Consider the following 72,089-nt stretch of genomic DNA (forward strand, 5'->3'; position numbering starts at 1 on the left):
GCAGCTGGCTGAAACCTGACCGTGCCCGAGATGCACTTCTGCCAGTGGGCAGCATGCACCGACTGGTAGAATTATGCGGGCGGGAGGGCTGCCGCTGATTTTTGGTATGCAGCAGGCTGTTACTTCATGTCAGTCAACAGTGCAGGGATTGTCAGAGATCACTCTTGAGATATACAATCCTGGAGTGACGCAGTCGTCAAAGACGACTTTTCCCGAATATACGCACTTTACGTGCCTTACAGCCTTTTCTCCATGCTGGGCACGGTCGTGTCGCATTTTCTTTTATCTTCCTCCAGACCGGAGAGAGGCGTCCTGTGGGTTTTATAATCCTGACCTTTTCTGCCGAGCTGTTGGCTGGTCCTACTCACTGCATATGCGATTTAGGGTGTTAGAGTTAACCTATGGCGTATTTGGATGTCTTCCTGTCTGGCATTTGTCAGTTCACTCACGCCCTGTGGTGTATTCAGTCTGACATGGCGGTGACATGGAACTATGTGAATTCCTCATAACACCCCGTCATTATACTCTGGAAAAGCAAGAGCAGGATTAAAAGCGAAAACGTGGAGGAAAGCCCCTTAGACTCTGAACAACTGCGTATATAGCCACTCACTTGACTTTTAGCAATGCAATTCACTAATGTTTAGTAATATTATATTTTTGCACTAATGATGCTTGTAAGGAACAGGCCATACGTGTACTCCAATCATAGAGTCGTTAAATGAAATCTGTTTCAAAACACAAACTGTCAATCACTCGGCCTGTCTAATCACAGGAGGGGAAGCACAGACAGGCGTCTTCCTGTAACTGAGAGAGAAACAGTTCTGCGAATTGTGGTGGGAAACAAATTGACTGCTTCAACTCAGCAAGGAACATGTCTGTCCATGTGGGAAAAAGCTCTACCGTTTCCACGTTTCAAGCAGAACACAGCATGTCTGTGCGTAAGGATAGTGGGTTTTTCTTGTTTCCTGCAAGTGAGCTATGTACAGCTACCAGTGGTGCAGCAGGTGCAGTAGAACGATGGAGCAGAGGCCTAAAGGGCATTTTGACCTTCTGACTAGTGCTGTATTATACTGGCTGACTAAAGGTGGAGCCCTTTTTATTGCATGCACTGGGGGCCATGGCCCTCCTGCTACGCCACTGGGACCTACCTCTGGAGCAATGCTGGCTCCGTAAAGTGGTGTTAGCGCTTTTCTAAGTGGCAAATTTGAGATTCCCAAAGCACTTTTGACCATTAGCAGTATTAATCTTCTAAGGATTTTGGTGCTACATGTGTGAACATGGTCAACAAATCAGTACATTCAATAATATGTGCAGCATATTAGACTCCACAAAATAGACAGATAATATTTTAGATTAAACCCAGGAAGGTTAAATATAGCAAATGGTTTACAAACGGCCAAAACTCAGGTTCGCTGCAACTCATAATCAGAATGTGTATGTTTTGATTAAAATACAAATCAATTAAATCAAATCTTACAAAGCACAGGAAGAACTGCTTACCAGCGGCAGCTCCTCCGTTGGGGCAGAGGATCGTCGCCCCACTGCTGAGTGCCAGCAGATGCAAATATGAAAAATAAAACAACAATAAAACAATTGTATTCTCATTTTATTTTTCACTGAGCAGAGTCTTAGGGCCGGGCAGTGCCATCCTGATGGACAGCAGCAGAGAGGAGGAGTGGTGGGCACTGAAAGTGTGCATGTCAGTTTGGCCCTCTGTCTTAGCAGGGCCAAACTGACATGCGCAGTTAAATTTCTCTAACATGAGCTCTGTTGCGTGGAGAACAGGCACAGGCTCCCTGTCCCTGATTGAGCTGCAAACCAGCTTGCTTACACCAATCCCTGCACTTCTTTCATACTGGTTAATAGTATTACCAGCATGAGAGCAGTGTCTGGATTTATTTATTTATTTATTTATTGGTTTATATAGCGCTTGAATCCACTCCAACTGGAGTATCTCTGCGCTTTTGGAACCGGTAAGACAGCGGGCGTGGTATGGAGATGGAATTTAGATTTCATTTTTAAACAAGATGGTTTTTAAAATTTTCCGGAATGTAATGTGTTCCTTACATCGTCTTAAATACAGAGGGAGTTTATTCCACAGCTTGGGACCAAGATTGGCGTGTGGAATCTGGGAGCCTGTGCAGTATGCCTCAGCCAAGGTGCAGAGGAGCAGAAGAGCACCAAGGCGGCAGCTGGCAGTGGCAGATACGTACTCTTTTATTTATTTTTTGGTATCAGAGGCATCTGACACAATGTACAATAAAGATGAATAATTGTATGGCTTAAAGACAGGTTTTCATGACAGGAGTTCCGTTAGGATAGGGAGTGTGGGGTGGCCAGAGCAAGAACACGTATGCTTCAGCTCAGGGAGCTAACATCAAGCCACCTGGGGCAGATTTACTTCATTAGTCAGTGATGCTAGAAAAAAAGGGGTCCAAAGGCCTGCTTTGGCAGAATCATTTGCGTTTGGATGCTTCTTTTGTTTTCACCAGAATCGTTTGTTTCTTCATATTAAAACCTAGTGAAAGAGGAAACCAATTGTCTGGTCCCATCTAGTAAATTGCCTCTTTATTAATAAAGACAGAAGCTTGCTTTAATTTCAAAATCTATAAATCACTATAACTGATGCCGGGAGTAGGATTTTGGAAAGGTACCTGGGGCATAATCCCCCCTCGCCTCTCTACCTGCTGTGATGGCCCTGACCACAGCAAGGTAGCGTTCACGCAAATGCTGGTCCAGCATCACCTGATAACAATTTTCTGTATCCCACTCCAAAAGATATCCTAGCACCATAACGGTAGCTTTCTTGATACTATGTACAGAACTATCGCTTATACCATGATACCAAGTTCCATAGACAATAATATTCCAATCTCCCTCCTTTCTTTTTTTTTTAATCTCTTTTTATTGAAACAAAGGAAGACGTATACAAAAAAAGGAAACCAACTCTCAGTTGAGTGCATACAATCCCAACGCATGAGTCAAAGTGGCAAGATGCAGAAACAAATAAACAACATTTAGTGCTAGGATCTAGGGGATTCCTCTGCTCCTAGGTCGAATCTCGGCGCAGGTGGTACGCAGAGCTCTCCTCGGTGGCTATTCCACGCTCCCCATATCTTCCCCCACTTCTTCGGGCAACCCCTGGCCACATACACTGCTCTCTCCCTAAACATACACCAGTCGAGGTCTTCTGCCCATTTGTTGATTCAGGGCGGCTGGCTGGCACCCCAGAGCTGAGCTATATTTCGTTTAGCCACCATGTACGCCAGCGTCACCCACTGTTTCTGGTACACATTTAAATCGGTAGGTTCCCACACATTCACAAACATCGCCGGGGATCCGGTCGCATCTCCGCACCTAACACTTCCCCAAGCTCATCGTGAACCTTCGTCCAGTATGCCTGTATCACTTCACAGTGCCAGAGGATATGCATCAAGGTGCCAATTTCTCCACACTCTCTCCTACAATCTCCGCTCTCGGCTCGTCCCATTCGTACCAAACGGTGCCCAGTTATGTAGGATCTATGCAATATCCTCAGCTGCACCAGTCGGAGCCGCATCAGAATAGCGACTACCTTTGGGGATGCAATCACCTCCGTCCAATCCTCATCATCAAGTTCCAACCCATCCGCGCTCCACTGAGTTCTAATCTGCTCCAACTGGTTTTCCAAGTTGTTGACTAATTTCCTGCATATCAAAGAGATTGTTTCTCGGGAATATGTTCATCCAGTACACGGTCCTCAAGAGGAGATGCCTCTGGGAACTCCGTGCGCTTAGGGACATGAGTGGTGAGGGCATGCCTCACCTGTAGATATCGGTAGTATTAGTTTTCATGCAAACTATACTGTTTTACTAGGGACTCAAATGTGTGTACAGAGTCTTTCCCCCACACATCCTTTATCTGGGTAATTCCGATAAGATCCCACCTGTCGAATCCCTTAGTTTTCCACAGACTACCCAGCTTCTCAGAATTTAGCAAGGGAGTGGCCAAAGTCAATCTGCCTTCCCACCCAAGACATTTACTGGCCGCGTGCCACACCTGTGGCGCATGTGCGGTTGGGCCAGTCAATGGAAACCTCCCAGGCCTATAGTACAGAGCTCTATCTATCATCCTGCCAGGGGCTTGACCCCGGTCCATGGCATAGCCTGGATCTCCGGGGGGGGGGGGGGGTAGACAATATGGTTCACAACAGCCAGCTGTGAGGCCCAATAATACGTCTGCAGGTCCGGAATTCCGATCCCGCCATCATACCACGGGAGAGTCAGTTTATTGAAAGCAATATAGGCCCTACCATCCCACAGGAGCTGCCTCTGAAAAGTTTCTATCTCCCTAAAGTATGTGGTCGGCACTGGGTCCATCGAGTTCTGCAAGGCATATAGAAACTGGGGCAAAGCCATCATCTTGAAGAGAGCGGCTCTTCCGAGCAAGGAGAGTGGAAGATCCTTGCAGCGCTTCACATCTTTCTTACATCTGTGCAATGGGGAAGCTAAATTATTATCATATCGCAACTGTGGATCAAGCGTGATAAATATACCTAAATATTTAAATCCTACCATCTCGATGCGAATAGGGCACGACTCCGGAATCGCCGGCGGGTCGCCCACCAAGACAAAGAGCACTGATTTTGCCCAGTTGATGGCCAATCCGGAGTATCTACCAAAAATGACAAGCACATCCAGGAAGTTGCGTAAGGATTGCTTGGGGTTGGTGAGATAAAGCAGCACATCGTCTGCATATAACGAGATCTTGTCTTCCCAGTCCGGTGTCCATCGCAAGCCTCGTATCGATCCATCCCATCCGACCCAGGCCACCAAGGGCTCCATTGCGAGTGCAAAGAGTAATGGGGACAGTGGGCATCCCTGTCTGGTGCCCCTCTCCAGGGAAAAATCACTAGACTTACAATTATTGATGACCACTCTAGCTAGGGGGTTTGCATACAGCAGGCACACCCAACCGATAAACTCACTTCCAAAACCCAACTTCGCCAATACTGCAAACAGATATCGCCACTCCACTCTATCAAAGGCCATTGTGGCATCTAGGGACACCAACACAGTCGGCTCATGGATCTTCGGGGAGCCCCCAAGGACTCCGTGCAGTCTGCGCAAATTTAGTGCCGTGTTCCGACGCGGCATAAAACCGGATTGATCCGGGTGAATCAGGGTCGTGATCACCTTGACCAGTCTAGTAGCCAGGAGTTTCGCCAATATTTTGGGCTCTGTGTTCAGAAGCGATATGGGCGTATAGGAGAAGTATTGGGTCTTAGGCTTGCTGGCTTTATGTATGACCACTATGTTGGCCACTCGTTGATCATATGGGAGCTCACCCTTCTCTCTGCTTTCCACGAACATGGCTCGGATATGGGGGGCGAGCTTATCAGCATTCAACTTCTGGAACTCAATAGGTATCCCATTGGGGCCCGTCGCTTTACCGGTCTTTATCTGCCTGCTCGCTTGGGCAACTTCATCGTCTGACAAAGTGAAATCAAGATAGCTCCTGTCCTCCTCCGACAGACGTGGCATAACAAAATCCCTGATCATTTCGCTATTCTCAACGTCCGTGAATTCACTACCGGCCGTATAAACCCTCCGGTAGTACTCAGAGAACTCGTCCGCCACAGCTTGCGGATCCGTGATCTTCCGACCCTTCCAATTCAGGTACCAGCCTAGACGCTCGCTCCCCGTGCTCAAGCCGTGCAATCAATTTACCAGCTTTGTCGCCGTGTTCATACATACGGCTCTGGACGGCATTGTGTTAGGCCACCGCTCTATTTCTAACAGGATCTTTATATTCTTCCTGCTGGAGTCTCACCAGATGGAGCTCCGCTGGCGTACGCGACCCAGCCACCTTCTCCTCCAGAAGTATAACTTCTGTCTCCTTCTGAGCGACTTCGGCATGACCTTTTTTCTTCTTACCTGACACTAAGGACAATACCTCACCTCTCACTACCGTTTTGTACGCTTCCCAGAGGGACTGCGCCAAATCTATAGACCCCCTATTTTCCAAAAAGTAACGGTCTGACATCCGGAGGATCTCCTTTTTAATGGCTGGGTCTTTTAACTGCCAGGCGCCAATAGGAGCTATCTTACCCACTGCCGGCAGATCAAGGGCGAGGCGTAGCCACATTGGAGAATGATCAGAGATTCCCCTTCCAAGATATTTCACTTCGTGGACCATGGATGCCATCGCTGCCGCAGCAGTATATTGTCCAGTCTAGATAGGCTACCGTGAGCCGCCCAAATATGGGTATAGTGTGTCAATGTCGGGTGACGTATTTGCCAACTGTCCACCAGCCCCAGTGTGTCCAGGAAATCCGAATGCCATCTCTGAGTGTGTCTGGGCGCCAGAGGTGGGCTGCGGTCCACCTCCCCATACAATACGGCGTTAAAATCACCACCTAAGACTAGACCACCAAGGGGCAACGTAAGGAAGATGGAACTCAAATCACAGATGGTCTCGGTCTGGAGGCCAGGTGGCACGTAAATAGACAGAAGAGTGACCGTCCGGCTCCCAACCTGCCCCGAGACACCTGCGTATCTACCCCTTTGGTCAATCCACGTAGCCTGCACAGACAATGGAAAGGAATTCTTAACCAGGATCCCGACCCCCTAGAGCCAGTGGTGAATCCAGCATGCACAACAATTTATACCCTCCCCTGTGGAGGGCCATACACCTATTACCGACTAAGTGTGTCTCCTGCAGTAGTATCACATCTGGGGAATGTTGTCTGATAAGTTGGCTAACCATTCCTCTCCAGTGGCGGATCCTTCATGGGGGCGTTTGGGCGCCGCCCCACTGCTTCCTCGCCGTGCGAGAAGGCAGAAACAAATAGTAGAATAACTACCATTTGTTTATGCCTTCTTGCACGCAGAGAAAGCAGAAGTCAAGTTCCTGTTTGGGAGAGTTGGAGGGGTTACTCGAGGGCAGGGGGAGTGGCTTTCCCACTGTTGTTAATACTGTCTGTTTGGGCGCCTGAGAGGCTGCCAAACAGACTGTATTAACAACAGTAGGCAAGCCGCTCCCCCCGCCCTCGAGTAACACCTCCCACTCTCCCTGTTCTCTGTATGCTGCAGCATACAGAGAAAATGACGTAGTTGGGGCAGCCGGCCGTCCCAATCACAGCGTCGTGCTGTGGTGGAGGGTAGAGGGGAGGGAGGCTGCCTGCAGCCTTGCTGCATGACGACGAGTCGAGCACCATGGGATTGGAATTCAAACAGGAGGACGGCGCCGCGGGAGTCGGGACTTGAAGGCGGGAAGGTAAGTTAAGTTTGACGCAGTCTTTGACAAAATATTGCACTATCACTCGGCCCTTCTTAAAATGCCTCGTGCTCCTCAGAACGGCATCTCTGTGTCGCACCCAGTTCAATGCAGTCATGATATAAACCATTCTCACTTACAGAGACTCAGTTGGAGTTACTAGAACAAGAGATGGTGCTGGACGATATCCATGCGGACAGTTTGCAGGAAGTCCGAATTAAATATGCTAACTCCTTGAGCACCTACGGGTTATCGACTATGCTGCATAAGCACACAAAAATGCATGCTGAGGGAGACCAAGCAAATTAGCTCCTGACGACGTGCAGGTCAGACCGCCACCAGCGTTTGTTCTATCGGTGTTCACACTTACGCATACTTGTTGCACCACTCAATTAGATATTGATGAAGCCTTCTGTGAGTATCACCCTGAGTTATAAACTGCTCGCCCCCTCCAGACCCTGACATCATGGACTCCTTTCTTAACAATATACAACTGCCTCTTTTATCTGCTGTGGATCGGTAGCTCCTCTGACACCAGGCAAACTTTGCCATGCTATTGACAAGCTCGCTCGTAATAAGATACCCGAATCGATAGGACACATTGATTTTTACCAAAACATTTGCTTCCCGGCTGATTCCACAATTGGAATGGCTCTATAACGCATCCTTAGAAGCGGGCTCACTGCCACCCACCACACTGCAGGTTTTTGTAACAATAATGTTCTCATGTTTCAGTTCTGTTCCTATTGTGAAGCGCTCCGACACCCTCGGGTAAAGTCTGCACTATATAAAAACGCATAAATAAGGTTTGTGTGCTTTTTCATAGCGAGGGAATGTTGAGCCAACCCTCTTCTCACACACTTTGCTGAAACTCCGGTAGGCCAGCATGGCAGCCAGTGAGAGCAGGCATCAGTGAGGGTTTGATTTATTTTGTGTCAGTCTGTAACAGTGAGTTTTTGTTTCATTCCCTGCTTGACATTTGTGCGTCATTGGCTGGCTACGTTTGTAAGTTCTAGTGCTATTGTTTGTGTCAGTCAGTTTGTGTGGGCGAATGCTTGTGTCCTCCAGAATGTGTAAGAAGTGCGTGTCAGGAAGTGTTTTTCAACGAGTGTGTCAGTGTTTGCCAAGTGTGTGTTTCAGAAAGTGTTTGTTTTGGTACCTCAGTGAATGAGTATGTTCTTATATGCACCAGGTAGTGCATGTGTCAGCCGTGCTGCGTGAACGTCGTTCAGTGTTTGGTCAGTCAGCGCTTTTGTTACTTAGTTTGTGTGTGAGACTGTGTCTCAGGCAGTAAGAGCGTATGTGCCAACGCTTGTTTGTGTCACTGAGTACGTTATTGACTGTGTTCGTTTATGTATGTGTGCGCGAGATGTAACACTCACGCCGTCACTTTTACGCCCTACCACTTTTAAATGTCACCAGCCGCCACTGTCCCTCTCTTGATCTTGTCACCCAAGCCATTCACATTCCAACTCAGCACCCTCATCCCTGATCCTCGGCTATTCTGTGTCGCCGAACCCATGCAAAGAGCGAGTCGCTACATTCTTATTACCTGAGACAAAAAATTACGAAAAAGGAAACCGCAATCACACAACAACAAATCAAAAACTCTACATACTCCCGTCCCCGCTCCCCCACCCTGCACCCCTGCTCTTGGCTTCCGCCTACCCCCAACTTGCAGTGTGCCTGTTTCTCCATATTCTAACTAACTAACTATCTAAAAGTAGAAATGAGGAGGAAGACAGCCCATGGACCCCCCCTCACCCCCGTATCACCTACTTCTGTGCCTAAGGCGGGTCTCGACTCTCAAAAGACAATATAATATCCCCATTTGCAGTCCCTGTGGCGGCACCATTTACTCCTGCTCCGGCGCATCCCTCCTCTCCTCACTTTTGGGTCCCTCAGACCCTGGCTGGGAATGCATCTCCAACCAATCCGAGGCGACATCCGGACTGTCGAAGAACCAGGATTTCCCATTGACTTCAATCCTCAGTTGGGCCAGAAACAGCATGGCATATTTCAGACCTCTGTCTCTGAGTTTTTTCTTGACCCCCAGGTGTGAGAAGTTGGCCTGATGTATGATGTCTCCAATTCTGGGGGCACCTTATATCAGTCCAAACAATCCCTTATGGTGATGGTTGTAAGTCATCCTTAAAGACAAGCTATCCTAGAGGTAGCATGGACTAAGCAGCCTAAAGGCTTAAGTCAAGAGGACATGTGAAGCCAGCTGTTTTACCATATGCAATCCTGTAATATCAAATGAAAGGACACCACACAAGTTATATATTATAAAAATATATGTATTTATTCTCAGACTAATCCCCAATACTCTTTATGAGTAAAGAAGCACAAGCGTTTAAACAAAAGCACAATATAACATATGAAAGTTATACAGTTATGGATGAGGCCGGTGGCCACTCAAACCATATATCAAAAAAGTGGTATAAGTATCACTAATCGATCAGTGGTAAGGCCTAGGGCCTTGGGATCGCTCGGACTACACTGGACTAACAGCAGTTAGGACGGGAGTAGCCCACGGGATTCGGGTGCAGCGCTAAAAGCACACGCATGCACCAATGCAAAGTCAATGGTGCGTAAAAGTTATCGAGTTACAGTTTTAAGAGTCTTCCGACTGGACTAGAAGGACAAAACTTTGGACTTAAACACTAGAGGTGTAAACGGCTAGAGGAGCACTGGCGTTCAAGAGTTACCTCACCCACAGGAAGCGGGTGCACAGGTGCAAAGATGTGTCGGGTTTCGTCACGAAGATCTATGGTGCCTGGAGATGAAGATGCTGCAGACGTCGAGAAGAGAAGTGTCCGGTGTGATCCAAGGGTGGATCAAAGATGTAGAGTACCTGAAAGCAGAGGGGACAGAGTCTGGGTCACTAGCCAGGCGATGTTGGGCGCAATCAGGTGCTTGTCGTGAAGCTTGTCTCCGCTGCCACGTGGACTCTGGGGCACCGAGGATGTCCTGGAGTGAATCACGAGCTGTCCCACAAAGGCTCTCGCTGTCGGCAGTGTCGGCTTCCGGATAGGAGTCAACAGGCCTTGGCAAATGCAACCCACGCAGGATTCAAAGATCGCTTCTTACTCGGATCAGCAAGGTCAGAGCGGGTGCTCCTTTTCAGGGGAGCGAGGGCCAGTCTGGAGCAACCAGACTAGCAGAGCAAATTCAAAGGTTCGTCGGTACTGGGGCCACTAGCCAACGGGCAAGCGACCGGACCAACGCGTCGAGCAGGAAAATGCAAAAGGGCCCCACGCAGCACTCAATGAGGGTGGAGAGGTGAGCTTCGGTGCAAAAGCTGCTCGGGCTGGAGCTTCTCAAACTCCAATGCACAGCTTCGAGGGAGCTTTGGATGCTGCAAGGTCAGCGCTTCGTAGTTTTTTCAAGATGGCCGGTCCCACGCTTCAGTTCGCCTCCATGGGTCTCAGCTTTGCAGGGACTGTGGATCGGGCTGTTGGAAGGCAGGCACGCTGGGTCTTGTCGACCTCTGTCGCTCGAGTTCCGGCGGGAACAAACATCGAGGTGCTGGATGGTGCCTGTTTGCACAGGGTGGTCACTCCTTGACCACAAGGGAGATTCTTCAGTCTTCCACGTCGAGTGGGATGTCGAAGGGTCCAGAGTTTCATTTCATAAGTTTCAGTCAGGATAATCTGATGTGCACTAGCACAGCTCCTACCTTTATTCCAAATCAAGGGGCTGGATTACCTGCTAGGTCCCTCCTATGGGTGGGTCCCAGGAAGGGGGTGGTTATTCCAATTTCCCCTTGTCCAGTTTCGTGCTAGAGCTGGGACTGGAGTGCCCCAGAACCGGTTTGACTGGATTTTGCATGGGACACCTTGTGTGCCCCAGGCAGTGTCTAGTTTCTTTCAACCCTCCCTGCTCCAATCCACTATCTCCTGTGTGGGGTGGTGTAGCACCTCCCTGTGACAGGATACCCTTTGTCCAGGCCTCCCCTGCTAAGTTTCGGTCAGCAGTAGGAGGTCAGACTTGTGTCGGGGCAGCAGCATCCATTTTGTGATGCTAAGGCTCTGGTTAGGATTAACCGCGTTTTAAGTAAAAGTAACATGTCTTCTCCCTCTAGAAGGGTGGAATGCTACCCCCGTCGCCAGAACTGGCGAGGGGGTAGTATTCCAAAGTGTATGACACCAAACACGACATGTTTTGACAAAGCCAAACCAAAGTTAGCATTAACCGCGAGGATTATAATGCACCTATGAGTATATGGTATGGCAGTATCACTGGAACAGCAGTAAGGAAATGGTTCCGAACACTGCAGACAGGCTCAGCTCATGCTAGAGCACCATCTCACATAAAACCAAGCACTCTGCCTCCAGGATTGTAAAGGCCTGCCATAGGAGTGACTTATAGGTGCATAGGTGTCCAGATATAGGTTTAGACATAGGTATACTATATCTAAGCAAGGGGTGATTACACAACCTTGCCCCTGCTGAGTGATCAGCCAGTTGTGTCAATTTGGATGGCCAGCCAGGGGTGGCAAAATATATGCTGCAGCCCCTGGTAGGCCTTGGATGCACCATTGCCCTGGGCACCTATAGTGCACTGTACAGGGGCTGATAAGGTGATCCAACCCAATTTAGTTATGCACCTAGGGTACATGGAGTCCATTTTAAAGAGAGAGCAGATAGCCTGGGGCCCTGAATAGCAGGGTCCCAGGCCAACTAAGTCGAAAACCAGCTAAACACAAGGCAAAAAATCTGGGGTAACCATAGTCAGGTATCCACCTTCCTACACCAGGAATCCCTGGCGCTGCCTCTGTACCGCCTGCGTGAAACCTGGGAAAAAGGAAAGACTGGTGTTTTCAAATCTCAGAGGACCTCCCGACCTGGAGGTCTGCAGGATAGCGTCTCGGTCCCTGAAATTAAGTACTTTCGCGATCATAGAGCGGGGAGGGGCTCCGGGCCTCGGCCTCCCACCCGGGATTCTATGCGCCGGTTCAATAGTGAAGAAATGACTGAGTCCCTTAGGTTTAAGGTGCTTGAGAACTAGGTCTTCCACGAAGAGATCCGTGGCCTGGCCCTCCGCCTTCTCCGGAACCCCGATGATTCGGACGTTACATCTCCGGGCCCTCTCCTCGTAGTCGTCCAGCTTCCTACTCGTGAAGTCACTAGTCCGCTTGAGTTCCCGCACCTCCTGCTGCAGTGATGCTACATCGTCCGTCAAGCTGGCCGTTTTAATGTCCAGAGATTTGACCTTTTCACTGGTTTTGGTGTGATCTGCACGGATAAGGTTAACCTCTATAGCCATTGTATCCAGTTTATGATCAAGTGTCTCCATTTTCTGTCCCAAAGACGTTTGCACTCCATCTATAGCAGCCATCACATCCAGTAATGTGGGTTTCGTATGAGGGTCGACCAAATCCCTTCCCAGGTCTTGTGTTTTCTTCAAATCAGGCGGGGAGCCTCTCAGCAACGTATACCTGTCCAAATTGTTAGCTTGCACATAACGGGACCCTTTATTGGACCGTACCAGCGACTTCTCACTTTCAGGTTTAGTCGCCATTTTGACCTTCTCCAGGGCCTCCAACAGGAGCTCGCGGAACCGACTCCACCGCCTGAAACCAAAATGTTGCCAGATTTCTCCCCCGATAGGGTGTATTGCTCGGCACCGGGACGCCAGGCGGCGGGTTTCAAAACCCAAGAAAATTGCCCCAAGACCGCGGGTCACTCCACAACTGGGTCGATAGTCCAGATCGCTCGGCCTTCTCCACCCCCCATGGCCAGCGGTCCTCTCGCCCCCCCATAGTTTTCGAGGTGTCAGGCGATCTCACTCTGGGACCAAGAGGCTCTTGCGAAGACGAAAGTTTGTCCTCGGGAGTCGACTGTTCCGCGGCAGGACGGCCGCCTTAAAAGCTCCCCAACACTCCCTTCACAGAAGGCTCTGTTCTTTGTGGGCCACTCTGGCCCCTGATCACGCCACTTTCCAAATACCTGTCTGGGGAGATTTGTGTCTCCGAGACGATATGCTCGCTCCCCAGGACTCAAAAACTGCCTGCCTCCAGCCCGGTCGGCAACCAGCACATCTTCAGTCACGCTCACGGCGACTCACCGCCAACACTCCACAAGCGGGCACCGCAGGGTGAAGGGGCAGGGCAGCTGCCGCGGGTTACGCACCTCACTCTCAGGGCCCTCCCCGGGTCTTCCCGGCCGGATGGTCACTGCTGGTTGTGACGTGGCTGTCGTTTTATATGCAACCGGCCGCTCCGCTCACTAGCCCCCGGCTTCTCCGTCTCAGAGGCCTCAGTCCCCCCCGACTTCTCACTCCGGTCCCTGACCTCGCAGTGGGACAGGAGTTTCTGCAACGGGCCCCACAGGGACTCAAAAACGTCCTGCCCCCAGCCCGGCCTGTTATCTGCACCTCTTCAGCCACGCTCACGGCGACTCACCGCCAACACTCCACAGACGGGCACCGCCGGGCAAACCGGCAGGGCATCTGCCCCGGGTCCAGCTTTTCAACCTCAGGGCCCTCCCAGGGTATTCCGGGCCGGCCGGTCACCTCCGATTGTGACGCGGCTATTATTATATTCACAACCGGCTGCTCTGCTCACAACAGCCCCCGGCTTCTCCGGTCTCAGAGGCCTCAGCCCTCTCGGCTTATCACTCCGGCCCGACCTTGCAGTGGGACCAGAGTTGCTGTAATGGGCCCCACCGGGACTCAAAACCTTCCTGCCCCCAGTCTGGTTGGTCACTGGTACCTCCGCAGCCACGCTCACGGCGACTCACCGCCAACACTCCATAGGCGAGCACCGCCGGGTGAATGGGCAGGGCATCTGCCGCGGGCACAGCTCCTCAGTTTCGGGGCCCTCCCCGGGTGATCTGGGCCGGCCGGTCACTTCCGGTCTTAATCGCGGCTGTTGTTGCATTCACAACCTCCCGGCTCCTCACTTCGGAGCCCCGACCTCGCAGCAGGACCGGAGTTGCTGCAACTGGCTGTAGCATTGTGCTACAAAGAAAACACAGACTCAGATTCTTAGTCTACTGGAGCTTTATTGCATGCTTCTGTTGCCTTCCCTGTCCCTACTCTAACTGCCTCTTTCCTGTGTCCGCTCCTCCTCTTCCTCTGCCCCCCTAGCTCCGCCCACTCCCAACTACTAGTGTGCTGACTTCACAACATCTCCCCCCTTTGTAACAAAACAAACAAAACATACTGACTTCTCAGTCCATCTCTACGATCAGTCTCTTGGGTGGACGTATGTCGCAATGAGGTCGTGGCGACCTGACTCTCGGACTATTAGTACTCAGTGTCTCAATGATCGGAGCAGTGCTCTCACGATGTAATGGGCCCCACCGGGACTCAAAACCTTCCTGCCCCCAGTCTGGTTGGTCACTGGTACCCCCGCAGCCACGCTCACGGCGACTCACCGCCAACACTCCATAGGCGAGCACCGCCGGGCGAATGGGCAGGGCATCTGCCGCGGGCACAGCTCCTCAGTTTCGGGGCCCTCCCCGGGTGATCTGGGCCGGCCGGTCACTTCCGGTCTTAATCGCGGCTGTTGTTGCATTCACAACCTCCCGGCTCCTCACTTCGGAGCCCCGACCTCGCAGCAGGACCGGAGTTGCTGCAACTGGCTGTAGCATTGTGCTACAAAGAAAACACAGACTCAGATTCTTAGTCTACTGGAGCTTTATTGCATGCTTCTGTTGCCTTCCCTGTCCCTACTCTAACTGCCTCTTTCCTGTGTCCGCTCCTCCTCTTCCTCTGCCCCCCTAGCTCCGCCCACTCCCAACTACTAGTGTGCTGACTTCACAACATCTCCCCCCTTTGTAACAAAACAAACAAAACATTCTGACTTCTCAGTCCATCTCTACGATCAGTCTCTTGGGTGGACGTATGTGGCAATGAGGTCGTGGCAACCTGACTCTCGGACTATTAGTACTCAGTGTCTCAATGATCGGAGCAGTGCTCTCACGATCATCTGAATGCAGTTCATCCGAACTGGGAGTGTCCATTTCACTCATCAGGATTCTGGAGGTGTCCCGTGACAGTTCCTTAAAGTGTGAGATGTTTCTCGTGACTCGCTGCTGCTCGGACTCCGCCGTCAACATGGTTCCTTTCCTCTTCGTGATCACCACTGGTTCGTCCTTGAATAGACAAGCTCTGCTGCTGAAGTCTGGACAGATGGAGCCTTCAGTGTCTGAGGTGCCTATGGAGAGCTCAGTTCGATATCGGCAGTCTGTCGTCCTTTGTGACTCGTGCTCACGTGACGCTCGGCCTTTTTTCCAAGGGGATGTAATTCTAGTTCCCTGGCGAGTGTCTGCATGTATTTTTACTTCCTTTTGCTTTGTCAGGTCAAGAACAACACTGTCTTCCTGTTTCGAGTCTGGGATGCCAGCCGGTGGGGTATGAACGGTGGAGGTCATCTTGGTATGACTTGGAGATTGATTTGCTGTCTCGGGTTGTCTCTCCCACGCCTGCTCGCGCCTAGAACAGGCAAGCCCTGGAACCGGCTGAATATTTGCGTGTCTTGTTCTCATCCGATGATGACTTGGCTCTCCTGACATGTCTGGCTTCCTTTGCAGATCGACTGGTTGGTCCGTTTTTATTTGGGTGCTAATGGCCACGATGTCTGATTCCATTTTATAGGACCAGGACCATGACCAGGACCTTCGAGTCAACCTTGCTGCCCCTACCCAGGGTGACGGTGTAGTATTTGTGTCGCGATGCACCTGTGCTCGATGTGACAGGTTGTCTGGTGGAGTGATCGAGTGTGCATTGACATTGGTGTGAGACATGTCGCTCTTGACGGGAAGAGTGTCCCTTGGTTCGCTGATGTGTTCAGGTGCTTGGCGCCATGGCCGTTGTCGGGACCACGACTCTGTCAACTCAAAGGATCGGACCGAAATGCTATCTGAATCAGAGGGGTGCTCCGTCAGTTCCCTCTGTGAGTGTTCCTTTGGGAATGTCTTACCAGGTGGCCTTCGGAACCGGGTAGTCCGTGACGAGCTGCTTTCCACCTCGGAATTGTCTTTGAAAAGCTTCTCCGTGTGTCTTTGTTGGAACATCTTCAATGTCGTCTCATTTGGGAGATTGTTTGAAGATTCTGTGCTTGTTCCTTGTGCTTGATCCCAAGCTTTTGCCTCTTCGTCCTTCTCGCCTGATGTTACCCATCTACGCTCTGTTTCTTCGTTGTCGCGGGGCCCATGGATGCTTTGGGGCCCATGAATGCATGGATCTTTTCTTGCTTGTTGTTGTTGTGAGGGACCAGTCCGTCTTGTGTGATCTGGTTCTCCTTCCCAATTGTTTGGTGCTCTAGTATCTCTGATCTGTTGGTGGTGTGTTCTCCTGCCAGCTGTTTCCTCTGACTCATCTTCACTCCTTGGCGATTGATGTTCCGGCGTCGATTTCCTGTGTTGACCACTGCAGCCCCTTCTTCTATGGTTTGTCTTTCTCCCCCACTGGTTGTGCAGAATGCCATTTTGTCCAGGAGTGCAATCTGTCCCACTGGACGCTCCCTCTTTATCAGAGTAGCGTGTGTTATGCTTTGACTGACTTCGTGAGGGACTCCTGGGGGATGAATAATTCCGGGTAGTTGTTCTTTGGATGGTTGACTCTGAGTAATCTTTGGTTTTTTCTGAGTGGTCGGACGCTGAGTAATCTGACTCTGAGTATTCCTTGTCACTTTCCTTGTCACCGTGTCTCCCCGCTGTCTTTTCTGTCTTTTCGCTGGTCTGCCTTCTCTCTCTCTCCTTTTGTGTTCGTTGGATTTCTGGGTTCTCTCTTCCCAGGTATCTCGAAGTTTTGTACTCAGATGCACATCCCTCAATTTGTCTCTTGTTTGGACTTGCATTCCAATTTCGGCTTTCTTGATAATTTCCTTTAGCGACCAATGCCCTCTCAGTATTTTGTGCCTTGTTTCGGGGTTTTCACAGCCTTCAATTATTCGGAGCCGAACAGCATCCTCATTTGTAAACGTGTTGAAATGGCAGCCTTGTACCAGACTTTGCAACCGAGTGATGAAATGCGGCAATGGTTCGCCTGGTTCCTGCCGTGCTGTGTTGAAGACCATGCGATTATGATCCACCTCTGCCTGTGCATTGAGATGGGCACAGAGCTCCTCTTGGAGTCTATCATAGATGTCCGCTTCTTCTTTGGAAAATGTTCTAATTGGGCATCGGCCCCCGGGACCCACCAGATGGAGGAGTAGCACCAGACATTTTCTTTCTCTTTGCTCACCGTTGGCTTTCAAGAAATTGTCCAATGCTTCCAGCCACCAGTGCCGTTTGAGGCCCTGGATCCAATCGTCAATCCGCTCCGCTGGGGGCGATACTTCAAGGTGTGGATTGAAACATTGAGCTACGTCTCCTCCCGCCATGAGAGAAGAAGGTTCTGATCTGTCGTAGACGCGGGGCATTGTGCTGTACACTTTTCTTCGGGTTTCAGTTGCTTCTGCTTGTGTTTTAGCTTGAGCTTGATTGTTAGTTCTTCCTTCAGTGCACTCGTGTTTGGTCAACATTGCACCCTTGAATTTATCCATGGTTAGTGACAATGTTGGGTTTCACTTGCTTGTTGTGTGTGTTCATCGGCTACTCCACACTTGCATTGGCTTGTGCTCGTTCCGTTGTAATTATTTATGCGTTGTCTTTGTTTATGTTTGCTTGTAGCTTCTGTTATTTTATGGACACGCGTTGCTTCATTACATTTGCCACTGCGCATTCGCTTGCGTTTCTCACTGTTCGCGTTTCCACCCGTGCTGACCTTTGTTTTGTCAACACTTGTTTGTTAAGTCACTCTTGTGGTTGTTCTTGCTTGTTAGTTGATTCACTCTCATGTTAGCATGTGCTTATTCTGTTTGGTCGCCAAGACTTGTTCATTGTTGTCCACGCGCCGTTATCCACGCTTATTTATTTGCCTTACCAACGCTTACTTCTTTGCATTTACCAGTGCTTGTTTACTTGTCTTCGTCAGTGTTTGGTTGGCCTTCGCCAACATACCAATGTTTGTTTATTTGCTCCTATCAATACTCGTTGGTTCTTCGCCAGTGCTTGGTTGGCCTTCGCCAACACTTGTTCAGCCTTCGCCACTGCTTGTTTGGTCTTCGCCAGCGCTTGTTTGGTCTTTGCCAATGCTTGTTTGGTTTTCGCCAATGCTTGTTTGGCCTTCACCAATGCCTGTTTTCTTCCTTTACCACGATTTGTCCAATGCTTGTTGATCTGCATGTATCAGTGCTTGCGTCTCTTTGCATGGATCAATGCTTGTTTCTTTGCATGTACCAATGCTTGTTTACTCTTCGCCAATACTTGTCTTTGCATGTACCAATGCTTATTTACTTTTCGCCAATACTTGTTTCCGTTTGTCCAATGCTTGTTGATTTGCATGTGTCAATGCTTGTTCACTTTTGCCAATGCTTGTTCACTTTCTTGCTGTTGCCTGACTTCAAGATGGCCGCCTATTGACCACACAGGGTATGTCCTTAAAGCCTGCCTGACTCAAAGATGGCCGCCGTAGCTGTCTGCAGGCACTACTTTCTTTCACTGCATTCGGCCCTTTTTCTTCACCCAGGACTCACCGGCAGTCGTCTTCAGGAGCAGCACCCTCCAGATCTAGCTCCCTCTGGTCACCACTGCAGTCAGGTGAGGTTGGGGTGGGCTCCCGCCTCACTTTGCAGGGTCCTTCGGCGGTGGCGTGCCAAAACCCACGCATTCGGAGTGAGGTTTTTCCGACGCCGGGCTCCAGATTTACCACGCTCAGCAGCGCTTGACAGTGGACCTTCGCAGGGGCAGTCCACACCAGGAGGCACTCTCTTTCGGCCACAGCAGGCCACAGCAGTCCTCAGGTGAGCTTGGGGTGGGCTCCCAGCTCACTGTTACAGTTCCCGCTCTCACTTACGCCGACAGCATGCCAAACCTCACGCATCGGGCGTGAGGTTTTCCGATGCCGGGATTCTTTGAGCTCCGTTCTGAGCTCAGCTTACGTTGCGTTCGTTGGCGCCTGCCAGCGGATCCTCCAAGGGCACTTCCTTGTACCTTGGGTACCTCTTCTTCACTGTGGGGTGCGGAGCAGAGTCGGGGTGGGCTCCCGACCTCTGTTTCACTTGGGACACGCAGAATTACACGCATCAAGCGTGGGTCCCGTTTTTGGCGCGATGAAGCGTTTCTTTCCTGCCGACGCTCTGGCGCTCGTTTTTCAGTCCCTTCAGACCTCTGGCAATCCCCTGGCTCTGGGGAGAGGGTCACTCACTGCTGGCCTTTCTCCTTTAGACGGCAGCACGGCTCCACACAGCAGCGTTCTTCTTCCTCAGACACTGCACAGGACAGGGTGCTCTTGATAGGGTTCTGGGGCACTGGACATGCCTATCCCACTCTCGTCGCCAGTTGTAGCATCGTGCTACAAAGAAAACACAGACTCAGATTCTTAGTCTACTGGAGCTTTATTGCATGCTTCTGTTGCCTTCCCTGTCCCTACTCTAACTGCCTCTTTCCTGTGTCCGCTCCTCCTCTTCCTCTGCCCCCCTAGCTCCGCCCACTCCCAACTACTAGTGTGCTGACTTCACAACACTGGCCCCACAGGACGTCCGCCAACTGCTCGTGGGACAGCGCCTCAGGATAAAGCCAGGATATGGGGACGAGGGTACGATCGGGGCGGAGCTGTTGTCCTACGCTGCCATCTTGGGCACGCGCTAGTCTCCTCCTTCCCTCCCTCCATTCTAGAATGGGGGAGATAAGCTAGTCCAAAGATTTGAAGTACCATTCATTATCTCGCACGTTCTTTGTTATTTGAATGGAATTTCCCATTGCATAGATATGAAGTGCCTTCTATCCACCCCGAGACAGGCTACCAGGAGAGGAATCGTTCCCTTATCCTAGCCGTTTGGTTGCTTATCTGAGGTTTCCCTGTGTCAGTTCTTGTTCTTCATTGTGGTTTTCAGCACACTACATATTACAGCTAAACGAAAATGTTGACTGCTGCACCGTTCACCCTGGCTCACCTTCTTGGGTGGTGACACGTCATCTTTCCCCCTGATTCACAATGCTACTACCACACTTCCCTTGCGCTCCTCATCCTTTCTGCCTCGAAACCATACTTTGCTGCAGTTAGGGAAAAATAGCATATTATCTTTAGTGCATATTTTATACTCAAAACTCCACCTGCCTGCCGAGCTGCATCTGCAATTATGAAGGAGCCAGTACTCACAGCATTTTGTTGAAGGGGCCCCCCCCGAAGGGTTTGAGCCTCCATGCATGACAGAGCCTGCAGAGACCTGCATTACACCCCCGCCTAAAATACATAGTGGCCACAGGGGGCTTTGCCATGTGTGACACCTTAGAAAAGTCCCCGGCTTTATACTCAAAAGCACTTGCCAGGTCAGACTTGTTGGAAGGCTCACACTTAGAACGGAATTCAATGAAAGTGTGTGTGTGTGAGCTTTTCCAAGGGCCAATGAGAGTTAAAGTGAGCGTGAATACGAGTTCAGGTGTGTATTAATGAGTGAAAGTGACTACTAGGGAGTGAATGAAAGAGTGTGAGTATGTTAGAAGGAGTGAGTGATTGGAAACTGAGAGGGAGTGGAAATGAGGCAGGGGTCTAGCTATCAATAGCGCAGCAGGTACAATTGCATCAGAGCCCAGAGTCTATGAGTGGAAAAAGGGTGAGTGTGTGTAAGTATGTTTTGAGAATGAGAACCAGTGAGTATTAGTATGTTTGTGCGTAAGTAACAGTAAGTAACAATGAGTATAAATTATGCAAATTTTAGAAAAATGGGATGAACTCCTGGCAGGTATTATGGCTCACCACTTTCAAAGATCACCAGCCATCACTGATAGGGTTCCTCAAAGGGGAAGACAAGGAAAAGTCAAATCTCTCTCTGAGAAAGAACTATACATTTCCTACTTTGTTTTGTTCTAATTCTATTATGAAATGAACTAAACTCAACTGTTCTAAGATAAACACAAACTTTCACATTATACACACCTACACTAAGTGTTCATAAGTTTCTCCAACCAGGTTAAAGCAAGATGATACAATTACATACTCAACTGGTTCTCAAGGTTTTTACACGAACAAGCTTCTCTCTCCATCCTTTATACTTACACTATCTGTAATAAGATAACATACATGCACTAGTCTGCTCTCTGCGGGTGTCTCTACAATGCACCATGAAAACACTCCTTTACTGGGGAAAGAAAGAAAAAGAACATCACATTTGACAATTAGTACTACAGTTTGCTTAGGAATAAGATGTTCATGTGTTACAGAACAAAGATGGAAACCAATGCATGACAGGCATACATTAGCTATAGTCAACCTAAAAGTGAATAAATATAAGTTTTCTCTATAAATAGCATTAGCATGCCTTCACATGAATGCCATGTCAATACAAGCATATGTTAACTCCTTCACTGCGGGGGTAATTCCCACACGGTGCAGGGGGGGTGGCGGGAGGGGGGGGTGAGTGCGGCGCCGCGGTGCTCGCAACAAAACCAGGTCGTCATGAGTAACGGTGGAGCTGTGCTCATGACGGCCTGGTCTCATCACGACCCCACCCACTGATTAATTTGCCTGCACAGGCGGGGAATTAACCGTGTGTGGGCGGAGCGGCACCATTATGACGAGACCAGCTCGTCATGAGCACAGCTCCTCGTGACTCATGACGAGCTGGCCTCGTCACAAGCTCCGAAGGAGTTAATATATTAAAACGTTACCAAATAAGTTCCTCTGGTGATTCTGGGAATCCTGTGAATACCGGCAATCTCTTTTTCACTAAAATATTTCCCCCATTATGCAGAATTTGTTGATTTTCTCAGCTTACATCTGGACTCCTACAACTCTTTGAGTTCACAGAACAACTTGTCTTGGATGTCATCCATATCAAGTTCTTCTCTTTTCCTCTTTCTTCCTCTCATTCAGCCGCGGCCCGTGGAGGGAGTTGCGGTGGGGCAGACAGGCGGGGCGAGGGAGGGGCAGGGTGGGGGGTGATAAACACTGGAATATGGATGATTGCAGGTAAGTAAACAATTAAATGAATAAAACGAATTTCATTCCGTGCCCTGCACCGCAAAATGCGATGCAGGGCGCGCTACAAAATTCGTTTTATTCATTTAATATATTGAACGCCGTAGAGAGGTCCAACAGCAATAGAGTGACGTTCTTACCTTTGTTTACAGCCATTTTAATGGTGTCAGAAACCAATTGCATTCAATGTAACAGCTTGTAGGTCTCAAGATAATAGGAAAGTTGGACATTGACCAGTTTTTCAAGGATCTTAGAAATGGTAGACAGAAGAGAAATTGGCCTGTAATCTGACATGACAGCTTTGTCCGCCGCCATTTTTTTAGGAGTGGTATCAATTTGGCAGTCTTCCAGTAACTAGAGACAATGACTTGACAAAGGGAACTATTCAACAGAGGGTTCAAAATGGGACTAATAACCTCAGCATGCGCCAGTAGAATCTGAGAAAGACACAGGTTATCTGGGGAGCCACATTAAGAGCTTTCATAGAGTCTCCCAAAGAGATGCTAGCAAACTTTGTCAGAGAACAACAGTGAGCAAAAGGAGCAATAAAAAGTTGAACCTCCAATCCTCTTTCCTCGCTGCTGTCAATAGTTTCCAAAACCTGGCGATCAGTTGAGCCAGCAGCATCATCATGGTCAATGGTTCTGGCAACATTTAGGGACTCAAAAATATTTAGAATCTTCTGCTCAAGAGAGCTGAGAGCAAAGTTTGAGGAGGCTGGCACTGGTTGAGAAAGGGCCATAGGACTAACAAACTTTTTGTGATTTTAAAAATCTCTTTATATTTCTTATTGGAACTGGCAATTCCCTAAGCAAAGTAGTTGCTTGACCATTTTTTATGTCTTGATGGTAAGAAGTCCCTTTTATAGTGCTCTTGATCCTGAGGCTATACAGCTTACGCCGCCCTCTTTCAATTGTTTTTGCATTCTGACGCATAAGTCTAAGCTTCTCATTAAAACAGGGTGAAAAGGGGTGTCTCAGGGCCCCAGACCAAGACTTAATGGGATCCACTTGATCTACCATATTCCCCAATCAGGCATTAATTGCCAACGCATCTGCTGCCACACTGCCTGATAGTATCCAGAGGCACTATCTTTGAGAGTATGAATGAATTCAGCCATACTTGCCTTGGCCCAGTTGCGATGAGGCAGAGAGGGGATAAACCCTCTATCACTGAGACCACAGAAAATGAATGGTAGAATAATCCAACCAGGAATGGCTTATGTCCTCTACAACCTTACTGCAGCCATTTGAAAAACAATCAATCAATCAATCAATACATTTATAGAGCGCGCTGCTCACCCGTGAGGGTCTCAAGGCGCTGAAAGGGGGGGGGGTCGTTTACTGCTCGAATAGCCAGGTCTTGAGGTGCTTCCTGAAGGGGAGATGGTCCTGGGTCAGTCGAAGGTGTGCGGGGAGGGAGTTTCATGTCTTGGCGGCCAGGTAGGAGAACGATCTTCCTCCGGTTGTGGTTTTGTGGATCCGTGGGGCGATGGCGAGGGCGAGGCCGGTGGAGCGGAGCTGGAGGGTGGGAGTGTAGAATGTGAGGCGGCTGTTGAGGTATTCGGGGCCCATGTCGTGGAGCACTTTGTGTGCATGGGTGAGGAGCCTGGACGTGATCCTCTTGCTGACGGGGAGCCAGTGCAGGTTTCTCAGGTGGGGAGTTATGTGGCTGTGGCGAGGGATGTTGAGGATGAGTCGTGCAAAGGCGTTCTGTATTCGCTGCAGTCATTTCTGGAGTTTGGTTGTGGTTCCTGCGTACAGGGTGTTCCTATAGTCCAGTCGGCTGGTGATGAGGGCCTGGGTGACGGTCTTTCTGGTTTCGGTGGGGATCCACCGGAAGATCTTTCGTAGCATGCGCAGGGTGTTGAAACATGAAGAGGAGATGGCGTTGACTTGTTTGGTCATCATGAGGGAGGAGTCCAGGATGAATCCCAGGTTGCATGCATGGTCTGTGGGTGTAGGTGTGGTGCCCAGTGCTGTGGGCCACCTGGAGTTGTTTGATAAGTAGCAGTGACACCCACTGGTGTAACTGTCACCTTGGGCACTGGTGTATTGCTGACCAAAACATTCAGCTATTCTCAAAATAATATAGTTTCTCGTGGTTGATAATGAATATTCAATTTTATTTCAATGAATTGATGAGTTTTATCTTATTTAGATAGGTGCTAATCAGATTTCATCCCAGAAAAATAATATATGTCCAATGCATTTCGGTGGAAAACCACCTTCATCAGGGATCCATCTACAAATAACAAACATAACATTATGAGCATACTATTTTTCATGATTCTTGATGTTACATAAACATTTCTTATACTCGATACTAGCGTTTCTTACATTGACTCGGTGTGTTGTTATACCTCTTCGCTATTTATCCCGTTATGTGACCAAACATAAAAGTGCTCCCACATTTCAAGATCAAACAGTCGATATTCGCAGAGTTACAATTCATTCCGGTGATCTCTACTCTACATTACCCACTTGTTGTTCTACACAATATCTAACATATCGCTCACACACTAATAACGCGCTAAATACTCTTGTGGGCTATGCGCCCCATCAATCAAAAATATGTAATGTTATGCGGGCCGTTCCACTAATAGTTTGCCGGCTTCTAAACAACCTTTAAACGGGATATCGTTAATGAATTCCCGGTCATTCTATCGGCTTGTTTTAAGTATTTACCTGCTGGTTCTTCGCTCGCGTCTCTGCATTAACGGCTCTAAGTTTACATCGCCGACATTTCTGGGTAGTTAATATGATGGGTGCCTCCTACGCATGCGTGTGACGTAAAAGCGTTACGTGCTCTTCATGTTGCAGAATTTGTTGATTTTCTCAGCTTACATCTGGACTCCTACAACTCTTTGAGTTCACAGAACAACTTGTCTTGGATGTCATCCATATCAAGTTCTTCTCTTTTCCTCTTTCTTCCTCTCATTCAGCCGCGGCCCGTGGAGGGAGTTGCGGTGGGGCAGACAGGCGGGGCGAGGGAGGGGCAGGGTGGGGGGTGATAAACACTGGAATATGGATGATTGCAGGTAAGTAAACAATTAAATGAATAAAACGAATTTCATTCCGTGCCCTGCACCGCAAAATGCGATGCAGGGCGCGCTACAAAATTCGTTTTATTCATTTAATATATTGAACGCCGTAGAGAGGTCCAACAGCAATAGAGTGACGTTCTTACCTTTGTTTACAGCCATTTTAATGGTGTCAGAAACCAATTGCATTCAATGTAACAGCTTGTAGGTCTCAAGATAATAGGAAAGTTGGACATTGACCAGTTTTTCAAGGATCTTAGAAATGGTAGACAGAAGAGAAATTGGCCTGTAATCTGACATGACAGCTTTGTCCGCCGCCATTTTTTTAGGAGTGGTATCAATTTGGCAGTCTTCCAGTAACTAGAGACAATGACTTGACAAAGGGAACTATTCAACAGAGGGTTCAAAATGGGACTAATAACCTCAGCATGCGCCAGTAGAATCTGAGAAAGACACAGGTTATCTGGGGAGCCACATTAAGAGCTTTCATAGAGTCTCCCAAAGAGATGCTAGCAAACTTTGTCAGAGAACAACAGTGAGCAAAAGGAGCAATAAAAAGTTGAACCTCCAATCCTCTTTCCTCGCTGCTGTCAATAGTTTCCAAAACCTGGCGATCAGTTGAGCCAGCAGCATCATCATGGTCAATGGTTCTGGCAACATTTAGGGACTCAAAAATATTTAGAATCTTCTGCTCAAGAGAGCTGAGAGCAAAGTTTGAGGAGGCTGGCACTGGTTGAGAAAGGGCCATAGGACTAACAAACTTTTTGTGATTTTAAAAATCTCTTTATATTTCTTATTGGAACTGGCAATTCCCTAAGCAAAGTAGTTGCTTGACCATTTTTTATGTCTTGATGGTAAGAAGTCCCTTTTATAGTGCTCTTGATCCTGAGGCTATACAGCTTACGCCGCCCTCTTTCAATTGTTTTTGCATTCTGACGCGTAAGTCTAAGCTTCTCATTAAAACAGGGTGAAAAGGGGTGTCTCAGGGCCCCAGACCAAGACTTAATGGGATCCACTTGATCTACCATATTCCCCAATCAGGCATTAATTGCCAACGCATCTGCTGCCACACTGCCTGATAGTATCCAGAGGCACTATCTTTGAGAGTATGAATGAATTCAGCCATACTTGCCTTGGCCCAGTTGCGATGAGGCAGAGAGGGGATAAACCCTCTATCACTGAGACCACAGAAAATGAATGGTAGAATAATCCAACCAGGAATGGCTTATGTCCTCTACAACCTTACTGCAGCCATTTGAAAAACAATCAATCAATCAATCAATACATTTATAGAGCGCGCTGCTCACCCGTGAGGGTCTCAAGGCGCTGAAAGGGGGGGGGGTCGTTTACTGCTCGAATAGCCAGGTCTTGAGGTGCTTCCTGAAGGGGAGATGGTCCTGGGTCAGTCGAAGGTGTGCGGGGAGGGAGTTTCATGTCTTGGCGGCCAGGTAGGAGAACGATCTTCCTCCGGTTGTGGTTTTGTGGATCCGTGGGGCGATGGCGAGGGCGAGGCCGGTGGAGCGGAGCTGGAGGGTGGGAGTGTAGAATGTGAGGCGGCTGTTGAGGTATTCGGGGCCCATGTCGTGGAGCACTTTGTGTGCATGGGTGAGGAGCCTGGACGTGATCCTCTTGCTGACGGGGAGCCAGTGCAGGTTTCTCAGGTGGGGAGTTATGTGGCTGTGGCGAGGGATGTTGAGGATGAGTCGTGCAAAGGCGTTCTGTATTCGCTGCAGTCATTTCTGGAGTTTGGTTGTGGTTCCTGCGTACAGGGTGTTCCTATAGTCCAGTCGGCTGGTGATGAGGGCCTGGGTGACGGTCTTTCTGGTTTCGGTGGGGATCCACCGGAAGATCTTTCGTAGCATGCGCAGGGTGTTGAAACATGAAGAGGAGATGGCGTTGACTTGTTTGGTCATCATGAGGGAGGAGTCCAGGATGAATCCCAGGTTGCATGCATGGTCTGTGGGTGTAGGTGTGGTGCCCAGTGCTGTGGGCCACCTGGAGTTGTTTGATAAGTAGCAGTGACACCCACTGGTGTAACTGTCACCTTGGGCACTGGTGTATTGCTGACCAAAACATTCAGCTATTCTCAAAATAATATAGTTTCTCGTGGTTGATAATGAATATTCAATTTTATTTCAATGAATTGATGAGTTTTATCTTATTTACATAGGTGCTAATCAGATTTCATCCCAGAAAAATAATATATGTCCAATGCATTTCGGTGGAAAACCACCTTCATCAGGGATCCATCTACAAATAACAAACATAACATTATGAGCATACTATTTTTCATGATTCTTGATGTTACATAAACATTTCTTATACTCGATACTAACGTTTCTTACATTGACTCGGTGTGTTGTTATACCTCTTCGCTATTTATCCCGTTATGTGACCAAACATAAAAGTGCTCCCACATTTCAAGATCAAACAGTCGATATTCGCAGAGTTACAATTCATTCCGGTGATCTCTACTCTACATTACCCACTTGTTGTTCTACACAATATCTAACATATCGCTCACACACTAATAACGCGCTAAATACTCTTGTGGGCTATGCGCCCCATCAATCAAAAATATGTAATGTTATGCGGGCCGTTCCACTAATAGTTTGCCGGCTTCTAAACAACCTTTAAACGGGATATCGTTAATGAATTCCCGGTCATTCTATCGGCTTGTTTTAAGTATTTACCTGCTGGTTCTTCGCTCGCGTCTCTGCATTAACGGCTCTAAGTTTACATCGCCGACATTTCTGGGTAGTTAATATGATGGGTGCCTCCTACGCATGCGTGTGACGTAAAAGCGTTACGTGCTCTTCATGTTGCTTAAAGGGGTATGTACCGCTGCGAAACTTTATTGACTATCAAAGAACCAAACGAATGAACATGACGAATAAAGATTTTGGAACATTAAAATCAATAGCCAGTAATACGAATATAGTCTGCCAAAAAGCGGATAAAGGGGGAGCCTTGGTAATTTTGAATAGAACGTACTACCAGGAGGTGGTTGAGGAACATTTGATGGACGAAAACACGTATATGGAAATGAATTGCGATCCTACAGAAGGTATAAAAAGGACATTACAAGTCATCCTAAGCCAGGCTCTTGAGAATGGAACAATTAACGAACGCACTAAAAAATTCTTAACACAGGAAGACCCCAAAAGCCCAGTACTATACATGGTTCCTAAAGTCCATAAGGATCCGATAAAACCACCATGTCGTCCAATTGTGTCCACCAAAAATAGCCTGCATGAACCTATTGGGAAGTTCCTTGACAAACACTTGCAACCTCTGATACTAAACACCCAATCCTACATAAAGGACACCACCGATTTTTTGAAGAAACTGAAAGCAATGAAACGCGAAGGAGAATGTATCATGGCAACAGTAGACGTTAAAGCCTTATATACGTCTATCCCGCATCAACAAGGCTTAGAAGCAGTTGAAAGAGCATTAGTACAAAGTGAGTACCCTTTGGATCTACAAGTGTTTTTAATGGAACTAATGCAATTCACTTTGATGCACAGTTACTTTCAGTACGAAACAAGATGGTTCATACAGAAGAGTGGAACTTCAATGGGCAACTGTGCCGCACCGGCATACGCTAATCTCTATATGGCAGCATTTGAGGAGGAACATGTGTACAAAGATCTCACTTGGATGGAACACATAAAACTATATGTACGTTTCATTGATGACATTTTCGTTGTCTGGAAGGACAGCCACCAAAGTTTACAACATCAACTAATTAAACTGGACGCTAAAGATGACAGAATAAAGTTCACTTGGAACATCAGTGCTAAAACAATTCAATATCTTGATGTAGAGCTCACACAAATGGAAGGCAAGTTCACTACGAACCTCTATCGTAAGGCAACGGATAGGAACAATTTACTGAGATTCGATAGCCATCATCCTCCAGCATTAAAACGACATTTACCATATTCCCAATTTCTTAGGGTGAAAAGAGTGGTCTCAGAGGAAGAGCAAGTAAAACAGCAATTGAACATAATGAATCAAAGATTTTTGGATAGAGGCTATCCAGAGACAGTAACGCAACAAGCCACGCACAGAACTACATTAAAGACCCGAGAAGACCTTTTGACTAGCAACACACGCAGTGAACAACCGCGGATAACATGTGTGAGTAAATATTCCACTGTAAGTCAACAGTATAAAGCTATCATTAAGAGACATTGGCCTATGATGAGAATTGAGCCAGACTTTAAAGGAATATTCTGCAATGAACGCATGTTCGCATATACCAGAGCAAAAAATGTATCAGACTTTTTGAAAACTCCATCTGAACCGAGTGAAATCACCAATTATCGAGGAACAGTTCCGTGTTTAAATGGCAACAATTGCAATAACATAATGAAGGGCAACGTCATCACACACCCAATGAAGGGGCATAACATCTATCTTAAAGTTAACGGAACTTGCGACTCAGCCAACATAGTATATATGTTAAAGTGCCCTTGTGGGCGGATATATGTGGGTCACACAGAAAGAAAATTCAAAGTAAGGTTGAATGAGCATAAGAGCAATATACGAACAGGATCATTAAAATCTACAGGGGCGATTCATTTTCAGGAAGAAAAACATCACATAAGCCAACTGAAAGCGTGTATTTTGGAACAGGTCAATAGAAGAGAAGGATTGTCCAACAAGAATAGTTTACTGAAGAGGGAAAATCATTGGCTTTTCCATCTGAACAGTTTGAAACCCAACGGGTTAAATGAAAGGACTGAATTTCAATGTTATTTATAAGGTCCATTAATATTGAAGCGTTTGTCATTTATGTTTTCTAACTGCAATATTAATTTCTAACACCGTTTAAGGTGTCCTGACCCATGGTTAGTTCATGCAGCGACTTTGGTTATATACACTCCCGCTAGAGCGATGCAGTAAGAGATAGCCCAATGTCACAGTTTGATATATTGGTTTTCCATATTTACATCTTGTTAACATCATGATAGTCAATAAAGTTTCGCAGCGGTACATACCCCTTTAAGCAACATGAAGAGCACGTAACGCTTTTACGTCACACGCATGCGTAGGAGACACCCATCATATTAACTACCCGGAAATGTCAGCGATGTAAACTTAGAGCCGTTAATGCAGAGACGCGAGCGAAGAACCAGCAGGTAAATACTTAAAACAAGCCGATAGAATGACTGGGAATTCATTAACGATATCCCGTTTAAAGGTTGTTTAGAAGCCGCCAAACTATTAGTGGAACGGCCCGCATAACATTACATATTTTTGATTGATGCGGCGCATAGCCCACAAGAGTATTTAGCGCGTTATTAGTGTGTGAGCGATATGTTAGATATTGTGTAGAACAACAAGTGGGTAATGTAGAGTAGAGATCACCGGAATGAATTGTAACTCTGCGAATATCGACTGTTTGATCTTGAAATGTGGGAGCACTTTTATGTTTGGTCACATAACGGGATAAATAGCGAAGAGGTATAACAACACACCGAGTCAATGTAAGAAACGTTAGTATCGAGTATAAGAAACGTTTATGTAACATCAAGAATCATGAAAAATAGTATGCTCATAATGTTATGTTTATTATTTGTAGATGGATCCCTGATGAAGGTGGTTTTCCACCGAAATGCATTGGACATACATTATTTTCCTGGGATGAAATCTGATTAGCACCTATGTGAATAAGATAAAATTCATCAATTCATTGAAATAAAATTGAATATTCATTATCAACCACGAGAAACTATATTATTTTGAGAATAGCTGAATGTTTTGGTCAGCAACACCAGTGCCCAAGGTGACAGTTACACCAATGGGTGTCACTGCTACCTCTCAATCATTGAATACGCTTCAGGCGGGAAGCGATACCTAGGAGCACGGTAAAGATTCAACAGTTTGGATTTAAAAGAGGCTGTGCACCACCAGTACCCCACTTGGAGTGGTCCCAGGCAGATGGGGATTGTCCGAGGAGGAGGACCTCCGTTTTGTCTGAGTTCAGTTTCAGACAGCTGAGCATCATCCATTCCGCGACGTCCTTCATTCTTTCATGGAGGTTGGTTTTGGCGGTGGCTGGGTCTTTGTTGAGGGAGAGTATCAGCTGGGTGTCGTCAGCGTAGGAGATGATGTTGAGGTTGTGTTCGCGTGCGATGGCGGCGTGGGGGCTCATGTAGATATTAAGGAGGGTTGGGCTGAGCGAGGAGCCTTGGGGTACACCACATATGATCTTGGTGCCTGTGGAGCGGAAGGGGGGGAGGCGGACTCTCTGGGTTCTGTTGGAGAGGAACGAGGTGATCCAGTCCAGGGCTTTTCCATGGATTCCTGTGTTGTGTAGGCGGGTTATTAGGGTGCGGTGGCAGACGGTGTCGAAGACGGCCGAGAGGTCTAGGAGGATGAGAGCGGTTGTTTCCCCGTTGTCCATCTGGGTTCTGATGTCGTCGGTGGCTGCGATGAGGGTGGTCTCGGTGTTGTGGTTGGGTCGAAATCCGGATTGGGATGAGTCGAGTGCGTTGTTTGCTTGGAGGAATGCAGTCAGTTGTTTGTTGACGGTCTTCTTGATGACTCTAGCCAGGAAGGGAAGGAGAGAGATGGGGCGGAAGTTCTTGAGGTCTTTTGGGTCGGCTGTTGGTTTCTTTAGAAGGGCGTTGATCTCTGCGTGCTTCCAGCTTTCTGGGAAGGTGGCTGACGCAAAGGAGTTGTTAATGATGTTCCGAAGGTGGGGTGCAATGATGGCGTCGGCTTTGTTGAAGATGTGGTGAGGGCATGGGTCCAAGGGAGAGCAAGAGTGGATGAAGTTCATGACGTGGGTGGTGTCTTCAGTGCTGACGGGGGTCCAGGCGCTGAGGGTGGTGGGAGTGATTGTTGGCTCGGTGGCTGGAGGCGGGGTCTGGGTGCTGAAGCTGTCGTGTATGTCTGCGATCTTGCGGTAGAAGAATGTGGTGAGGGAGTTGCAGAGGTCTTGCGACGGTGCGATGTCGTTGTTGCTGGCGCTGGGGTTGGAGAGCTCCTTAACGATGTTGAAGAGTTCTTTGCTGTTGTTGATGTTGTTGTTCAGCCACTCTTTGAACAATGTCCTTTTGGTGGTGCGGATCAGCTGGTGGTGTTCGCGGGTGGCGTGCTTGAGGGCTGTCATATTTTCTGTCGTCCGTTCATGGTTCCAGGCTTTTTCGAGGGTTCGGCAGGATTTCTTTGAGTTTTTGAGGGCGTTGGTGAACCATGTGGTTTTCCTGTTGCTGGTCTTGCCTGGGGGTTCTTAAGAGGAGCGAGGTCATCGGCGCAGTTGGTGATCCACTGTGCGAGGTTCTGGGCTGCGTTGTTGGTGTCTAGGGTGTCGGCTGGTGGGTTCTGGCTCAGCGATGTGGTTAGCTGGTCTGTGGTGACTTTGCTCCAGCATCTGCGGGGGATCTGTTGCGTGTGGTGTTGGGAAGTGGTCTTCTTGAAGGTGAAATGGATGCAGCTGTGGTCGGTCCAGTGTAGTCCGGTGGAGTGGCTGAAGGAGACGTGGTTGCTGGCGGAGAAGATGGGGTCGAGCGTGTGGCCAGCGTAGTGGGTGGGGGTGTTCACCAATTGCTTGAGTCCGAGGTTGGCGAGGTTGGCGAGCAGGGTGGTGGTGTTGTTGTCGTTCTTGTTCTCCAAGTGGAAGTTCAGGTCCCCTAGGAGGATGTATTCGGGTGAGGCTAGGGCGTGTGGGCTGGTGAAGTTGGCGATGGTTTCGCTGAATTGTGTGCGTGGGCCCGGGGGTCTGTAGGTGAGGGTTCCTCTGAGTGTGGTTTTGGGGTTGGTGTGGATCTGGAAGTGTAGGTGCTCAGCGGAGGAGAGTGTGTCTTTGGCGTTGGTCGTGATGTTGATGGTGTTCCTGTAGATGATGGCGATTGCTCCCCCGGTTCGGTTGGTGCGGTCCTTCCGGGTGATTTTGTAGCCGTCCGGGATGGCTATGGCGATGTCGGGGGCTGAGAAGGCGTTCATCCAGGTTTCCGTGAGGAAGGCGACGTCTGGTGTTGTTGTGTCGAGGAGGTCCCAGAGTTCGATGGCGTGCTTGTGGATGGAGCGGGTGTTGAGGAGGATGCACTTGAGGTGGCTGTTGTTGGTGTTGGGTCCGGTGGGTAGGGTGCAGGTATGGAGGCAGGTGAATTTGCAGGCTAGGTAGGTGAAGGGTCCGTGGGTGCGCTTAGGGGTGGCTCGGTGGCAGGTGGGTGGTCGTCCGGTGTTGAGTGCATTGAGGGTGGCAGAGTCGTAGCTCAGTCGGGTTCTCTGGCTCCGGCGAGGACCAGGGGTTCTGGCACTGGGCACGGTCCAGGCACGGAGAGGCGCAGACTGGCTTGCCCTTGGCGCGCACAGAGGTTAAAAAGTGCGGCGGAAATACAAAGGGAATGGAGACAGGCAACAAGTGAAGGGGGCACACTCCAAAACGGGGGAGAAGGGGCGCAGATAGCAAAACAAGGGAAGGGGCACAAGGGAACAAGGTCCAACAGCAGACAAACAAAGAAAAAGGAACAGGTTACCAGTGAGAGACCAAGGAGGACTCACTCAACACGAGGCAGGCAGCAGGAGCAAGGCGACAGCGGGGGCAGCGTCACAGCGTCGCAGGAGAACCGTGTGGCGGCTTAGGGGGGCGACCTACCTGCGGGCAGGGTCAACCTTCCTATGACTTATTGGCTGTGGGGAAAAAGGCAAAAAGCCCAATGAATCAGCTCCCCAGAGCTAGGAGATCACAAAACGATTGAGCTTCAGAAAGTGTTTTGTAACAGTGGCAATTCTCCCACCTTTCTTACCCACCCTACCATGATGAACAATTGAGTAACCGGCAGGAACTGCCAAAGCAATATCTGCCGTAGAACTGTCGTTCATCCAGGTTTCGGTGAGGAAGAGATTGTCAAAGTGTTACCTTGTAAAAGCTAAAAAATGTGCAGTGCATTTCTGTGGAGGGACCCAACAGTTACTAGTACTCTGTCAATCCTCAGAATGTTGGAAGGATGATACCTAGCCTGGAAGGACTTTGAATTCAGAGGGGGAGTTAATGTATTGGTAACTGGCTGAGAAATATTAAAGTCTTGAGTTTTCGTGAGTTTTGGTGTGGGCAGGTACCTGGGAGTCTTGAGCGCCCAAAAATTTAAATGGACAAAGATGGTAAGACAGGGGCAGTGCAGAGATGGCTAAGTCAAACTCATGGGAGCACGCTGGCCCGTGATTTAGGGCCTAATGCATATTATCCGATGGGAGTTTATTTGAGCAGCATGTCTGGTGCTGTGCGAGGGCCGAGCACGGATGGGTGGGGACGGGCTTGCCTTAGGCACACCTTTGGGGCATCAGCGGCACACCGGCTGTGCACGTCCGGTGCACTTACACGTTCCAGCCTCCCATATAACCCTGCCCGCCATGCGTCATATTAGTTATAAACTTGTTAATCTGATTACTTGCATCAGACACATAAGTACAGCATTGCTGAATGTTAAGCTTTCTTTCACTAATAAGATAAATAAAGTAAGTACATTTTGTTATACCATTGCTTGTTTAGCCACACGCTCTGTATTTACTGTGGTTAAAGAATAAGCCATGTTAGTAGTCAAACGACCTTCTAAAGTAGACCGTTAAATCATTTAAAACTACACTTACAGAAGGTTTCATAGCTCCACATATATCCCCTACTATTGGAGAAACACTATGTTGAGCATTTTTCAAGAGCATTTACACTACTAGCATCTATGACATCTACATGATATATTTTAGGAAACTATACATCTAAATAACAAGACCCTACCCAATTCAGTGGAAGCTAAAACTAGGCATTCTAGCCACGTAATAAACTCCTCTACTATTAAGTTCTTCTCCTAGCAGAACTTGAGCATCCATAGCTCAGAACTCTTGTACACAATACTCCGACCCTCCATCTCTTGTCTCAGAATCTGATATTTCCCTCTTTCCATGCATAGATATCCCTTCTTCTGTAAATCAAGGCTAAATTTCAGATGTATTTCTAAATACCTGAGTTCTTCTTTTTACTAACCACTTCTTTCTTCTTTCCTTACTCCTTCTTCAGCTTTCAATTTTCGCTCATTCAATTCCTCTATAAAATCTGTCCCAGCTCTATTCAAATTACATGAAATCTTAAAGTTAATAGTGTTAGTAGTGTTACTTTGCGTGATAGGTCTCACATAATAGTACATTTTCTCTCCAGACTTCGCCCACGTTTGGATTTAAAGACTTAAATATAGCCACATCATCCAAAGGCATATCAAAATTTGAAAAGTAATACGCAAAGAGATCTGATCTTGGCGATAAAACAAATTCATAATTATACTGCAAGGTGAGAGGCAAATAGTGGTAAGTAACACTAGCTGCCATAGAGGCAGGAAGATATATGAGAATATAACAATTCTGCATTCCCATTACCTTGGAGTATTCAGTTAACAATCTAAAATAAACATTGTCTGACAGAAAGAGGCATCTTTGTATTACATTTTCATGTTAAGCGTATGTTTCTCATCTAAATAGGTCTGCTTAGATCTAATCTCACTTGAAGCATGCTCTTCAGAGTTAAGTCTCACTAATAAACATTCATTAAATATTTTCTATTCCTGTCTGAAGACTCAGAAGAGCTTTATAAACCCTTTTGTGACCCCAACTGTCCAAAGTTGTGAACCATACCAAAACTATATTAAAAGTAGCTGTAAATTGTGACACTCAATTTATTAGAAAGGCAGCATCTAGTCAATGCTATCAGTTCATCCACATGCACTGCTGTTACATTGCACAAATAGGCGGCTTCTACAACATCATCTATGGTGCGAACAGCATGTGATGCTCTCAACAGTCCTCATCAGCCCCTTAACCCCTTCCAGGCTGATGACGAGCTCAGCTCGTCATGAGCGTAACCTGCCGTGCGCTCATGACGAGCTGAGCTCACCATGTAACGCGGTAATTTTAAAATTGACTCGTACAGCCGGAAAAGCCGCCGCATCGATGCGGTTAAACAGGAGTCATTCACAAGCAAGGTAATATCGGACTCTTCCAAGGGAATAACTCAAATGTCTGGTCTTGGCTTGGTTCACACCTCAGTAACATCAAAGCAATTATGGTCAACATCATAATTGTCTGAATCACTTTCTGGGAGCGGCAAAGGAGTAGCTGGATTTACCACATTGCACCTCTTAAGAGAAATATTTCAGGAGTCAAAATCACATGTTCACATTGCTCTTTGTCATGTGCTGATTTTGAATGCTGGTCAGTAAGATCTCAACTGTTTGTGGGACCATCACAATAAGTGAGTAGCTCATTACTATTCCCTCACACTGTGGAAATCTAACCCCCACAGTGGCTATGTATTTAAGGCTCCCAGGAAGTGCTGCAGCCACTGGATCAACTGTAGCAGAGAAATAAGTCATTAGCTGCTTTGCTTCAACATGGGTCTGTGTAAACGGAGACAATGCACACCTTTCTCTCTTGTGACAATAGATGACACAATCTTTGTCGTAATTTGACAATCCTAGGGCTGGTGCACTACAAAATTCCTTTATGAGCTCTAGGAAGGAACTCATGCATTCATTGTCCCAGGGTTGTGGATCTGCCGCACCACTGTGTGTAAATCTCACTTGCAGCTTACCCACTGGTGAAAAGTTGTTTGTCACTTACAACAATAACCCATAATTTCCAGAAATATTCTGACTTCTCTGTGTCGGGAGGGGGCATTCTTGAGATTGTAGAAATACATTCTAGGGACCATGTCCTAGCTCCTTTTTTAATGTGGTGTCCTAAGTATAGAACTGAAGTTTTGTAGGGGACACCTTGTGACATCCATTCTGAACCAATTTAGTTTGTGCCAACATACATTTCTCCTTTATCATCTTTTGCTTTTCATTCAGATTGCCACTGCAATATTTGGTATACCTAATGATCTTGTGCAATGACAATAATTGTCAACAAATCACATTTTGATGTGTTTGAAAACTATTTGAGAACTATTTTCTGGGGCTAAACCAACTACAAACTGACAAATGAACCCCTTTCCAGATTTCCAACCACACTGTGCTGTTTGAAAACTTGCAACAACCTCACATAATATGGGTGCTCTGACTCTTTGGGCTCTCCTGATTTTGATTGTTATTCTAAAACTAAAGCTGTAATGGTGACAGTTGTACTGGGTACATTCATAGGTAGACCTCAAGTGACAGGATATAAATCTACTTCTGGGGCACCTGCTCAGCATGTGCACTTATACCCTCCACATAGTTTGTCACCACCTGTGTCGGAGATTGCACTACATGCTAAGAGGCAACATTGTATGGAGGTGGTCGGGAATTCAGCAAATCATCCAAGCACTCATCATTAGTATCAATGTCCATCTCAGTTTCTCTCTTGTCATCTCAAACTCCTTCACATGAATTTTCCGCCTCTGTCCCTTCTCTTACAACTGCAGGATAAACACCCACACCCTCAAGCAAGCTTTCTTGCCACCCCTGTTGACTTGTGTACCAATTTGACTCTGTCCAACTACAGATTTTGTTTCTCATTTGAGTTTTCGGCATGTTACCCTGCATTCAATGCTTCAAATTGTACAGGCCAGGGGGTTCCCCTCTTTCTGATGGAAACCTGGCTTAATGAAACTTCAGCTCCCAATATTTTGGGTGCTATTCTGGAGGGCTAGGGAATTCTGAGACAGGACCACCTCCTAAAAAGAGATGGTGGGATAGCCATTGTGTACAAGCAGGTGATGAATTGCTCTATCGAGGAAGCTAATATTGAGAATTGCAATGCTATTTCCTTCGTATTAACACTAGCAGGAAACTTTGCCCTCACAGGATTTATAATTTATCATTCTCCAGGGCTCACTCACAATTAATTGCAAGCTTGGCAGAAAGGATTATACAACCGGCCTTATGCCATACCAACCTTCTGGTCTTAGGTGATCTTAATATGCACTTTGGGACTAACCTGAACTCAGAAGCTGTAACACTATGAAATGAATTGCAGACAGTAAACTTTACCCAAAGAATACACAATCCGATGCATCAATTAGGTCATACTTTAGGCCCAATCTTTTCCAACTTCCCTAAACTAAAAGTCATGGACCACGTTGGTTAATGGGCTCGTTTGACTCTGTTTCCTGGCAGCGTGGCCTGGTTCTGTTCGTAAGCTTTTAGACTGTTTGCGTTCTCTGCATTACTGTGGCAGTGGTCTCTGGAGTACAGAGCCCTGCGCCTTTGAGGCGGTGGCCTTGGAGGCACTTCTCTGTTTAATCTGCCAGCGCTTAAGATGGGCGGTATTTATAGGGCATTTTTCATGTTGACTAGGCATGGGTCCCCCATAATTTGGTCCCTACCATGGCTGCGTACGGAGAAACAAAGTAACAATTCTACCTACAAGGTTTTACATTTCTGTGTAGTGTGAGTCCAAGGGTGGGGGAGGGGAGGGGGTGGTGGTTGGGGCTTGTTTCGTTTGGTTGTATTAAACTTTATTGGAGAAGTGATGTATAATTACAGTACTATCGGTTTCAATGCTTGCTTCATATGTGATGTGTTGCCCCCGCGGGCGATGTATAACAATGTAATGTTTGGCTAGCTTCGATGCAGAGTTACGGCCAATTTTAGCATACTCTAGTAGGGGTGGTGCACTGTATGATTATGTACTGTAATGCTTTCATTCAATAAAATATGTATTTTTAAAAAAAAAGTCATGGACCACTAGTGGTCCCCTTGTCCGACCACTATTTAGTATCCCATGTCGACGGTGATACCCCAATAACACTATGGATTGGATGCTCAAGAGAAGGAAATGGAATTAATTGAATTCTAAAACCTTCAATGATGCCCTTTGCTTCAATTTACACCAACTAGATAACAACGTGAATATTGCAAACCTCCAGATCGAAACGTTGATAATGTCAGCAGTGGAGGAAGCCGTATCTTTGTCATCAAGGAATAAAAACCCTGAAGCTAAGCAGTCTTCTCCCTGGTTTACAGAGCAACTTCAGCTAGCAAAAAAAACCCTGTAAACGCCTAGAGTGCATATGGAGGAGAGATTTCAATCTGGATAGCAAAAATATTTATAAAGAAGAACTAAAACAAATCACGCACTGATTAGAAAAACCAGATGCAACTTTTACACTAATTAAATCGAATCATGTAACAACTCCTCGGAAGAACTTTTCATGATTTTTAAATCTTTGTCTTCCCTAGATAAGATTGAGCACTACTTTGCATCCAAAGTAGCTAACATTTATGAGTCCTTTCCTCAGGAAGCTAGAACCCCCCTGAGTTTTGACGCTTTACCAACTAACTCAGTCAGACCCTCAGTCTTAACGAATTCACAGTCCCTAACTCAGATAGCCTGAATAAGCTGGCTTACAGTATCAAATCAGGATCTCCTTCAGGTCCTGCTCCACCAAAGGCTCTAATGCAAGGACTTAATGTAATTATCTTGTCTATCAAACAACTACTTGCCCTCTCCTTTCGCACTGGAGAGGTTCTGTTGAACGGGAAACAAGCTACTGTTATACCTTTACAAAAAAGCCCTCAAGTGATCATATGGCTCTAGATAATCTACGTCCCATCTCTCTACCTCCGACTATTGCCAAGCTAGTAGAGAAGGTGGTAAATAACGAACTCGGACTATATCACCAAGAAAGATCTCTATCATGCAACCCAATCAGGCTTCAGGTTATCTCTTGTCAGCCGCTGAAACTATAAGGAAATGAACGGATGCAGGTCATATGGCCGCACTGATCCTTTTGGAATTAAATGCGGCCTTTGACACCGTCTCCCTTAGTCTCCTGTCCCAAAGACTTAGTTGTTGCGGGATTGAAGGCACTGCGCTCTGCTGGCTATGTCCTATCTCCAAGATCGCAGTTTCCAGGTTTTGCAGAAGCCTTTACTCTCGAAAGTATGCCTCTAGCGCAAGGTGCCCCTCAGGGCTCTATTTTAAGCCCAACCATGTTTAACCTGTACATTGGCCCACTTGCAGAAATTGTGGAACGACACAAGTTGACTATTGTGTCATATGCAGATGACACACAACTTATAGTCACACTATCGCAGAACCCCTCTCGCTTTTCCCTATGCTTAGAAGAATTAGCCATCTGGATGGCCAATCATTACCTCAAGCTAAATGGCAATAAGACAGAGGTGCTGATTATAGGGAAGGCACCCTCCATATGGTTCTCAGCATGATGGCCAACCACCCTGGGTCAGGTCTCCACACCAAAAAAACCAAAAAATCTTGGAATCTGGTTTGATTCTGATCTTTTTTCGATCAGCAAATTAGAATAGTTGTGGGCAAGTATTTTGCATTCTTAAAATGCTAAGAAAATCGATTGACCCCCTGCCTCTATCAACCAGAAAGGCTATTGTGCATGCACTGGTCACGTCGCAAATGGACTACGGGAATGTCCTTCATCTGGGAACCAATAAAGGAAGCTGGATGAGACTCCAGCAGGTTCAGAATGCCACAGCTCATCTGGTATTAGGTCTTCCTAGAAGATTGTCAGCCTCGAAAGCACTGACTACCTTACACTGGCTTCCAGTGGACAAAAGAATTACCTTTAACCCCTTCAGCGCGGCGCACATTTTCGCGCTGTGCTGAAGGTTCTAATGAGCCTATGGGCTCATGACGGAACGGTTCCGTCATGAGCACATCTCAACCGACGCTCATGACGGAACCGTTCCGTCTTGGCCTTACTTTCACCTACAGTCCGGATTGGATACAAGTACTTTACTCATTGCCTTTGGGATAAGCCTGCCAGCCCTTGCCAAGCTACTGAGGTGGTGAGCAGGTGTTATCTAAAGAGTGTATCCCCCTTACCCTCACTAGAAGCAAAGGTCCCTAGTTGGACAAAGTTACCTACCTCTGCCAACTAGAGACCCTCATTTCTAACATTGGTGGGCAGCGGAGAGGATTTGAACCTGTATTTGTACTTGACCCACAATGATTGGTGTACATCACTAGTTTAGTGCAGACCACTATGCCATCACATACTGTGTTTTAATTTTGGTTCTATTTTTGAGTGACCCTTAAAGTATCCATGCATCATGTCTCAGAAGGTAAACCAGCAAGTGATGTTGCAGAACTGGAGTTTGATATTGAAATGTTAAGTAGTCACAAAGTAGGTCAACTCAAGCAGTTCTGCAGGAACTTTGGATGTTCCGTGAAGAGCAGCTCTAGGAAGAAGAAGTTACAGAAGGCCTTAAGGGCCTGGTGAGAAGCCAAACAGGCTGGGGCGACTGGTGTTGCAGCGGTGGATGAAGATGCACAAGGGGATGGTTTCAGGTCACAGGATCTTCCTGTGTCAAGAACAGCCTCCAGGGCTGGCAGCAACCATTCTGCTGGAAGTCTTTCCCAAGAGAAGCGGGAGGAGAACCAAAGGGTCAGAGAACATGAGCTGGAGGTCATGAGGCTACAATCCAAGGCAGAGGAGAGCAGGAGAGCTTGTGCCTTGGAAGAAAAGAAGTTGATCTTGGCATATGAGCAGAGAATGAGAGAGCTCGATGAGGAGTTTGCGAGGCTTGAGACCTGAGTGTATCAACCAAGCAAAAAGAGATGAGTGCAGCTCAAGAAGTGAGCTTGGCTGGGTTGGAGGTGGAGTCCAGCTCAGATGGTGGCAGCAAAAATGTAGTGTCTAGTGCTGATAGAGAAGTACACACACCCAGAGATGTGGTGCCTGACTTGAAGGAGGGTGTTGACATACACCAAGGGGTGCAGGGTTCAGGGTTATGAGGTAGCTCAAGTGGTGTGCAGTGTCCCTGAGTGGGATTGGGGAACTGACACTGGGGATCATATTTCTGGTGGTGGGAGGGACACTCTACTGACTCTAGATGAGAGGTGCAGAGAAAGGGCTTCCCCCATGGTAGAAGCCTTGGTGTGTGAGTGTAGAGACACCAATATTTTAGTAAAGATGGTTTATAAATTATGTGTTTGAAAATGCCACTTTTTAGAAAGTGGCTATTTTCTTGTTCAACCTTCCTGTGTGTCTCTCTGCTTGTTTGTGGATTGACTGTCTAGCTTTGGAGTGACAGGGGCTGGGGCGGTGCGTTGGCTGCAGGAGTCTGGATGAGTCAGCACTAGGCTGTGTAGGCCTGATCTGCATTTGGAGTGGTGGGAGGAGTAGCACCCGTACCTGAATAGGGCTGTGACTGCCTTCCACAATGCTGGGTCCGCGCCCCTGTGGTGTGTTTGGGACCAAGGCCCACACTAACACTGGCAGAGTGCGCCCCGAACTGAAACCAAACTAGTTGAAAAAAATTGCTACTCAATCCAACTAGCTACAACCACAGAGATGGTGGTCCGCAGGAGTCAACATACCACTATGTCTGTGATTAATTTTCAATAAAACAAACATTTTTTTTAAATACAGACTGGTTTCCTTAAAAAAAATGGGAATGTGTGTTAGAAATGGGGGTCTCTAGCTGGCAGAGGTAGGTACCTTTGTCCAATTAGGGACCCAGGGTAAGGGGGATACACTCCTAAAATAACCCCTGCTCACCCCTTGGTAGTTTGGCACAAGCAGGCAGGCTTATCTCAGAGGTAGTGTGTAAAGCATTTGTGAATACATACAGTAATACAGCGAAAACACTACAAATGGGCACCACACCAGTTTAGAAAAATAAGTAACCTTTATCTAAACCAAACCATGATTAAACAGCAAAAATCCACAATATAGTATTTAAAAATTACTTTCAAATTGTAGAAAACAGTTCTGTTCCAAGAAATTGTGAGATGCAACACTATTACACAAAGTACCTTGAATGCGCCAAAAAATGCAAGCATAAATGGTCGCAGGGAAGGTGATGTGTTGGTTCCTTACACTCAGGGAAGGTAATGTGTCGGCTACTTGCTCCGATGGAGGTGATGTGTTGGTTCCTTACTGCTGCACAGGGGAGGTGATGCGTCAGTTCCTTACCATAGAGGAGGTGATGCGTCAGTTTCCTACTGCATGGGAGGTGATGCATTGGTTTCTTACTGCGTCCCCCAATGATGCAACAGACTTGGTGCTTCGATGCGTTGTGTGACGATCTGGTGCCATGCGTTGGTTCTTCTTGAACTGGGCCTGCAACAGATTCAGTGCGGGGATCTCGGACGTCGGAGATCGGTGCACATGATTCGTCACACGGCAGATACTTTAGCCGTGAGCAGGCGCTGTGTCGATTCTTCGGCGGCGACGATGCATCATAAATCTCTCGCACCGCTGCGATCCGTCAGAACCAGGCGATGCTTCGATTTACACAGTTTCTGCAGTTTCCAATCCCAAAACAACCTCCAGAGGCCCAGAACACTGGCAGGCACCTCTCAGCAGGTCAGAACTCCCAGCAAAGGAATTCAGTGGGGACTGGGGGGGAAGTCTTTGTGTCCCTGAGACTTCAAAACAGGAGACAAGCTCAATTCAAGCCCTTGGAGATCTTCATCAAGCAGGGGACGCAGCAAACAGCAAGGTCCTTCTCCTTTCCGTGGCAGCAAGTAGCCACTGCAGGCCAACCCCAGACAGCAAACAGCACAGGGGCAGTATCCCCCCTCAGTTTCTCCAGCTCTTCCCCTTGGGAAAGGTTCCTCTTGATTTCCCAGTAATGATCTAAAAGTCTGGTGTCTGGGCCCCTCTTTTTATACAGTAAATCACTTTGTTCCCTGTAGGCAGAGAATGCCAGTGCCCAGCCAAAACCAACTCTATCCTCACTGGTGCAGCTTCCTGGCAGGTGATGGAGACAGCATTGTGGACGGCAGACAAGACCCATTCAGGTGAAAGGAAATCTCCTCCCCTACTCTAAATGCAGCCCATGTCTATTCAGCCCAGCCCTGACTCACCCAGACTCTCTGGAGCTACTGTACCTCCCCAGCCCTGGTCACACTAAAGTCAGACAGTCAATACACATTCTGGCAGAAGCACACTGGATGCCGAAGCAAGAAAAAACCTACTAAAATCACCCTCACTAAAAGATGAATCTTAACATTCTGAGTTCAGTGTTATCAAACTTTATTTTCCTATCATGTTCCCAGGGGTAGTTATATTTATACATGTTATAAGCAAACTCCCCATTCTATCCTATGGGAACAGATAGCCTTGTAATAGTGGAATAAGAAATGTGCAGTATTTCACTATGAGGACATGCTACACACATCAGGGCATGTCCTACCTTTCACATACACTGCACCTTGCCCACTGAGGTACCTTGGGCCTACCTTAGGGGTGACTAACATGTAAGAACAGGAAAGGTTAGGGCCTGGTAAGTGGGTGCACTTGCCAGGTCGACATGGCAGTACTAGACTGCACACAGCTACTGCAATGGCAGGCCTGAATTACATTTACAGGCTGCTTATGCGGGTGACACAATCAGTGCTGCAGGCCCACTAGCAGCATTTGACTTACAGGCCCTGGCACACATAGGGCACTGTACTGGGGATTGACTAATAAGTTAAATATGCCAATCATGGAATCACCAATCCCTAACAACAATTGACTAAGGGAGCACTTTCACGTTGGCACTGAACAGCAGTGGCAAACTGCCCAAAGCATGTAGACCAGCAAAAACGAAGTCCAACACACAGCATAAACACAGGCGGCAAAGGCAAAAAATGCAAGGGAAACCCATGCCAATGGTTCAGGTTTAACACTGTGTTTATAAAAATTTTTTTTTTTTAAAGTTTGTTATAGTATTGGTAGTGGTCTATTGGACAAGAGGTGAGCGCGCCAACAAATTAAGAGGGAGAGCCAAGACAGAGCTGAGACAATGGTTAATAATCAAGCAAACATCATTTTAGAATAAGATAACATCAGATTCATTCATTTTATTTATTTATTTATTATAGAGTTTTATATAGCGCGAACAAGACCCTTAGGTATTAGAGCGCTTTACATTACATGAGGTAGGGATACAATTTATATAGCATAACGATTCATAATGATAAGAGGTAGGTAATTATACAGCCTTAAGGAGATAAGCATATATATATTTACAGTGACATGAGGTAGAAGTTAGGATGCAGCTTGGTATCACTGTGTACTGACAGTCCTGGTTCATGAATAGTATCATACAGAAGTTACCTCCATTAAAGCTGGTGACTTTCTCTTTACTTACAATGATATTCTGTCTGGGACATCTATGTCACGGTGCTAGTGATGAATTGTCTTACCTATGTAAGGAACTTACTCATCAGGAAGATCTTCGTTCCCTCTTAAATGTTGCTGTGTTTGGAATTTTCCTAATGTTTGGAGGGAGTGAGTTCCAGATTCTGGGGGTGCTCCTGAGAAAGCTCTGTCATAAGTTTTCTTCTTCCTGAAAATGGGTAGTTTCAACAACGGCTCCTTGGCACTCCTGGCTGGTCTGCTTCCTCCTGATAATTCAATTTTCTGGGCGAGGTATCTTGGTGTATTGTAGTGGAGCGCTTTGTGGGTGATACTTGCTATTTTTTGCTGAATTCTGGCTTCATAGGGTAGCCAGTTTAATGCTTTCAGGTGAGGAGAGATATGATTGAATTTCCTCGATCCGTTGATGAGTCTTGCAGCTGCATTGAGGCATGCTTTTGGTGGTGCTGTGGAGATTTTTGGTAGACCTGCTAAGGTAGTGCATCCATATTCAATCCTCGAGATAACTAAGGATTGGACTGCCAGTTTGAGATCCGCCTTAGAGATGAATGGTTTAACTTTTCTAATGTAGTTCAAATGAAAACGGGCACTTTTTGCCATTGATTTAATGTGGGCTTTCATGTCTAGGTTCTCATCCAATGTAATTCCTAGTGATTTCGCTGAGTTAACTAGAGCAGGGGTGCAATTTAGCGCTGTGACCAGTTTGGTCCATTCCTTCACTTCAGTATGGTTCTTTGGGGGTGAAATTAGTAGGAACTCTGTTTTATGTGCATTTAGCATCAGATGATTGTTCGTTAACCACTGTAATGACATTTTGAAGGCCTCATTCATTAACTTGATGTCTTCCAGAGACGCGATCTTGATATATATTTGTAAGTCATCTGCGTCCATGTGATAGGATATTTTTGAGTTTTCGGAGAATTTCTGTAAGAGGTTCGACATACAGGTTGAACAGTAATGGAGATAATGTAGATCCTTGAGGGACTCCAATTGACTTAGGGCATGATGGTGAAAGTGATTGGTCGACCATCAATCTTTGTGTTCTATTCTGAAGGAAGGATTCAAACCAGTTCGGCACATTTCCAGACATTCCCATCCTGTCATGGAGCCTGGTCAGTAATGTTTCATGATTTACCTTGTCAAATGCAGATGACAGGTCCAGGAGGATTAGTAGGCATGTTCGATTTTGGTCTAGGGCCTGTGGTGCGTCATCGACCATAAGAAGGATTGGTGTTTCCGTGCTGTGTCCTGTTCTGAATCCCGACTGGCAGTCATCCACTAGGGTGAAATTGGTGATGTGTTGGCTCAGTTGACCTTGGATGCATTTCTCAATTAGTTTGGCAAAAAATGGAATATTGGTCACTGGGCGAAAATTATTAGGATCTGCCGGGTCCGCTGTAGGTTTTTTGATGATTTATTTATTATTTATTTATTATTTATTTAAAGATTTGTAGAGCGCCTGGTGACCCGGAGGCATCCCCGCGCTATAAGACCAGTAAGGTTGGCTGAGAGGGGAGAGGGGGGAGAAAACCATTTTATTTAGGGAAGAGCAGCGTTTTAAGCTGCTTGCGAAAGCGTAGGTAGCAGGGTTCCAATCGCAGACTGCGGGGGAGCAAGTTCCATCGGGAGGCCGCTTTTACTGAGAAACGGCGACCTCCGTTACGTGCCCTCCTAACCTTGGGGACATTTGCCAGACGCTCATTGTCCGAGCGCAGGGATCACGGGGCTTTGTAGGGGGTAACCATGTCCCCTAGGATAGAAGGGCCTTGTCCATTGAGGAGCTTGTGGGCAATGCACATAACCTTGAACTCGATCCTCTCTCGCACTGGCAACCAGTGGAGTGCCTTAAGGGCCGATCTGGCGGAGGATCTGGAAGGAAGGCCCATCAGCATCCGAGCAGCTGCATTTTGGGTTCGTTGCAGCTTGCCCAGGGTGGCTTCAGGGGCTCCTAAATAGACAGCATTGCTGTAATCCAGTCGTGCAAGAACCAGTCCTTGCACCAGCAGTTTCCTGGAAAGAGGGGGGAGCAAAGGGAGGATCTTGCGGACTGACCGCATAAGTCCAAAGCAGGTTCCAGCTGTTTTGGTAGCCTGGGTTCTCATGGAAAGGTCCGGTTCAAGCCAAACTCCCAGGCTCTTGATTTCTTTTCTGGGGGTGGGTGGTGGAATTGTTGCCCATTTCTTGCCCATCAGCATAACTTCTGTTTTGGACCCATTACGTTTGAGTGAGGATCCGCACATCCAGAGGTGGATTTTCTGGAGGCAATGTAGAAGATTATCTGGGTATTGGTCTAGGTGTGAGAGCGAGACGACCAGTTGCGTGTCGTCCGCGTAGCTCACAATCTTGATGTTAAAGGGGGCAACTACATCCTCCAAAGGGGCCATGTAGGCATTAAACAAGGTGGGGCTCAGTGAGGAACCCTGGGGGACCCCACTTGTCAAAGGAAGAGAGTCAGAACGGGAGCTGCCATCCCAGACCTGAAATGAGCGGCCCGACAGGAATGACTCTAACCAGGCCAGTGCTGTGCCCCCGATTCCTGCTCCGGCCAGCCGGTGGAGCAGGACACGGTGGTTCACCGTCTCGAAGGCTGCACTAAGGTCCAGGAGGATCACTGCCACTGACCCCCCCGAATCCAAAATGCACCTTGCCTCCTCGATGACGGCGAGGAGGGCGGTGTCCGTGCCTTGGCCAGGGCGAAACCCCGTTTGGGATCGTCGCAGCAGATTGTTCGATTCCAAGAATTGGGACAACTGAACGTTGACCAGTTTTTCGGCAATTTTGCTAATGCCTGGAAGGAGCGAGATCGGTCTATAATTGGCCAGTTCGGCGGGGTCCAGTTGGGGCTTTTTTAGCAGGGCTTTGACTACCGCTCCCTTCCAGCTAGGAGGGACGATGCCTTGGGACAAAGAGGCATTGATCAGCTCCAGAACTGGGGGAACAATCGCAGGGGTGACAGTTTTAAGAAACCTCATGGGTACGGGGTCAAGGGGTGAGCCGCTTTTCATTTTGACCAAGTCTTTTCGACTTCGTCCGCAGTAACCGCCCTAAAGGCATTAAGCCGCGGACAGGTGTCGGGCGCCACCGTGTCCCAGCAAGTTGGCTGACTAGGCTGCGGAAGTGAGTCAAGGATGTGAGAGATTTTGGAGTCAAAGAATTTTGCTAATTCTCCACTCCTGTCTGGAGTGGACCTGGTCAGTGATGGGGGTTCAGGAACCTTTAGCAGTTCTTTAACAATGAGATAGGATTCTCTTGCGGAATTAGTGTCATTTTTTATCCTATCGTCATAGTATGAGGCTTTAGAAATTTTCAGAGCAGCTTTATATGTTCTCACAGTCCTCCGGTATGCGTCTTTGTTGGAGTGAAGCCAATCCTTCCTCCACATTCGCTCAGCTTTTTTACATTCCTTGCGGGGGGCTCTAAGTTCCAGGTTAAACCAGGGAGCTGAGCCTATCTTTCCGCTCTTATCTTCGCGGGTTTTTATAGGAATGATGGAGTCCAGTGAGTCGGAAATCCACTTCCTGAAGTTACTATCTGCTATAATAGGGTCCCCGGAGGGGGTGGGGGTCGTTGATTCTAGGGCATTGGCCCAGTCCTTGATAGAGAGTCTGGACCATGCCCTGTCCCGGGTGTACGTAGTGGGCTTGGGGGGCTTCCTAAATTCTCCTGTCAGAAAAAGGGGCACCAGAAAGTGGTCTGTCCAGGAGAGGGGGAAAGAGGGTCTAGCCTGGAGGGTATGGACATTTGTAAAAACTGGGTCTAGCAGGTGGCCCTTAATATGGGTGGCTCCGGAATTTACTAGTTGGAGACCATAGGCAGCTAGGTCTGATACCAGGTCAGCAGCCCCTGTGTCTAGGGGATCATCAAAATGGATATTGAGGTCCCCTAGCACAGTGAAGTTAGGTGTAGAGTGGGCAAGAGTTGATATGGAATCTAGTAGGGAGCTGGCAAAGGGGCCGAAATGGCCGGGGGGGCGGTACACCCGAATACCTGTCAGTGAGGTTGTCGGGGTTAAATGGATGGTGAAGTGGCAGCTCTCTGAGTCCTTGATGTGGGCATCGCTAATTCTGCATGAGAGGTGGTCTCTATGCAAGATGGCCAGTCCGCCTCCTCTGCCACAGGGGCGTGCTTGGGACTGGATAAGGAAGCCCGGAGCCAGAGCCAAGACCACATCCGAGTCAGAGTGCGGTGTGAGCCACGTTTCTGTAAGAAATAGAATGTCCAGCTCATGATCCACGAGCAGATGGTTAATAATAGGGCGTGCATGGGGAGCGACCTACAGTTCAGTCCAGCTAATTTAAGGCCAGAGGATGTCAGTGGCGCTTGAGTCAGTTGTAATTTGACCGGGCTGCAGATGGCACAGTTTGTGAAATTTCCGCCTGAGTCGTGAACATAGTTACAATGTATGTTTTTTGTAGGTCTGAGACTAAGTAAGGCACGTCGCGAGTATCTCACCCTCTCAGTGTGCCCGACCGGCATGGGGTCTGGCCCTGAGCCCGGTCGTGCGCGGACGGGCGCAGACGGGCTTGCCTTAGGCGCGCCTTCGGCGCACAATCGACGCGCCCGCTGCGCTCGTCCGCTGCGCGTCCGGAACATACACGTAATTTATGCTACTTCCGGTGTGGAGCGGGGGGCGTGGCCTCTAGGGGGCGTGGCCTCCGGTTTCAGCGCGCGGCGCTGGCGCCAAACAAAGATCTGGGGCGGTCTTACTGCAGCAATAGCTCGGCTGCTGTGGACCAGAGGGATTCCAGAGATCGTAAGTGTGTTTTTAAAAAATACAAAGATTTAAATGGTGACACAAATATTAAAATCTAGCACACAGCCTCCCTCCCGGCTTTCCGCCTCAGGAGCACACCAAACAACAGTTACCTGGCGCCTTCAATCGGCGTCTTAAGTACAGTGTGTGGAGCGGGGGGCGTGGCCTCTAGGGGGCGTGGCCTCCGGTTTCAGCGCGCGGCGCTGGCGCCAAACAAAGATCTGGGGCGGTCTTACTGCAGCAATAGCTCGGCTGCTGTGGACCAGAGGGATTCCAGAGATCGTAAGTGTGTTTTTAAAAAATACAAAGATTTAAATGGTGACACAAATATTAAAATCTAGCACACAGCCTCGCTCCCGGCTTTCCGCCTCAGGAGCACACCAAACAACAGTTCCATGATGATGGAGACGACTTGACCTGTTTTTAGGCAATCTGGAAGGATCCCTTGGGATAGAGAGGCATTTATTATTTTCATCCAAATTGGAATCACAATATGGCTGATTTCTTTTAGGCATTTTGACGAGAGTGGGTCGTTGTAGTGGTTGATAGGTTTGATATTGGAGAGCGTTTTGGCGATGGTATTCTGGTCATATAATATGAAGGTATCCCATTGTGCCTTGTTTTTTGCCCTATTATAGACCATTTTTGAAGTAGTATCGATCATTGACGGTGGTTGGTTGGGAAGGCTGTCAGCTACACTTCTGAGCTCTCTTTCAAGCGTGTCGGCCTGATTGGTGAAGAATGTTGAGAATTCTTCACAGCTTAGTTGCGTAGTCTCTTGGGCAGATTTGGCCAGCTTATTGGATTGTTGCTTTCGATTTCAAATAGTTTCCGTGGTCTGTTTTTGGCGTTATCCAATTCTGATCTAATAAAATCCTTTTTGGAGTTGAGGATCTTTTGTTGTATTAGTTTCTGATTTTTCTGAGGGATTTCAGTTCGGGGGATGATGGGTGTTGTCTCCATTTTCTTTCAGCAAGTCTCAGTTTCCACCATTTCTTCATTCAGTGTCCCATTAAACCATGGATTTTTAACCTTCTCTGTGACTCTTTTCAGTTTTAGTGGCATGGTGGCGTTGACAATATTCGCTACTGATGTAGTGTAGTGATATGTTAGATCATTCACATTCTGTAGGTTGTTAGGTGGATTTAGGTCCTTCTCACATCTTTCTACTAGTAGATCAATATTTGAATTTTTAGTGTTCTGAGTAAATTTTTTGAGTTCGATAGGTTGGGTGGTCTTGTTCTTTTGCAATGTGGCTATCAGGAAGGTTATGGCATGGTGATCTGACCAGATGCACGGAGCAATTGAGAGGATTGAAGTATCATTGTTTCTTGATATTATCCTGTCTAACGTAGCTCCTTTCAAGTGTGCTGGCTGTGTGCATGCTTGGGTGAGGTTTAGCTCCGCTAAAAAGTCTTTGAGAGCGTTGACCTGTTTGTCATTGCAGTCGTCCCAGTGTAAATTAAAATCACCTAGGAATATGTTATTGTTATCGGCGTCAGTGTTAGAGTTAGCCGTTATGATCTCCATTAACTGGTCTATGAACGTAGCGTTATCTCCTGGTGGGTGGTAAAGCGTATGAAGGTTGCACCTTTGGTTGTCTGCCGATCTTATATTGAGACCTAGATATTCACAGGATTCTAGTGGGTCGGATTGTATTTGGTTGACCTCTACATCCGATCAGTGAATGCAGGCTATACCACAACCTTTCTTTTTTAGTCTATCTAGTCTCACAATGTTATACTGAGGGGGTACTAGGAGATCCATGATTGGAGACGAGGACTCCGAAAGCCATGTTTCTGTAAGGATTGTCATGTCAATTTCCTTGCTGATGATGAGGTCAGCTATGTCTGATGCATGTTTTGTTGCGGCCTGACAGTTGAGCAATAGGCATATCAGAGGTTTCCCTGAGCTACTTGGGTTCGGTTTTTGTGAGTCGGTGGTTAGCTGGACATGTTGTAAGTTGTTAAGGTTGGGTTTCCTTTCATTCTGTCTGGATGTTCTATTAGGGTCGATCGGTACTGTTCTAATTTCCTCCCCTCTACTGTGGTCTGTAGGCTCATATGCTCAGATTAAGGCAAGGGTTTCCTCTTACGACAAGTAATTACGAATCCTATCTGGTCGATTGTGCCTACTTGATAATGGCATGGCTGTCTGATTGCTCTTTCTCTGAGAGTTGTGCACTAGTTCTTGGATATGCACGACTTTGGAGTGAGTGCTTACCGTGATTTCAAGTAACTTTTCCATCGCTTGCAGAGTGCTTGGTGTGTCTTTTGCCATGTTGCCAATTTGTGTTTGGAGCTCTTTGAATTCTCTCTGAGTTTGGAATGACCTATTAGGAATGATTACTCTCTTTTTTCGGGGTTCCCGTTTTGCTTTTCTGTGTTTATGATTTGTTCTCCTTGCCGAGATCCTTTTCTTTTTGTCATCAGTTCGGTTGTCTGCTCCACTTCTATTTGCGATGCGGGATGTGTTATCTATGCTTTGTGATCTTAGTACCATGTTTGGGGGGTCTGCATTTCGTTTGGTTCTAGATGTCACTTGTACTGTACTAGAGTGGGGTAAGGAATGGTTGATATCTTCCAACTTAGTTATTTCCAGGTTATCATTGAGTGGCCTACACATGTGAGATGTTCCTTCATTGGGGAGAGGCGTTGACTCTTCCCTCTGAGACTGTTCCTGGTCGTTATTCGCATGTCGTGTAGACATCTCTGTTCTTTCTGTATCATTCCCAGACAATGTGCTTCCTGTTCCAATTGTGTCTCCTAGTTGTGTAGATTGTTCCTGAGGGTCTCTAGTTTGTATGAAGTCTGCGGTGGTAGTGTTGTTGGTGTCTGGAGTGTCTTCTTGTGGGTTCCCGTGTAGTTGGGATCTTGAGTTCTCTACTGATTCATTTATCTAATTCGTTGTTGGCTGCTTGTATAAGCACTATTCCGTTTTTGTAAATAGGTATGCATAGGTCCGCTCTGCATCTTGGTGACGATGTGATCATAAGTTTTGTGCCATGTGGGATGTTGTTTATAGTTTTTGTGTTGAGCATTTTTGCAATGACATTGCGCCATTTAGCAGTTCTTCTGGTGAAGAATATCAAGTCATTCATTATAATGCCTTTGTCTGTGCTAAAGTAGGGGTCAGAGATCAGCGTGTCCGGGTTTATCCTCATAAGATTGTGCTTGAATTTTTTGCCTGCATTTTTGGCCAATTTGATTGGATATTTTATGACATGAGCATTCATGCCTACTGGCTCTAAGTAGCTTTCGTCCATGTTTGCTACTCGGCGTAGAAAATTATTTGATGTGCCCACTCTTATATGTCACTATCTGTCTCCGGTTACTAACAAGTTAATGTAGTCCTTGTGGTGTCTCTTCTCTACTTGATTGCCAATAGTTGACAACTGTTACTTCGTCTTCTCTGCTTAGTTGCCACTTGTCGGGTTTGATGCTTAATATGCTCTCTTGCTCCCCTGTCTGCATGTGTTTTATGTTATTGACTTTGTTCTCTTCTTGTACCTAGTGTGGACAAAGTTTGCGAGTTCTCCCTGTCTTGAGAGGATTTGATTAAGTCTGTACACTATGGTTTAAGATGTATTACCAGCTTAAAGTTCAGCATTCTTTCCCATTTCTTTCCTTGATAAAAGTCATTTCAAGATGGCCGCCTTCGTAGTTGTTAAGCTCATCTGAGACCTGGATGCCCTCATCTATTTCTATTAATTGTCCTCTTTCACTTGTCTTTTTATTTTTTATTTTATCTTTTTATTGGGAGACATGGCATGTAAAACAGTCATACAAAACTGAAAATAACCTTAAATTCCATACATGTCATATATCCACATTTTAGAAGATTATTAACCCTACCCCCTCACCCCCCCGCAGAGGCTCCGAACAGGGAAACCGGGGAAGTTACAAAAATAAAGGAAAACAGGATTGTACATGTATGCCAATAAATACATAAAATATATGCCTGGGAGAACAGAGAAAAAAAAATAGGATTCTCTTTGCTCAGAATTTAACCAATTTCTTAAAGGTTTCCACATCCGTTCGCCATCTCTGATGGCCCTGAGTCCTCTCCTCTTATATACAGATGTTTCCCATTTAGAAATATTCAACAATTTACTGAACCATATGTGAATCGTTGGTGGTACAGGATCTAGCCACACTGTCGCTAAGCACAATCTCCACGCAGTCATTGCAACAAATAAGAGTTTGCGCTCCGGTTCTAACATATTTTGCTCAGACACACCTAACATTATTAGCTGAGATGACATTTCAACTGTAAAGCAAAGAATTTGGCTTAAACGCTGTTCAATTTTATGCAGCAGTTGACTCAAAGAAGGGCAGGAGGCAAAAATATGTATACTATCTGCAGCTAATTCACCACAACTAGAGCAATTAATCCCCACAGTCCCTCCCCATTTATAAATTCGAGACGGTGTTATATACAAATTAAACCAGGTTTTATAGCATTGGACCTGAAAATTGGCAGAGATAAATACAGATTGACTAAAAAAAAGTGAATCTTCACAGGCCCCTTGACTGGCTTGAACATCTGTCTGCCAATAGGTAAAATGCTTAATCAAATCATCAGGTCTCTTAGCATTCAAAAGTTTATAGATGGAAGATATAGTTGATTGATTCCCATTGGTAGCTTCTACTAATGGGATACAATCCCAAGAGACAGTCCTTTTAGAAAAAAAATCTCTGACCTGTAAATATTTAAAGAACTGTCTGTTCGCTAGTCCATATTTATGTTTTTTCACTTCAAAGGACAAAAGCCGCTCATCCGCCATTATATCCCTAACAGCGGTAACCCCCTGCACTAGCCATTCATTAAAATAAGCATCCTTAAAGATTCCAGGAAAAAGAGGGTTCATAGAAAACGGTGTATATACATGAAATCTCCCAATATCAAATATTTTTCGAACCGACGTCCAAACTTTAAATGCTGCTAGGAGAGTTTTAAACCTAACCCTTTTAAAATAAGCAAAATCAATATGTCTAAATAAAACCCCCCATGCCTCCTCCCCCAAAATTAAATTATAAATCGAGCTATCTGAGCAGTCAGCAGAGCCAATATCCAACATCGATGCTATATGTCTGAGTGTTATAGACCAATAGTACATCTGAAAATTTGGTACTGACCAGCCCCCCCTTTCTCTGGGCAAAGTCATATATTTCAAAGCCCGTCTGGGACGTTTACCAGCCCAGAGAAACCATGAAATAATCCGATCTAATTTTTTTAACCAAATGGGGTCGATCAGTATAGGAATAGCTCTAAGGCAATATAGAATCTTTGGTAAGAAAGTTATTTTCACCACATTACATCTGCCCATCAAAGTTAAAGGCAAGGTATTAATCCGACGCGCATCTAGATCTAATTGTTTAACCAGCGGTTTGAGATTAATCTCAACAATCTGCTCAATTTCCGCACTAATCTCTATCCCCAGGTATTTAGCTTTATTGATGATTCGGGGGTCTATCAAATTAACATTGTCATTACATATAATTTGAGTATTAGTTTCATTAAGAAGATAACCCGATATTGAGCCGAATTGAGATGTTAGGATGCCAATTTGTTGTAAAGCGAACTGGGGAGAGTCAGTCAAAATAGCGAGATCGTCAGCATATCCCAAAATTTTGGTAGCTCCACCTTTAGTCAACAACGGATGGATTAAAACATTGTCGCAGATCTTCCGAATTAATGGATCTATATAAATCGCGAACAATAAGGGGGAGCAAGGATATCCCTGTCTGGTTCCTCTTCGTATATTAATTGTCGTTGATGAATTTCCCATCACAGAGACCTGAGCAGTAGGCTGAACATACATACTTTTAATAGCCCTAATATATTTGTCTCCAATGCCGTAATGCTGTAATCTAGCCCTTAAAAAAGGCCAGGAGACCCTATCAAAAGCTTTTTACGCATCTAGTAGCATTACATCCATAGGGTCTCCTGTAACCTTGGTATAATCGAACAACGTGATAGTGCGACGTATATGTTCAATGGTTTCACGGCCAGGGACAAAACCATGCTGTAGCGGGGAAACTAACTTTTTGACTACCCCAGCTAATCGATTAGCTAACTCTTTGGAATACATTTTATTGTCACTATTAATCAAGGTGATAGGGCGATAGGAGCCAGTATCTGTAGGGACCTTCACCTTTTTAAAAAAAGTGACTATCCTTGCATTCCGCCAAGAAACCGGGGGAGCATTCCCATTTTGTACATCAATAAATAGCTTGAGCAATACCGGAATTAGCTGGGAACAAAAAGTCTTATAGAACTTTCCGGGTAAAAAATCTGGACCAACAGCCTTACCAGTTGGGATTGAATCTATAGCTATCCCAAGTCCGCATTAATCTCAGTATCTAACATATTCAGCTCATCCTCTGATAAAGCCGGTACTGCCATACCCTCCAAATATCTCTGAATTCCCGCCCGAGTCTCCTCGTTATCCTCAATATCCTCATCATATAATGTCTAATAAAATTTTTGAAAAGCCAAAACAATTGCACCTTCGTCCGTAACCAACCCAGCATCCGGATCCATAATGCTATTTATGCATGTAGCGGTTATCTTTTCTCTAGTTCTGGCAGCTAGTATTTGCCCAGCTCTTTCATTACCCTCATATACTTTATAGCGCCAAGCAAGATATTTGCTTGCAGCTTTAGCCTGAGAGACTTCAATAATGGCCGATTTGACAATTATGATCTGCATTTGTGCCAAATCCCCATTCCCTCCGCTTGATAAATCCCTTGCAAGCATTTTCTCGGCCTCTTTTAGACTCAAATAAAGCTGCTCTAACTGCATTTTCTCCCTTTTCTGGCTCTCCCAGCCATATTGGGTGGTCTCCCCCCTTATCCCCGTCTTAAGTGCATCCCACATGTTCTGGATATTAGTGCTGCCTATATTTTCATTGAGAAATCTAACAATCCATGATGCCATGGCTTCCACATAACGGCTATCTTTTAACAAGCCTCGATTGAATGTCCAAGCATCCGGTTTCCTGGGCCTGGGCTGAATATTTACCTCCAGTACTAATGGATTGTGATCAGACATTACTCTCGGATATTTAAAAATTAGAGACCCTGTACCAAACTTAAAGAAATAAAAAAATAATCTAGTCTTGAATGGATTTTATGGGGGGCTGAAAAATAGGTAAACCCAGGTTCCTGCCTCCTAAACAAAGCCCATGCATCAGCCAAACCATGAAGTTCCTGGAGTTGCCTCAAAGATCTATAAACTTTAGGTTTACGACCACCATACCCGACATCTGGACGGTTGGTGAGCTCACACCCAATATTGATGTTAAAATCTCCACATAATATGCACAGGGAGGGCCAACCAACCAATTCAAGATTAAGCCGGTTATAGAGCTTGGGGTCATCAAGCACTGGGCCATATACAGAGCAGAGTGTAAAAGCTCTGTTTTGAAATTCCACGTGTATAATGACCCAACCTCCGAACTCATCCACCAAAGAACGGGTTATGTTCACAGCCCCCCTACGGACAAGGATAGCAACCCCTTTGGTTGTAGCCTCCAGTTTTGTCCAAACAGCCAATTGGAACCCTTCAAACTCAAGAAGTTTATGGCGACTTGCCTCGATATGCGTCTCCTGTAAGCAGATTATATCTGCCTTCAAGAAGCGGACATCCTCTCTAAATCTACGTCGCTTAACAGGGTCATTAAGTCCACAAATGTTTATGGATGCTATCCTGATATTAACCATCCCCAAAGAAGTCTTCCAGCAATGTTACTCCAGAAACAGAAAATAAGCAAGAAGAAAAAAAGCGAAACCCACTCAATCCTGTCCCCAATAAAGCTTACATTCATAACCTCCTGTCCCCCCCTGCACCGGACACCTCCCCACCTAAAACCCACCCCCCTTACCCCCTCAGCCTCAACAAACAGGCACGAAAGGTCCTCAGACCCTTGTGATGCCTCCCGCGTATCCAGTGCCACCTGTCACTCCCTGGATTCCTCTATACCAAAAAAGAAGGAAATAAAAGAGAAAAAAGGCAAATTCGGCCCAAAAAAGACTCAGAAATCCCCCCCCCCCAAAAAAAAGCCCAAACATCCTATACATAATACCCCATTATACCCCAGCAAGAGAAAGGAGCAGCACATACATAATACATTCTGAGCCACCAATTTTGTGAAAAGTCGTGCATATATGGACAAACTATATGTCAAAACAAGTGAATCAAACCACTTTTTCAATTAACCACCCGTAAGTTCCTTTGAATAGTTCTCCGCTTGAATTTCCGAAACAAAAACCCTGGTCTTCCCTTGATGGATAACCTTCAATTTTGCAGGGTTCATCAGGTAGACCTCACACCCTTTTTTTTTAAACGGGGTAATCAGCATTTGCAGCCGCCACCTCCTCTCTACCGTAGCGTGGCAGAAATCAGGGCGTACAAAAAAGGTATGTCCATCCGCCAATTTTTTTGAATCTGGTCTCGTCTTTTCAAAAATAGCTTGGCGCAACAAAAAGTTACCCAAAAAAATTTATATTGCACGATGTTTAGTGAAGGCCCAGCGTTCTTTTTTAAAAATAACGTAAATCTGTGGACTCTTTGTATCTCGGTCTCCCAGGACCAGTGGGTAAGCTCCGGGAAAGCTGTTTTAAACAATTTTAAGACTAACCCCCTTATATCTTCCCCTTCAACTTTCTCTTCGATCCCCAGAAGACGCAAATTGTTTCTCCGGAGCCGATTTTCAGAGTCTTCCAGTTTCCATAATACATCTGTATATCTTTCATCATTAGCGGACGTCTTGGCTTCTACAGTCTCGAGCCCTGCTTCCAAACCAACAATTCATTCTTCCAGAGCAGTGGTCCTGGCGATCACCTCTGCACAGGCTTTTGTGTTTTTGCGGATAGCCCCTTGGATCTTCATTGTTGCCAACTGTGCTCTTTTATGCTCTTGGCGTGCTTCAGATTGTATTGATTTGAGCATCGCATAGATCTGAGCATTTGAGGGAGATTGGATAGGCTCATTTCCCGGTTCTGTAGATTGCTGCCCTGAATCACGATGTCCTCCAGTGCCCGCTAAGCTTGTTGTAGCCACAGAGTAATCCCTCTGTAGATTGTTGCTGGCTTCCGTGCAGTTACTCCCACGTCGCCTTTGACTGTCAGAGGGGGCTCTCTTAACTTTGCGATGGCGAGGAATAGCCCTTCTTAGCGTGTCTGCAGTAGTAGGTGCGCTCCCACTATCTTCCCCTGAGATGTCCTCCAAATTCTCAGAATCGGTGGAGCCCTCAATCTCTGATTTCTCCGCCAGAGAGAAGAAACTATCCCCATCATGCGTATCTGGGATACTGCCTGTGCCAATCTCCGTATCCGACCGGCCTCCAGCTGGAGTTTGAAAAAAAGAGGCAGTCTCTAAATTAATAGCCGGTAGTTGAGTAAAATCCCCAGAGACACCAGTGTTGTCTGCCACAGTAACATCAGGGGGAGCAGGGGTCTCGAGCGGCTCCACACCTTTAATAAGCATTTCCTTCACGATGAGCTTAGTGGAGTCGCTACCCTCTTCGCTGCCCTCTTCCTGCAAGGGCACAACATTAAGGGCGGCAGGAGAGCCTGTAGTATGTAAGGGTAGATTTGCCATTGCCTTGGTACTTGTGGGCTTAGAGGAAAACATCCCAGGAACTACGGGTAATTTGCCACGGGGATTGCCAGGTTGTAGTGCCTGGGTGGAGGATGCCCCCCTCATTTCTAGCCCCTGCCCCTTGTGATACTGCCAGTATTTTCTCAGTATCTTTCCCTTTAAGCAGAGCCCCTCTCTTGGCACTCACCGCTGCTCCCTTTCCCACCCACGGGCTTGTCCACTGTCTTATCTGGAATACTAGACTTCTCCTCAGTCAAAGTCGGCTTTTTGGTCCCTGTCGTCGCAGCCGACCCCAGGGCTGCTCCGGGCAATTTGATTACAGGCGCCGGCAGGATTCCATTTTTACGAGGCGGCATAGTCCTGCTCAGAGCTCCGAGCGATTCGGCGTCCCGCAGCAGATCCTGCTTCCAGTCGGGCTTCACAGCAGACCACGATCGCCAGGTCCACAGGTGAGCGCGGCTGCGGAGCTCCGAAACCGTTAATCTAAGGGCCCGCAGCCAGGGTCTCTGTTGCTCCGAATCAACCAGCATATGGCCCATAAGTCAGTTTCAATATTTCCAGCGTATAGAAGTTTAAAGCGTCCACAAAACCTCGCTTTTCTCAATCTTTTACCGTTTCCTCCTTAAGTATCAGCGCATTACTTTCCAGGGAGTGACGCCTGCACTCTGCACGCGACCCCCATCTTGTCCTCTTTCACTTGTCATTAATAAGGAGCCCTCCGGCCTGGGGTCCAAAGTTGAGAGTGAAGAGGAGACTGAAGTGTTTGCTCACTGCCTGCCTTTTCTTCTTGTGACACACTATATTTTGATCAAGACGTCAGCAGCGGCCGCCATTTTAAGGTCAGGCAGGCCAGGCCCTCACTCCCCAGTCCCCCTCTCTGCTCTGATCGATTTTGCCCAAACCCTACCTTCAGCGCTCCTGGAATAATCCCTCCCAGCCACAGGGGGCCGAGGTGGGCCAGCGTGGGAGTGTAGCGAGTGTTACGATACAACTCATTAGGAAACAACAGACCCAGGGGGCTCTGCGTTGCCGCCTCGTCCAAGCAGCAGAGATCTCTGGCAGCTCACACGGCGGTCTGCTGACAAGCAGTCTAGTCTCTGGCTTTCAGGTTCCACTCACCCGTGTTTCCGCATCTCCCCGATGCAAGGATCGACTCAGTCAATGTGGGTCGGAGAAAAGCTCACATACACGCAGAGTCCGTCACCGCGTCGTCTCGCCCTCAGCTCATGGGCTCCGAGCCTCCGCTCTCCACCCCTCCTCCGATGCCCCTGGAGTAGTTAAGATCATGGTGGCGACAAGGCGCAGAACACTGGGAGCCCGACACCGATATCCTGTGGGAGGCGCGTGCATAGGATCCGAACCTCACCTCTGTCCCGTGTCCTCAACCTCGATGTGAAGATCCACCCGATTTCCGTCGTGCAATGCCGTGAGATGTCCCTTGTCCTTCGCTGCCCCAGATGGGGGCGAGCCAGCGATGTAGCCAGAGAATCTGTATTCCTCTGGCCCGAAGTCCTCAGCTGTCCCTTGATGGGACACGTTCAGCGCCTGTAAAAGTCCCGAGTCTCGCGGGCTGGGTGCTGGCGATGAGAAGTCGCGCCGATCGGGAATCAATCCTCTCTGGGTAAGCTCACTTATACTTCAATTTGTTCCTGGTTGTTCTGGCAGTCAGGTGGTTGGTATCTGGTGGGCGGATGGCGGGGTTTTTCTAGGGATTTAACCGCCTTGGTAATCCCCGAACCCAGGAGCTCTTGGATAGAGCTCCTACTTGGCTGCCATTTTGTTGTTCATCAGATTATATCTCTGAATTGAGAAGTATTTTTTAAAAGTAAGAGTTTTTTAAACATGCACTGATAAACATTCCTATCCAGGCCCTGATGACTATGCTATTAGTGAATATGTTTAACTGGGGTATTAGTTGAGGGATTTGAGCACCTATCAAACATAATAACCACAGTGCTTGTCAAGGTGAACCAATAAAGTTACTAAAATCACTAAATTAATCTGACCTCAACTGTCTGGTAGCTATAGCATGGAGCAGGCAGTAATTAGGTAGCACTCAAACAATAATAAAGTCATAAAACAAAACACAGCACAAAACGATTGAAAAAAATAGGGAATATTTTAATAAATAAAACGACAGTAGAAGGACAAAAAAACAATAAATAGAACTAGAGTTATGAACTTTTCAAGTTTAAGGTTGGAAATAGCACCAAAGCGTGATAAGCGACAACAGTGGTCATCTGGCTGCGCTTGACTGGGGTAAGAGGAGGGTTTAAGGCTAACTGTGAGAGAGTACGGGTTGGATACAGGGACCAGGTTTGTCCTGGTGGAAAGTTTTACATTCTGCCTTAATCTCTGGAATGGAATTCAGAAATCTTCAGTGGGCAAGACAGCAGGCTGGGGCTTAAGAGGGCTCCCCAACGAGGTCTTGGTGCAGCTGTTGACATTTGGTGGGAAAGCTCAGAGCAGGAGACATTTTTATTTCCAGTCCAAAAAAGGTACACTGCCGCTGGATACTTTTAGCACCATAGCCCAGTTGAGATGTCTACCTTTGTACTTAGTCACTTTTTTGGAGCTCGGAATGTAGGAGAATGTAGTGGGGTAACCTGAGTGTTTGGGCCAGCAGCGATACAGATACATTGGATCATTTTGAGAGGATCATCACGGACCCACACCAGTTCGCAGAGCAACAAGGTGCAAAAAAAGTTTCTGAGTCCCAGGTCTCAGAATTTGTTAGGAGTAAGCTGTGACACCAGTCGAGGGTCCAGGACCTTGGTGATAGCACTTGGAGTTCAAGACTCACTCCAGCAGAGGCCAGCAGTAGTATCCAGGGAATGCCCAGTTAGAACTGGTCAACTGGAAATGTAGGAAAAGGTACTCTTGAAACTTGCTATGCCCTTGTAACCCAAGCAGGAGGTCAGCTTTATGACCCTTGATGTTCACTTCTTTGTTCTCAGTACAAGAGGGAGAGCAGGTTCAGTCTTCAAGGTCTCTCCTTAGGTCACAGATCCCAGTTCCAGTTATAGATATTTTTGCTCTTCCACAGGTCCAGAGGTGATCTGAGGAGGGTACTGTGAGTGTCATATTTATGCCTAGTGCCAGCCTTTGGGTGGTGTGAAACTCCTGGTCACTTACCAACCATTGGGGGTAAAAGTTCCCTGTGGTGACCTAACCCACTTTTACAGCACTTTATGAGTGTTTTACGGTAATTAATCCCACAGTATCCCCCTCTGCCAAAACGCAACATGGCAGAATCTTTCTTACCCTGTGCAGAGCCCTCATGAGCAACTTAGAGATGTGGCCAGGCAAATGAGCATCCCTTCCTCTGTGGTTGCTCAAAATTGGTTCTGGCGGCACCTCCTCTCTCACCAGGCCTGTTGTCTGACTGGATAGGTGTTTAAAGGAAGGGGCAGGATAAGGTGTTAGCAACATTTTCCTGAACCAGTGTAGGCTCCTTTAAAGTTACTTAAGTTCTTGGGCACAACCCCCTTGATCAGCCTGCTAGAGAGACAGAACATATCCTCACAGTGAAGACCTTTGTCTCAGCTCTGGGAGAATGTTCAAATCTCTTCAAGGGAGCTATTTAGTTCCAGTGTGACAGTTGATAGCTCATTCAAATGTGCTTCTAGAGGCTTTAGACAGGCAACATTTAACTTTTCTTAAAGCACCTGTTCTAAAATATTTATTACAAATCCAATAAATTGAGCTTGTAGTAATTGTTTAAAACATTTCCAGTTTGAGCTCTGTAGCTGTCTCTTAAGCAGAGATAGCCTATATTACACTTAATATTGTATCCCAATGCTTTCCTATAGAACAGCTATCCCTGCTACAGTGAAAATAGCTCTGAGGGTCTTTTCACTGTAAGGACATGTCTAACATTAAAACATTACATATCCCATTTTTAAATACCATGCTTCCTGCCTTATAGGAATGTAAGGCCAATTTAGGGATGACTCAATAATATATAAAACTAGGGGTTAGGTCTGTCAAAATAAGTTTTCTTGACAACTGGAATATGCAGTTGAAACCTGCATAACCAAGTTGCGTATGGCAGGCCTGCAGTCGCCTTTACACTGCTATGATAATGGATGGGACGCAGAGTGCTACAGTCCACTTGTGACATTTACATGATAGGTCCTGCTTGCACTGTGGCACCATGTACTAGAGACCTATAAGCAAGTTAAATATGATAATCAAGGCTATGCCACTTTTATCATGTTGAAATTGTGAGCAAAGACACTTTACCATTGGTTAATAGGGGTAAAGTGCACACAGTTCTATAACCAGCTAACACACACAAGGCAAAAATTCAAGGTGGTACCACACAAAAGATGGTAATTTCCAACAGTAAACTAAGAGGCAAGGCATTTGTCATGTGCATCATATTTGTGGCCTAAATTCTTATTATAGATGGAGCAACATTATCAGCTATTGAATCAAACACAAAAGATGTTGATATGCAGCGCACATCCTTACTTCACATATTTGAATGTAATATGTGGTGAACAAAAAGAAGGAACGTTTTAATAAAGTATTCGCCTAGGATGGATCACACAATTTTGGTCCATCAGGAATGACAGGATTCAAATAAGATTTTCCATTTTCTCAGTGTGCAATTTAGCCGCTACATGGCAACTGAAAAGGGGGGGCCCTCGGCCCCCCCGCACGCATGGCGGCGCGGCGACCGTCGCCCCCCCTTTCTCCTGTGTTGCCACTCGGCGGTGGGGGCGTGCCCTGGGGGGCGTGGCCCACCGCCGATTGGCCGGCGGCCTCCCTGACCCGGATCCTAGGAAGTGGGTCCGGGTCAGGGGGGGCGGGCTATAGGAGGGGCCGCCTGGCCCCTCGGGAATAAAGAGGTGGGGAGCGCCCAGGAGACCCCCTTGTCCCTGGACGCTCCCTCGCTGAAACGGTGTGCCCCGCGCTCGGGGCTTCTTTGTTTAGTAATTTCTTTCCTTTCTTTTTCAGGTGGAAGCGGATTTGGAGATTATCACCGAGGGCGCGAGGCGACGTGAGGCGACAGTCTGTTGTTTTATTTTCTTTCAGAAGCAAGGGCCAGCCGCGTGTGATCTTCGGCCCAGCCGCGTGGAACCAGCCGCCAAGGAGAGCAGCGTGTAAGGGATGCGGGCCAGCAGACTGAGGCGCCGGTAGCGGAGGCGTTTGCGTGAGGATTCCCAGGCCGGGTTGTAGTCTCTAAAGCGGCGCGCACGGTGACCGCACAAGGTATTTGTGGCGCGGGGGGCAGAGACAAGCAGCGGGCCGGCTGCAAGAAATCGAGGGGTGCTCCGTAGCGCCAAAAGAGCGCGGAAAAGTGATTGAACAAGGGTGAGGTTTAATGTAAGTGCGGGACAAGAAGGAACTGTTTTTTCGCCCGCATCTACAACAATAAGGCGAGATACGCGTGTGTTAGGAGCCCAGCGAGAGCGGGCGGTAATTTAGCAAGGTCTTACTCGCAAAGGGACACAGGGCACGTTAACGCGTACATCTGTGAAGGGAAGAGAAGCAGGGTCGACCAGGGCAGCACCTGGATGGGAGACCCTTCGTGTAAAGTACACATAGGCTAGGAATAGCGAGTTGGTTATTTCCTACGTCGTTTTTTGGCAATGTATATCTGTTCAGCATTATTTTGAGGGATAAAGTTGAGTGCTTATTATATGATAAATGTTCTTGGCATAAGTGGGTGTTATTGCGCAATTTATTGACAATTCAGGGTTGGTGTAAACTGAGACAGTTTCAGTAATTTAATTATTCAAGAACAGTGAATTGGCTTTTATACTGCTTTTATGCCTGTTGTTCATTAAATAACAAAGGGGGACAAGGGTTGGTAAGAATTTAATTCATTAGGTATTTTAGGCGCCCCCCCCCCTTTTTTCGCTGGTCTAAAGAGAGAGTGTTGTGTTATTATCTACACCAGGTGTTAATACTTTTATCCATTTCAGGCACCTAACGACGTTATTCCGCGCAGATTCACTCATTTGACCTGACATTATTGGTGCAATTCAATCGCAGGGAAGAAGTACGGACAGTCATCGTGCGACGTGCTTTGGGGCGTGATTGCAGTTCGATACCACCGGGACTACGCAGGATTGACTGGTCGGTAAGAGGGGTACGGGGGGCTAGCATTCATTGCTCCAGGTGGCCGCCGGGTGGGTCTACATTAGGTTTACTCACCCCCTTACATAAGCGGACAAGCCGCTAGTGTTGCGGTCGCCGTTGCATGGTGCTGAAAGCCCCCTGGTGACCCTCCACCAAAAAGGTACACATAGTTGACCGGTTGTGATATTAAGAGAGTAGGCTGCGGTTGTTTGGGGCGGTATCATGCCAGGTCCGCGGGGTGGAAAAAGGGGGTCCAACATGGAGGCGATGATGCGGGCCATGATGCGTGAGATAAGTGAAATTAAGCAGCAGGTAGGGAAAGTAGATGAGTTAGAAGCACGGTTGAATGAGAGGCATGGGGATGCCCCGGGCCCATCGGGTAGGCCTATCCGCAAGAGGGTGGCACCAGTGCCAAGGGGGGATTTTATCACCCCACCTAGGAAGTCTAAGTCCAAGAGACCCAGGGATGCTACCCCCACTCCAGTGCCAGTAGAGCCGGTACCTCCCGTGCCGCCGGCGGTCGTTCCACCCCCGCATATACCTATGCCTACACCCCTTGCCCCCGTGGTGCCGGTGCCTGTAGGTCAACCAGTAGACGCTGGGCCTTCTCCCCCACCGGTGCCCACAATCCCGGGTACAGGCGTGCCACACCCGGCACCCGCCCTGCCAGCTGCGCCAGTACCACAGGGCATAACCCCAGTGGTACCTGTTGTCCCAGGGGGTAATTTAGAGTCAATGCCCCCTGAATTGTTATCCCAGATAACGGCCTTGATGCCATGGCTCCAAAAAGGGGGAGCTTTCCCGAATTCTGCAGACCATGCAGCAGAGGCGGCGAAGTTTGTGGAAAAAATCCGATCGGCAGCGGTCGCCGACAGTGTTGCATTGCCGATATCTTCTCCCCTTGCAGGTCCAAGTGTTCCCCAGCTGGACGGAGTTAAAGGGCAGCCGCCCCCGGTGCCCGCACTTGGTAAGGAAGTGGCATTGCCGCTCTTGGGGGACGGTGTTCTACCTTCCAGGGGCGAGAATTTGGCTCAGCATGTGTCATTAGCTGTGAAAGAGATGATTTGGGCGGACAAATACGTTTATATTTATTCTTTGTTGTTAGATAATAGGGAAATGGAGCAAGTAAAAACACTGAAAGAGTGGATGCTCCCAAGCGAATGGAGGGTGCAGTGTGCTAGATTTAGGGTTGAGGAAACTCTTAACAACTGGATGAAAGCATGGGCTGTATTCACTGCTATTAAAGCTGAGCGACCTCCAGATTTGCAGGCAGCATTGGCATGCTACTCGAGCAGGATTGTGGGGTGGAGTGAACAGTATTCTGGGGAGGCATGGAAAGGGTATGATGTCAATTTCAGGAAGGCATTGGAATTTAATAGAACATTGGCATGGGACACGGTAGATTCCATGGCTTGGCACAAACAGTTCTCAGACACTGCGCCTCCCCCCCAGTTCGGTTCGGTCAAGGTGTTCTCTAGACCTCAACAGCCCTTTCGGCCCCACCAAACGAGTGAGGTACCTGGGAAGTTTAGGGCCAGTGGGCCAGAGAAAAAAGGGGTGTGCTGGGATTTTAATAGGCGCACCTGCACAAGGGCCGCGTGTAAGTTTAGACATGCATGTTCCTCCTGTGGGCACCCCTCTCATCCAGAAACTGCCTGTAGGTCCAAGCAGGGAAACACAGGTCAGAGGGGTAGGGGAAAGCCACTATAAGACAAACAGGTTAGGCCCCCCCACTCCAGTGGATGTGGCGGCAATGATTCCATGGTTGAACAGATACCCAGACCACACATCGGCCACCCTACTCCAAGAAGGTTTTTCTAAAGGCTTTAGGATCCCGGCCGCGGGATACACAGGCAGCACGCACTGTAGAAACCAATTGTCAGTCAAGCACAATCCGGCTGTGGTGGCCGCCAAAATTGACAAGGAGCTATCGTTAGGCAGGATAGCTGGCCCTTTTTCTGAAGTGCCAGTACCCAATTTTGTGTGTTCCCCATTAGGAGTTGTCCCAAAAAAAGAGAAGGGGCAATTCAGATTGATACATAACCTGTCAGCACCTAGGGGGACGTCACTGAATGATGCCATTGACGAGGGTATCTGTAGTGTTAAATACGCCTCTTTTGATCAGGCTGTTAACTTATTACAGGCCACAGGACCCGGGGCGCTGATGGCGAAATCAGACATAGAATCAGCCTTTCGCCTCCTCCCGGTCCACCCAGCCGATCAGCATCTCTTAGGCTTCACCTTTGGGGATATGTTCTACATGGACAAATGCATGCCCATGGGTTGTTCGATATCTTGCGCTTACTTCGAGATGTTTAGCTCTTTTCTTGAATGGGCCATGAGACAAGTGACGGGCCATCAGCGGGTCATGCATTATTTAGATGATTTCCTCTTCCTGGGTACAGCGGGATCTCAGGAGTGTGCACTGGCATTGCAGGAATTTTGCGTGCTCATGCGGGCTTTTGGAGTCCCGCTTGCGCCCGGGAAGACGGTTGGCCCGACCACCTGCTTAGAATTCCTTGGCATTGAGATTGACTCAATGGAGGGATGTTTTAGATTACCTAGGGACAAGGTGGACAAATTCAAGACAGCGCTACAGTTATGCCTCCGGAAGGAGAAGGTCACTTTGCAGCAATTACAGGAGGTGGTAGGGCAATTGAACTTTGCACTGAGGATCATCCCCATGGCTCGCCCATTCTCTCGCTCTATTGCGCAGGCAATGAAGGGGCTGAGGGAGAAGCACCACCGCACTCGGCTGTCGGTTGAAATTCGCCAGGATATGCTTATATGGATGGCATTCCTGGAGGATTTTAACGGCAGGGTAGTCTGGCCCGGCCCGCTGACAACATCAGCAGAGTTGGGCCTGTGGACGGATGCTGCCGGGAGTGTGGGCTTCGGCCCCATTCTAGGGAACAGGTGGGTCGCTCAACAGTGGCCGGGAGTATGGAGGACATGGGGTCTGACCAGCAACATTGGCTTCCTGGAACTCTTCCCAATATGGGTGGCACTGATGGTCTGGCCCGAACACCTATGTAATCAATCAGTGGTGTTTTGGTCAGACAACATGACGGTGGTGGAATGTATCAACCAGCAGGGGGCACGGTGTCCTTTCATACTTCGTCTGATCAAAGAAATTGTGTTGCAGTGCCTTAAATTGAATGTCAACTTTAAGGCCAAACATGTCCCAGGTGTTCTGAACAATGCAGCTGACTCCATCTCTCGCTTCAAAATGCAGGTTTTCAGGGAGCATCTTCCTACAGCAGACCCCTCGCCAGCGCACTTCCCAGCAGTACTTTGGCAGATTGGTGCCCCAGATTACAGGACCTCGTGGTCGCTAGCCTAGCCCCCAGGACCAAGACGGCTTACGAAGGGGCGTTTTTGTCTTATCGTTCTTTTTTGGGACAACAATGGGAAGTACTTTGGGCACAGGAGGATGCCTTTGCAGCCTATTTAGAATGGATGCATAAGGAAGGGCGCTCGGTGGCAGCGGCAAACAGACATAGGGCAGCGGTGTCATTCTTCGCTCAGGCTAGGGGCTTCCGGGATCCCACTAATACCTTTATGATACGTAAGGCTTTGAGGGGATGGCGCCGTATACAGGGCCATCATAAGGATAAGAGAAAGCCCATAGGATTAGCCCGGCTGACAGCTTTACTGGCCACGCTGGACACTGTTTGTAGCTCGGAGTGGGAGGTGTTTCTTTTTAGGGCAGCATTCTCTTTGGCATTCTATGGGGCGCTGAGAATTAGCGAACTTGTGGCAGGTTCTAAGTCAGACCTACTGGGCGGCTTGCAAAGGGCTAGTGTGACGATAAGGGAGGACACCATGTGGGTGACTATTCCGAAGTCAAAGACCGACCAGGAGTCTAGGGGCCACACCATAGTTCTCCAACGGGCCCCCGCCAACCCTTGCTGCCCAGTGAGGCACATGAAATTATTGCACGGACTGCTGGTGGGCTCAGCGGGCAGGGCATTGCTCTGTCACGCCGACGGGAGCCCCTTGACCAGATATCAATTCAGGAAGGTATTGGAGATGGGTGTTAGGAAAGCAGGTCTTGACCCTAAAGAGTTTGGCTCTCATTCCTTTAGGATTGGGGCAGCAACTGAGGCGGTGGCGGGGGGCCTCCCAGTGGAGAGAGTGAAGACAATTGGGAGATGGTCCTCTGAATGCTACAAACGTTATGTACGGATTGACATGCTATGATTACATGTCGCTCACGCTTGGTTTGTTTCCGCTCTCTTACAGTTTCTCAGACCTGTTACGCAGGGGAGGAATTTGTCGTCGGGCACCGGCAACATACATCAGCACGAAGCGGCAGCCAGGAAACGATGAAGAACAGTGTTTGGATTGTGGGTCACTCATATGTAAAACGAGCAGAATGTGTCTTTATGTCAGGTGACAGGAGGAAAAGGGCGGCACAACTAGGGTTGGACATCACGTTCTTTGGCAGAGGGGGGTTGTGTCTGCACGAGTTTAGGGGATTCTTCCAGGGGCTTTTAGCACGCCGGCAATCTCCACCGTCAGTGGTGATACTTCACCTTGGGGAGAATGATTTGGCAACACTGGGTAGGCGCATTCTGATTGAGGAGATTATCTCAACGGCGGGTTGGATGGCCAGGACCTGCCCCGGTTGCACACTAGTATGGTCACAACTCATACCTCGACTACAGTGGCGGGGGGGACATTCGGTCAGGGCGTTGAATCACTCGGTAAAGAGGATCAACACACGGTTGGATAGGTTGTTTCGAGCCCCCTTGTTGCAGTCAATACCTCATGGGTGCATCTGGGGCGACAAGTATTACTTAAAGGACGGAGTTCATTTAACAGAGGAGGGTAATGTCTTGTGGTCTGACAATATCTGGGCCTGGCTAGAGGGTTTTGAAACTAGGAGGGTTTCCTTAGGTAGGGGCTAGAGGGGGGAGGCCAGATCGTCGGTTAACAATGCTGGCCTGTGGCGGTAAGGTCATTATCGGTGAGCACATATTTGAGGTCTGAGGGGGCGGGCATCATCCTATGGAGGTTCCCGCCCAGGGGGAGGGGCCTGCGGGCCACTCCCAGAACTCCAGGGGCAAGGTAATAGGCAAAGGAGCGCGGGTAGGAGTAGTTCACGCTTTCCTTAGGCTGGTAGCCACCCTGCGCGCGTGGACTCATGACGCCACCGGCGCAGAGTAAGGGCCCTCCTTTAGTGGGTAAATGGAGTTCAGGGCGTAGACCGGGCAATTCCCGGGGTAACACTGCGCATGCGCACATCTATAGGGGAGGCGCAGCTTGTAGGACCTGACACCGGTAGTGACCCTGCCATATGGCCAGAAATGTACAAAAATCAAGAGGAGGATGTTTAGTCTAAGTTAGGAAACAACATGTATTAGAGTTTTGTTAAGGTCAGGCTCTCAAACTTGTTGATAAGAATTGTGTATCTAAATGTCCTGCTGATTTTTGTATAAATTGTTGATTATGCAATTAAAACCTTTTTTAATTTCATACTTTAATAAATACGGCCGGGCGACTAGCGCCCGCCTTCCAAAAAGTAAAGACGTCTCGTGTCCACGTTCCTGGGTATTGGGTGCCGGATTGGGGGGGAGGCGGCAGCTAGTCGCTGACCATGTGAAAAGGGGGGGCCCTCGGCCCCCCCGCACGCATGGGGGCGCGGCGACCGTCGCCCCCCCTTTCTCCTGTGTTGCCACTCGGCGGTGGGGGCGTGCCCTGGGGGGCGCGGCCCACCGCCGATTGGCCGGCAGCCTCCCTGACCCGGATCCTAGGAAGTGGGTCCGGGTCAGGGAGGGGCGGGCTATAGGAGGGGCCGCCTGGCCCCTCGGGAATAAAGAGGTGGGGAGCGCCCAGGAGACCCCCTTGTCCCTGGACGCTCCCTCGCTGAAACGGTGTGCCCCGCGCTCGGGGCTTCTTTGTTTCCCACCCACCATCCCTTGGAACAAAAAGTCTTGTAGCAGTTATTATGTCTGGCTGAATGGTAAGTTTTGGAGGTACGCTCCACAGGTCTCACAGGGTAGTAGAGATGGAAATGTTGGTATATTTTGTGATGCTTTTGTTTAGGAATTTTTTCCCCTTTTAGCAAACGTTGTGTGAAGTGTATTATATGTGATGCCAAGTCTCTTTAGGCCTTTTTTCCCTTTGTAGCTATACGTTGATACTGTGATTTATTAGCCAGTGTAGCTGTCCTTTAGAATTTTTTCCCATAGGTCGTCGTATTTATTAGGTTTGGGGCATGCGGTAAGGTCATTATCGGTGAGCACATATTTGAGGTCTGAGGGGGCGGGCATCATCCTATGGAGGTTCCCGCCCAGGGG

The sequence above is a fragment of the Lissotriton helveticus genome, chromosome 8 (genome assembly GCF_964261635.1).
Source record: "Lissotriton helveticus chromosome 8, aLisHel1.1, whole genome shotgun sequence".
NCBI classification, from domain to species: domain Eukaryota; kingdom Metazoa; phylum Chordata; class Amphibia; order Caudata; family Salamandridae; genus Lissotriton; species Lissotriton helveticus.